General features: G+C 40.1%; 1 protein-coding gene across 1 annotated transcript; it reads left to right on the top strand.

Annotated features, from left to right (window-relative positions):
- Positions 1-14,407: 14,407 nt before the first annotated feature.
- Positions 14,408-54,871, top strand: LOC125456332 (uncharacterized). Its single transcript, XM_048539365.2, has 12 exons — positions 14,408-14,468; positions 16,542-16,656; positions 22,602-22,681; positions 26,300-26,379; positions 33,560-33,642; positions 40,661-40,752; positions 41,883-42,115; positions 46,442-46,518; positions 47,627-47,710; positions 49,045-49,123; positions 49,447-49,526; positions 54,748-54,871. The coding sequence occupies exons 1-12, from the start codon at positions 14,408-14,410 to the stop codon at positions 54,869-54,871; spliced, it is 1,188 nt and encodes a 395-aa protein (XP_048395322.1).
- Positions 54,872-72,089: the final 17,218 nt, after the last annotated feature.

The following is a 72,089-nucleotide window of genomic DNA, read 5'->3' as shown; positions in this document are numbered from 1 at the left end:
ACATTCGCTTTCTTAATCACGGACTCTACCTGCAAGTTAACCTTTAGAGAATCCTGGACCAACACTCCTAGATCCCTTTGTACTTCTGCTTTACGAATTTTCTCATCGTTTAGAAAATAGCCCATGCCTGTGTTCTTTTTTCCAAAGTACAAAACCTCGCATTTGCTCACGTTGAATTTCATCAGCCATTTCCTGGACCACTCTCCTAAACTGTCTAAATCTTTCTGCAGCCTCCCCACCTTCTCAGTACTACCTGCCTGTCCACCTGTCTTCGTATCATCGGCAAACTTCACCAGAATGCTCCCAGTCCCTTCATCCAGATCTTTAATATATAAAGTGAACAGCTGCAGCTCCAAAACTGAACCCTGCGGGACACCACTCGTCACCGGTTGCCATTCCGATAAAGAGCCTTTTATCCCAAATCTCTGCCATCTGTCAGACAGCCAATCCTCAATCAAGCCAGTAGCTCACCTTGAACACATTGGCCCTCACCTTACTCAGCAGCCTCCCGTGAGGCACCTTATTGAAGGCCTTTTGGAAGTCTAGATAGGTAATATCCACTGGGTTTCCCTGGTCTAACCTACTTGTTACCTCTTCAAAGAATTCTAACAGGTTTGTCAGTCATGACCTCCCCTTACTAAATCCATGCTGACTTGTTCTAATCTGACCCTGCACTTCCAGGAATTTAGAAATCTCATCCTTAACAATGGATTCTGGAATTTTACCAACAACCAAGTTTAGGCTAATCAGCCTATAATTTTCCATCTTTTGCCTTGATCCTTTATTAAACAAGGGGGTTACAACAGCCATTTTAGAATCATCTGGGACTTATCCTGACTCCAGTGAGTTTTGAAAGATCACAACCAAAGCCTCTGCTATTTCCTCAGCCACCTCCCTCAGAACTCTAGGATGTAGCCCATCGGGGCCAGGAGATTTATCAATTTTTAGACCTTTTAGCTTTTCTAGCACTTTCTCTTTTGTAATGCCTACCATACTCAACTCTGCCCCCTGACTCTCCCTAATTGTTGGCATAATACTCATGTCTTCCACTGTGAAGACTGATGCAAAGTACTTCTTAAGTTCGTCAGCTATTTCCTTATCTCCCATCACTAGCCTTCCAGCATCAATTTGGAGCAGCCCAGTATCTACTTTTGCCTCTCGTTTGTTTCTTATGTATTGAAAGAAACTTTTACTTCGGGTCCAGTGCCCCATCCTCAGAACCCTTCCTCGGGTCACCGGACCCAAAACATTAACTCTGTTTTCTCCTCCATAGATGCTGCTAGACCTGCTGAGCTTTTCCAGCAACTTTGTTTTTGTTCCTGATTTGCAGCATCCGCAGTTCTTTTGGCTTTTGTTTTTTTTTAAATAAATCTACAATAGCTAAGTACAGTTGGTGCCTTTTTGGTTACATGTTTAATTAAGCTCTGTCTCATGATTAAACATTAAAAATATAAAACAAAGGTACTAAGTTAGCCCTTGGCAGTGTTTTTAGAGCAGTAAAACTGCGCTGTTTTCTGGGTCTGTAGATTGTTAAGGTGCAAGGATGGCCTTTAGTAGAATAATGAGTCAGACATGGGAGATTGGGGACAGTTTCCATGTTACTGATGATTATGGCTGCACAAAGTATGTTTTGTTGCAAATCCTATAGGATCACATGGATCAGTTGGAGCAGCAGTTAGAGGCAATGAGGAATTTACAGGAGCTGGAGGTGTGATGGATGGCAGTTGTAGGAAGGGAGTCAAACCGAAGATACAGTCAGGTAGGCAGGTAACCTGCAAAAAATGGTAGGAGAAGGAGGCAGGTCGTGCAGGGATCTCCTGTGGCTATCACCATCTCAAACATGCATGCTGTTTTGGAGAATGTAGGGGCTGATGGACTGAGGATAATGTAGCACTGGCAGCCAGGCTTCTCTACTGAGGCTAGCTCTAATGTAACGAGGAGTACATCAGGTTCCAAGTGATCGATTGTGATGCAGAGTCTCTAGTCAGAGGCACAGACAAATGTTCCTGCAACCAACAGTGAGACACCAGAATAGTGTCAGGATCAAGGATATCTTGGAGAAGGTGCGGAATATACTCAAAGGGTTCAGGGACCAGCGGTAGGTTATTGTATCCATTGGAACTAATGACACAGGAAGAGAAAAGGATGAGATTCTAAGGAGAGAAGATGGGAAGTTAGGTAGGAATTTAAAAAGGAGGTCCTTGAGGACAATAATGTCTGGATTACTCCTGGTGCCAAGAGCTAGTGAGGGTAGGAACAGGAGATAGAGCAAATGAATGCATTGCAAGGGAGAAGGATTCACATTTTTGGGTCATTGAAATCTCTTCTCAGGTAGAAGAGATGTGTGTAAGAAGGTTGGATAGAATCTGAATTGGAAGGGGATTAATACACTGGTGAGGAGATTTGCTTGAGCTGCTCAGGAGGATTTAAGCCAGTAAGAGCAAGGTGGGACCCAGGGAAAGAGATCTGTCTGAGACCGACGCAGTTGGGGAAAGGAACAAGGCAAACAATCAGCGCAGGCAGGAACAAAGCAGAAAACGAGCTAGGACTGATAAATTAAACTGCATTTATTTCAATGCAAGAGGCCTAACAGTAAGGCAGATGAACTTAGGGCATAGTTGGGAATAATGGGCTGGGATAACACAGCAATTATAGAAACACGACTCAAGGATGAACAGGACTGGCAGCTTAATGTTCCAGGGTATAGATGCTATATGAAGGATAGAAAGAGGGGTAAGAGAGAAGGGAGAGTGGTGTTTCTGATTAGGGACAACATTTCACTGTACTTAGGGAGGAATTTGCTAGGAATATGCCCAGGGAAGTTATTTGCGTGGAACTGAGAAATAAGAAAGGGATTGGTGATAATGGGAACTGCAGATGCTGGAGAATCCAAGATAATAAAGTGTGAAGCTAGATGAACACAGCAGGCCCAGCAGCATCTCAGGAGCACAATGAAGGGTCTAGGCCTGAAACGTCAGCTTTTGTGCTCCTGAGATGCTGCTTGGCTGTGTTCATCCAGCTTCACACTTTATTATCTATAATAAGAAAGGGATGATCACCTTATTGCTATTGTACTACAGGCTGCCCAGTAGACAGTTGGAAACTGAGAAACAAATATCTAAGGAGAACTGAGTTAACTCTAAGGATAATAGCATGGTTATGGTAGGGGATTTTAACTTTTCAAACAGACTCGGATTGCCATAGTGTTAAGGGCTTGGACGGAAAGGAATTTGCTAAGTATGTACAAGGAAAGTTTCTGATTCACTATGTGGATGTACCTACCGGAGAAGGTGCAAAACCTGACTGATCTTGGGAAATAAGGTGGGCCAGGTGACTGAGGTCTCACTGGAGAGCACTTTGAGGCCAGTGGCCAAAATTCCATTAATTTTAAAATAGTAATGGAAAAGGGTAGACCAGATCTGAAAGTTAAAGGGGAGGTGATGGTCTAGTGGTATTATTGCTGGATTGTTAATCCTGATAATACTCTGGGGACCTGAGTTTGCATCCTGCCACATCAGATGGTGGAATTTGAATTGGAATTTAAAAAAACTGGAATTAAGAGTCTAATGATGACTATGAATCAATTGTCAGGAAAAACCCATCTGGTTCACTAATGTCCTTTAGGGAATGAAACTGCCATCCTTACCTAGTCTGGCCTACATGTCACTCTGGACCCACAGCAATGTGGTTGACTCTTAACTGCCCTCTAGGCTATTGGGGATGGGCAATAAATGCTGTCTAGCCAACGACCTCATCCCACGAATGAATAAAAAATAAATTTAGCAAGGTTAATTTTGACATTATTAGGCAAAAACCTTTGGAACTGGGGGCAGATGTTTGCAGGTAAAGGGATGGCTGGAAAATGGGAAGCCTTCAAAAATGAGATAACGAAATCCAGTCTCAGTATGTTCCTGTTTGGGTGAAGGGTAAGGCTGGTAGGTGTAAGGGATGCTGGATAACTAGAGCAATTTAGGTTTTGGTCAAAAAAAAGAAGGAAGCATATGTCAGGTATATACAGCAGAGATTGAGTGATTCCCTAGAAGAGTATAAAGATAGTAGGAGTATACTTAAAAGGTAAATCAGTAGGGCAAAAAGGGACACAAAATACCTTTGGCATTTGGGTTAAGGAGAATACAAAGGGTTTCTACAAATACATTAAAGACAAAAGGGTAACTGGGGAGAGAACAGGGCCCCTTAAAGATCAGCAACGTCACCTTTGTGTGGAAACGCAGAATATGGAGGAGACTGTAAATAAGTTTTACATCAGTGTTTTCTGTGGAGAAGGTTATGGAAGATTATAGGACATGTGAAAATAGATAGCAACATCTTTAAAAATGTCCATATTACAGAGAAGGTAGTGCTGGATGGCTTAAAATGCATAAAGGTGGATAAATCCCCAGGACCTGATCAAGTGTACCCTAGAACTCTGGGGGAAGCTAGAGAAGTGATTGCTGGGCCCCTTGCTGAGATATTTGTATCATCGATAGGCACAGGTCAGGTGCCAGAAGACTGGAGGTTGGCTAACGTGGTGCCACTATTTAATAAAGGTGGTAAGGAAAAGCTGGGGAACAATAGACCGATGACAGCCTGACAACAGTGGTGGGCAAGTTGTTGGAGGGAATCCTGAGGAACAGGATTTACAAGTATTTGGAAAGGCAAAGACTGATTAAGGATAGTAACATGGCTTTGTATGTGGGAAATCATGTCTCACTAACTTAATTGAGTTTTTTGAAGGAGTGGCAAAGAGGATGATGAGGGCAGAGCAGCGGACATGATCCATATGGATTTCGGTAAGACATTCGGCAAGGTTCCTCATAGTAGACAGGTTAGCAAGGTTAGATCACGTGGGGTATTAGCCATTTGAATACAGAACTGGCTTGAAGGTAGGAGACAGAGGGTGGTGGTAAAGGGTTGCATTTCAGACTAGAGGCCTGTGACCAGCAGTTTGCCACAAGGATTAGTGCTGGGCCCACTGCTTTTTGTCATTTATGTAAATGATTTGCAAGTGAACATAGGGGATATGGTTAATAAGTTCGCAAAAGATACCAAAATTAGAGGTGTGTGGACAGTGAAGAGGGCTACTTCAGGAATTATACACTTAATGCTGAGTTCCTGGGGCAACAAAGGTACCTTTGTTGCTGAACAAAGAGACTTTTGGGGTGCAGGTTCATAGTTACTTAAAAGTGGAGTTTCAGTTTGATAGGATGGTGAAGTTTGTTTTAGATATGCTTGGTTTTATTGGTAAATGCACTGAGTATTGCAGTTGGGAGTTCACATTGAGGCTGTACAGGACATTGGTTCGGCCACTTTTGGAGTACTGTGCGTAATTCTGGTCTCCATGCTACAGGAAGGATGCTGTGAAACTTGAAAGAGTTCAGAAAAGATTTACAAGGATGTTGCCAGGGTTGGAGGCTTTGAGATATGCGGGAAGGCTAAATAGGCTGGGGCTATTTTCCCCGGAGAATCAGAGGCTGAGAGGTAATCATAGAAAGGTTAAATTAATCATGAGGGGCATGGATAGGGTAAATCGACAAGGTCTTTTCCCCGGGGTGGAGGAGTCCAAAACTACAAGGCATACATTTAAGGTGAGACAGGAAAGATTTAAAAGGGACCTAACAGGCAGCTTTTTCACACAGAGAGTAGTGTGTGTATGGAATGAGCTGCCAGGGGAAGTGGTGGAGGCTGGTACAATTCCAACATTTAAAATGCATCTGGATGGTTATCTGAATAGGAAGGGTTTAGAGGGATATGAGCCAAATGCTGGAAAATGGGACTAGATTAATTTAGGATATCTGGTCAGCATGGACGAGTTTATTTCCATGCTGTACGTTTTTATGACTCTATGACTCTATTCCTACCTCTTCTGACAACTGGCTGAAACCCAATTCCCCACCCTGTTTATTCTTCCCAAATGGTTTCTGTTTTCCGAACAATAAAAGGCTTTATTTCAATTTTTATAAATCTGAAGTCACAGCCAAGAAAATCAATTTCACAACCGCTTCCTCAGAAACCTCGATTGTACTTCCTGTCTAGCCAGAGGCAGTCCAAAAGGTATATACTTTGAAACCAGGTTAACATACTGCATAAATATTTTTACTTAGGCAAATCCATCCATCTAGAAAGGGAAAGCATCATATTGCTTCATCCTGCAGACAATAATATTGTCAAATTGACCTCTACAACACTTTTGCCTTACATTTTGAATGAGAATTCATGTTATTGAACAGAACTGTCAACAGTCTTCGTTAATCAGTTTCAAAGGTGAGATCTTTTCTTTAAGTCCTAACAGATCTAATAAGGATCAGTGTTATATTTATACAACGATGCGTACAGATTGGGCCATTCATCCTCCTGTTCCAGAAGGTAGTGATGATAAAGAGGGGAACTGGAAAAATAAAATTAACTTTCTCAATAATTTCTCTGTAGATGACATTATGATAAATTTGGATTACAAATGTAGTGGTTTCAAAATAATTCACTTTTCAAAGGAGATTTTTCACAAGAATATGCTTCTTTCCTCTACCGCAGGCCAACAAAATTGTGCCCAATAAATCAGTTGCACAATTCTTTCAAACAAGTGAAAATCTGCACCAAGGGTGAGTATAGGATAATTAATATCTTTTGCTGAGGATATGAGTTTTTGAGGCTTTGATATGAGGTTTTGAGTTTAACCACTGACTGTATTTGCCCATGCAATGGTCTTGTAGTTGATGGCTGTGAATCTTTGGATTGTTTTGCAGTGGGTGGCTGTGGATATTCATTCCTTGAGTACATTCAGGGCTGGGTGATAGACTTTTGTACAGTAAAGGAACAAAGGATTGATGGAATTAAGTGGAAAAATGGAGTTGAGGTCAAATACCAGCCTGAAGAGTGTGGCAGGCTTGAGACCCCCGTATGGCCTATTCCTGATTCAATCTCTAATGTTCATAGTGCATTGAGAGAATTTAGGAAAATGTGGAGAATTGAGTGATGTGCCGCTGAAACCCAAATTTGAATCTATCCCACACTGATAAGAAAAAAAATTTCAATGTTTAATATAAAAGCACTGGAAGTATGCTGCATCATCTGTGGAGAAAGAAACAAAGACAACATTTCATGTCTGTAACCCTTCGCCAAAATAGGTTCCAGTGACAGTTCACTTATTTGAAATGTCCACTCTGTTTATTTCTCCCAGATTTCCCTTGTCCTCCTGAATATTTCCAGCAGTGTCTGTCTTTTTTTTTACAGTTTCTAGTATCTGCCTTATTTTGCTTTGGTTTGGCTTTCAACATTAATCATAACTAGCTGAGCTAAGCTCATCTCCATATTGTTGATGAACTGAAGCTCATAAGGGTGGAGTGTTTATGTGATAATATCACTGTAATGTCGCTGGAGCAGTAATCCAGAGGCCCAAGCTAATGTTCTGGGAACATGGACATAAATCCCACTGAAGTAGCTGAATTTCAAATTAAGCTACTAAATCTGAACTTTGAAAGCTAGCCTCAGTAATTGGGAATACCGCTGATTGCCTTAATAATCCATCTGATTCATTAATGCCCTTTAAGAAAATCTGACATCCTTACCTTGTTTGGCCTGAGGCAATGTGGTTGATTCCTACCTACCCTCTGAATTAGCATGGTAACGTGACCCATTCGAAGGATGTTAGGGATGTGCAACAAATTCTCATCTTGCCAGCAACACCAACATTGCATGGAATAATAAAGATATATTTTATCACAAAAATGGAATATTTGCTTGATATGAAATGTGAGGGAGATTGCAGTGAACTAAGTAGAGGGACGAGGGACGTATTGTTTTGCCAAACTTCACATAGGAGTTCAATGTTAACAATGTGATAAGAACTTGGAATCTAACTGGGAGAATTTAATGCTGTCAGTGGGAAATTAAGACAAACAGTAAAAAATTCCATTCCAAAATGGATAAAACTTATGAAATTTGGCAAAATTTTAGACCAATGGGAGAAGTCAATGGGCTACAGTGTTGTAAAAGACTATAGCTTTAGGCAGGACTGTACAGACCACATTACAGACCATCAATAAACAATACAGTCTAAAGACCATTGTATTTGCTGTTTTGAACTGTCTGGTAGCCAATTGGTTATAATGGTGTCTCAACCAGCTAGATGGCAGTAGCTCAGAATCCCTTGCAATGGTATTTTCAAGAATGCATTATTACTTAATTGTGGATTTCAGTAAATGGTCAAGTGAGGCACTAATTACAAGTAAATTATTTCTTCATACCAAAGGATAGGAGGGAGTCAACAGAACATGCATTCTAACACGCTCATTCCTTAGCATGCGATTAAAAACCAGGAGTGTTGGAAATAGAAGGAGTAGAAATCATCGATGTCATTAGGATAACTTGCTAAGTTAGACTTTTAAGCATTATGTAATAATTGCAACATTGTTGTTAGCTATATTGTTTTTGATGCCACGCACACTTTGTCTTCTCTGCAGTATTCGGAATTTACCAGACAAAACCAACAAAAGAATATTAATAAAATCTCCTGATGAACCTCAGGTGACTTGTAAGATCCCAGGTATGGAAAAGAGTACTTGGACTCAGTTTGACATAAGCTTGTAATACATAGAATCTCACTAGACTAAATGATCTTTTTGCATGGATTAAGTATGTTTAAAAAGAAACATCAAATTCCATTAAAGTGAAGAGATAGTAAGAACTGCCGATGTGGAAGTCAGAGGTAACACGGTGTGGAGCTGGAGGAACGCAGCAGGCCAGGCAGCATCAGAGGAACAGGAAAGCTGACATTTCAGGTTGAACCCTTCTTCAGAAAAAGGGTCAGAAAAAAAGATTTCTGAAGAAGGGTCCCAATCCAAAACGTCAGCTTTCCTGCTCCTTTGATTGCCTGGCCTGCTGCATTCCTCCAGATCCACACTGTGTTATCTCCATTAAAGTGAATATCTGTTTATGCAAAAATTAAGTATCTTTTACCCTGAAAGAAATATTTGGAAGACACATTCATATTCTATGCATACTCATCAGTACAAAATTCCAAGGCATTATCTTACCTGTTTTCAGCTTTTAATATGTATGTACAAGTTCTTTATGATTGTATCATGTATTCAAAATGGTGAAGCCTGGATTTTCTTTCTTAAAACCATTAATAAGAGGAAAATAGCACAGTATGCTATTGATACAATTTTACTCCATCAAATGGCCATCAGAATTTCACACACAGCATATTGTAATAATGAATGAAATCTGATCTGAACCCACATGGTATATGTAAACAGGAACAAGTCAGAATTATCTCAATTTCCCCATTAGAGGCTTGGTTGCGCAACGCTACTGTAGTTGCATTGGTGGAAGCAACAGTGTGTCATCCCTAGCACAGATATTTGACAAAGGAGACTATTGGCGAAGAGCTTTATTATACATGCTTCAAGAGATTTTCTCCGACACTGGTTGTTTGTGGCCAGGAGCTTTGCAATTCCTCCAGATTATCTCACAAGGTGTAATTTGTGGAGTGAATGAATAATTTTCTGTATGGGCCCTTCACTTCCTTTGTTACAAAAATAAGGTGAACAAGGAAATGGAAGAGGGTAGACTGATGAAATGTAGAATCACAGAACACAATTGATTCAACAACGTTAATGACAGCCCATATAGTTCTCCATGTGCTCCTATCTGTGTTATATGCACTAGGTTTTTAGAATTCTGCTTCCCAATGCATCCACGTTCCCCTCCCCCTCATATACACTCCTGAAGACTTATGTCTGTGCCAACAGAATTACAGCCCATCTCAAAAAGGACCACAGGCTTAATAATAGTTGTTAAGTGACTAGAGCGTTGAAATGTTATTCCAGCACTGTGGAAAGCACAGTCACAGAAATCAATCAATAAATCAAAGTGGTGGATGTTCTATTTGGGTGGGCCTTACACTCTGTCTTCCTCAAAGGACCCTGCCAAGTGTCAAAAAAGGGAGCAAGCTTTCCTCAAGTAGCAGGATTACCAAGAGACTGGATGAAAGTTCTGAAACTTGTGTGAAAGCCTGAGTGAGGTCCCATTAAATCTTATCATAGTCATTGGGTCATACAACATAGAAACTAGCCCTTTGGCCCATCATATCAATACCAACCAATAAACACCAACCTACTCTAATCCTATTTACCTACACTTGGTCCATAGCCTGCTGTACCCTGGCATTTTTAGGGTTCATCCAGATAGTTCTTAAATGTTATGAGTGTATCTGCCTTCACCACTCTCTCAAGCAGAAAATTCCATATTTCTACTATTCTCTGGGTGAAAACATTCTTTCTTAGATCTCCTCTGAACCACTTAACCCTCTCAAACTTATGCCCTCTGATCTAGACACATCTGCCACACAGAAGACATTCTTACGATCTAATCTGTCTATACCTCTCATATTTTAGGGAAAATGACATTATTCTGTTATTCACAGTCAGTCTGTCCTACCAACCATGTGATTTTGCATGTGGATACTTGTTAACTAGGTAAGTGCTGTGTTATTCAGTAACAAACTCCATATACCTTGAAGAAGCAGATCATTGATTTGCATGAATTAGTTGAATAGTGGAATGCCCACTATTCTTGTTGGATGTCACCCATTTTAGGGGTTCTCAACTTCTTCAGTCAGACGTCCCTTCCCCCATCCAATATCACAAAACAAAAACCCATAAACCCTTTGTAACATGACACAATTAGTTTTACTTTTCAAAGTTTAGTTATACAATTCGTAATGCATACAAGTTTAAATTTTATTTTATATGAATCTTGCTTCTGGTGCTGAGCAACAACTCTGTCGATGTATTTAACTTTTACAACAGTATCTTTAAAAAGTACTGTTCATCCAGGCTCAGTTACATTTACACTAATAAATTGTTACTTGGGATCATAGAGTTTTGTGTAGGTCATGGGCTAATGTGAAAGATTGTGATGTGATGACAATATCAACAGGTTCATTATCCAAAGGTCTAGGCTAATGAGTACAAATTCCATCCTGGCAACTGGTGCACTTGAACATATGTTAGTTTTTAAAAATATAGAATTGAGACCTTGTCTGAATAATGATGACGTGAAACTACCATCAATTTTCGGGAAAACCCATCTGGTTCACTAATGTCCTTCAGGGAAGAGAATCTGCAATCCTCACCTGGTCTGGCCGACATGTGATTCCAGACCCACAGCAATGTGGGTCACTCTTGACTGCCTCTGATGTAGTCTGACAAGCAATTTAGTTCATGGGCAACAAATGCCGACCTAGCCAGCAACACCCACATCCCATGCAAGTCTAAAAGTAAAGGGGAGTAGGTTATAATTTTGTGATTGATAAACTGTCTCTGCGAATTCGTAGACTGTTACTGTGAGTTTAGTATTCTGTCCTAACATATTGTTGATCGACTGTCAGTTAGAGTTGTAGACTGTCACTATGTAGGAATCTGTCACACTGAGGATGTTGGAAGATAATGTGTAATGTCCATAACATCTCTCACTTCTCCTTTAGTCTACTATTGAATCAGACTGGTCACATCATCTGAGGTTCTACAATGTCTCCTTAACAGGAATGGATAGATGACCATGGATTACTGCAGTCAAGCAGTAGTTCCAGCTTAGACTAAATTGATATTGTACTGATGGTGGGAAGTACCTTGTGATGAGAAAGGTAAAACTCTATGCCCTGGCTCCTGTAACATTTGGAAATTGGAATTAAATTTACAGTAAATTGTCTATGCAACAGAGGCAGTGGAGATATTTAAACTTTTTGCAGGAAATCGCCCTTAAAGAAGACTTACCTGACATCCATCAGCATAGTACACAAGACCATAAAAGTATTAAAGATAGGGTCAGAACTAGGCCATTCAGCCCATTGAGTCTGCTCTACCATTCAAGTATGGTGGATATGTTTCTGAACCCGATTCTCCTGCCTTCTCCCTATAACACTTGATTGTCTTATTAATCAAAAACCTGTCTACTTCTGTCTTAAATATATTCAATGACTTGGCCTCCACAGCCTTCTGCAGTCATGAGTTCCATAGACTCACCACCCTCTGGCCGAAGACATTTCTCTTCATGCCAGTTCTAAAAGGTTACCCCTTCACTCTGAGGCTTTGCCCACAGTTCCTAGTCTCTCCTGTGAGTGAAAATATCTTTTCCACATCTACTCTGTCCAAGCATCTCACTATTCTCTAAAATTCAATGAAAGCCTCCATCCATCTTTCTAAACTCCATCAGGCACAGACCCAGAGTCCTTAACTGCTCAGCTCATGACAAGCCCTTCAACCCCAGGAAGATTCTTGTAAACCCCCTCTGGATGTCCCCTCCTCCAATGCCAGCACATTCTTCCTTAAATAACGGGCTCAAAACTGCTCCTAATATTCCAAATGCAGGCTGATCAATACATGCCTGCTCTTGTATTTTAGCCCTCTCATTTGCTGTCATAACTGCCAAACGAAACTGTGTGTTAATGTTAAGAGAATCCTGAAAAAGATCTCCCAAATCCCTTTGTGTTTCAAATTTCCAAAGTTTTTCCCCATTTAAAAAACAGTCTATGCCTCTATTCTTTCTACAAAAGTGCATAATCTCACATATTTCCCACATTGTATTCCAACTGTTACTTCTTTGTCCACTCTCCTAACCTGCCTTTCTGCAGACTTCCTGCTTCCTCAACACCACTTGTCCCTCCACCTACCTTTCTGTTATCTGCAAACTTAGCAACAATGTCCTCAATTCCTTTGTCCAGATTGTTACTGAATAATGTGAATAGTTGTGGACCCAACATTGACCTCTGCGGAACTCCACTAGTTCACCAGCTGCCACCCTGGAAAATACTCCTTTATCCCCATTCCCTGCCTTCTGCCAGTCAGCCAATCCTCTATCCATTGCTATTACCTTGCCTCTAACACCATGGGTGCCTATCTTAATTCACTTCCTCTGGTGCAGAACACTGTTAGAGTCCTTCTGGAAATCCAAATAGATCATATCCACTGGCTCTCCATTGTCTAACTTGCTCACTACCTCCACAAAAAACTAACAGATTTGACAGGCATGACTGCCCCTTGATGAAGCCATGCTGACTCAGCTCTTTTTTATCATTTCTTTCCAAGTATTCCACAGTCTCATCCTTCATAATGTACTCTAAAATCTTACCAATGCCTGAAGTCAGGCTAACCGCCCTGTAGTTTCCTTCTGCCTCACTTCCTTCTTAAACAGTGGTGTTACATTGGCTTCTTTCTAGTCCTCTGGGACCATCCCTGACTCCAGTGATTCCTGAAAGATTGCCACTAAGACCTGTGCAATCTCCTTACCTATCTCCTTCAGAACTCTGGGGTGTAGCCCATCTGGTCTGGGTAATTATCCATCTTCGAATCTTTTAGCTTCCCTCACACCTTCTTCTTAGTGATAGCCTATGCGGTCATGTTTGCCCTCTGACTCTTGAAGTTCTGGTATGCAGAATTCCCTAGAACCCAGAAAAGTCATTACAGAGAAAGCAATTAATATGCTGAAACCCCATTTTGGATGCGTTGATAGGTCTGGAGGATCCTTATAGCACAGCGCAGAAAGGATTTCACAAACGATCATTAACTGCTGCATTCTGCATAATTGTACATCTTCCAGATTAGGAGGAGAATGAGGACGTAGGTGAAGAAGAACCCTCTTCATCAACAAATCATTTGAAGGATGACCAGGAATGTGAAACAGAGTTTCTCAAAAACCTTTTGCAAGTGCTGGAGTCAAAAATGTCAGGAAATAGTCCGCAGTAATTCTCAATAAGGAACAATCATGGCTTTCATATTAGTCCATATGATACTAAAGTAGCTCCATGCAATAAACCTTTGACCCTTTCAGCAATAAGTGTGCTCTTCACTGTATTACCATAGAGAACAAGGGGCCACTTTATTCATTCTCATAATGCACAAATACATACTTGAGCTGACTATTTCCAGCTTCACAGAGAATGCCATGCAGTTTGTAAAGAACATCTGTTCCTAACCATTGAATTCAACATGAGCTCCTTCAATGTCAGGAGAATGACTTGGATGCTTCCGCTAATGCCTCCAGTGACTGAGGTGGCACTTGTCTCAGTGATATCGCTGACCCTGATTATTATCACCCAGCTGTGAATATCTTGTGCTTGCAAGGAGCACCGGGCCCATCTCTAAAGCTTCTTTGTATTGAAATCATCAAACTCAGTGCTATGTTGCTGCTCCAACATCAACCCAATCCAACTGGTAACTAGAACTATCATCATGAAATCTTTAAAGTTTGCAAAGCATTTCTTCAACTTAGACAAATAAATGAAAGAATATTTGTATCAATTGAAATGTATCACATTTGTCTGTGGTGAAGCAGCAATAACTTATTAACTTATTCTCTTTTCAACAAATTCAAAGCTGTAGGAGATTATATTCTTACTGCGCCACACACGATGGGCTGTATTATAAGTCTCCCAGATCCACTTGTTGCAGAGGTCAGAATGGAATTTGTCGGTAAGCAACTGATTAGACTTTTACCTAGATCTGTATAAAACTAGAATTATATTGAATACAGCGATCTCATCATTACTGGAGACTCAGCATTTTGAATAGAGGTTTATTATTTACACATTAGCCTCTGGGATGCAGATTTGAATCAACTGAGCGTGATGGAATAAAGGATTCTGTCAATGTTGCCACAAGGAACTGACTTTGGATGGTCTTGACCTAATGAGCATTAGGTCACATCATTAAGCTGCCCTATTTAGATCCATGCTAGGAAATTTTAAATCATCACCATTGATGAAAAAAAACAATCAATTCTGCTTCCATAAATTAAGATAATCTACTTAGATATCTACTTGAGATAATCAGCAAAAGAACCTGAGGAAAGAGGACTTTTTTTTAAACCTAGCAAATTGCTGTGATTTAGAAATCAGTAATGTAAGTGCATTGGCATTAGATTCAGCAATACCTTTTGTTGTGCACAGAAAGAAATAGGATTTGCAGGACTCTGGGGGGAAAATGGTATTAATTGGATCCTTCAGAAAGCTCAAACAAGCATAATGAGTTGCATAGCCTTCTGAACTGTGAAATAGGTTTTCACAGAAACAACTGAACCCATGTGGAAATTTCACTTCCACTGAATTTGGGACAACTAACTGTGTATATTATTTTTGTTGGAACTTTCAGATCACTGATTGAATACTAAGCTCAGCAATGCAAAGGTCTGTCTCTCCTCTCCAAATGGAGTTCTCAGGAACTCTTCCTGTGTTTCCCACAGTTGCAGATGTCAAGGTGTCCCAAGTGCCAGCTACAGCCTTTCGTACTAAAATAGCCTGTGATTTGGTTTGGTAGTCTAGTCCACATTCCCCACAACTTGCACTTATTCAATGGTACTGGTTTTCTAAAAGCTGCGACCCCATTTTTCACCCTAAAATGGGGCTCAGTTAATGTCCTGGGACAATGATGACTTCCTCCTTTTTCTTTCCATTCTTATGTTTGTCTGCTCTAACAGTAAATGCAGCCTGTAAGTCATATCAATGGCTGAATTCTCCCCTAAACAAGTTCGTTTAGAACTCTTTAATAACATGAATTTGATTTCTGAATAGATTAGGTAGAATCCTACAGGGTAGCCTTCACCCTTGCTGCGGCCACCTTCCTTCTCTCCAAAGCACCCGGTCATAGTTGAAACACAGAGTCAGGAAACTGACAAGCTGGCTGGAGCTGATATTTTCATTCCATGCCTGCATCATGTCTGTCCTGGTGGGACTCAAAAATTTTGTTGCTCCAATTCATAAGATACATGTTATTTTTCATAAATTTTCAATATATCAAACATCAAATTTGAAAAATAGATTTTCATCTACTTCTTTGTCTTTCCGTAATCAGAGACAAGTATTTTCACCAGTTAAATTAGTCACAGTTAAAGGCAGCCATGTGAATTTTATAGTTTACCTGCTATGATGTCAATTAAGTATTATCTGGAAGGAAAGACATGAAGTGAGTCATGGCCATAATAAGGAAGAGTAAAATTCTTATGTTTATAAAATTTCAAAACCCACCCGTTTCCTTCCTTGATTTTTGTAGAACCTAACCTAATATTTATGTACTATAGTCCTGATATCCACTAACAATAACTTCACAATTGCAATATTGGAAAATGGATTTTTTTTGTCAGATTAACCAGCCACCTTCTTTTATGATCGTGTTCAATCAATACATTAAGTCTTCATGATTCCTCACTAAGAGCTTATCCTGGCACTTGCATCTTCCATCAGCAACTTCATATTTATAGGCAGGGTGGCCTTGATCTTTCTGTTTGATTAAACTAACCACCTTACTGTTAAATACTTTATTTTATATAAACTAACATTGCTGTAACCAAATAATTGGATCCTTCTTGCACTGATAATTAGAATAATTCTAACAAATCTGACCAAAAAGTTAAGAACTACTATACTTCAAATAGTATTCACCATGAAACATTTTCAAGCTGCTTAGAGATTTGAGGAGTGCTAAGTAAGTAAATATATATTATTTTTCTTTGTATTTTGCAATATTTTAAATATGGACAATTTATTGTAGCTAACAACAGTTCAGAATTTGATGATCACAAACATTATATCTACATGGATCTGCGACAGCTGGAATGGGATGAAGCACAAAGCTACTGGAAACAAAAAATTGCGATGAGAGATCGGTAAATCTAACCGTAGCATTTTATTTATAATGTTTTGCAATATAACAAAAATGCTAATAAGAAAGAGTGCCTCAATCTTTTTCACAATTTCTAGCCAAGCAACTTTTGATCTCGGTGCTTTTGTGTATTGTATATTACAGCATTGCTGCAGTTCTGTGGTACATCAGAGAATATGGCTTCTCTTATTTATCTTTATTGCATTCATGTTGGTACTTCTATAATTAGTTTTGTTTTTCCTTCTGCATTTTTCTCTGTCAGCTTTTGTTTGTTTCTTTAGCTCCACTGTGCTGCTTTATTTTCACCTTCTACTTCTTTCATGTGAGCAGTTTAGGTCAAAGAAGATGTCAAGAGTTGCAGAGTGAAATCCTCGAAGGGCTTCCTTCCAAAAACCTTTTTCCTCATCACTCATGCTCATTCCTTCTCTTTGCTCATATCTTTGTACTTACTCTTCCCTTCCTTCAATACTCTCATTACTATTGCTTACCCTACTTACTCTCATTGCTGTTCCTCTCTGATCCACATACAGTACCAAATAACGGTGTCCTTTCATTGCTGTCATTCATACCACTGTTCACCCTGAAAACACTCCTCTTTTAAGCAGACGCCTCAATTTTACATGGCCGACGCTGACAGAACCCCGCCCACGGCCGACGACCTCATCGTTCCGCCCACAACCTCCACAGCCAGCAACCCCGGAGTAGACAGCCACACTGAGCCCTGCCGAATCTTCACCATCCCCGCAGACCTCCCACTGACTGAGGACGAACGGTCAGTCCTAAGCAAGGGGCTCACCGTTGTCCCCCTACAACCACACATCAACGAATACCAGTCACGTTTGGACATAGAGCAGTTTTTCTGCCGGCTTCGCCTCCACGCTTACTTCTTCAACGGGGAGCTTAACCCTCCCTCCACTGACCCCTTCACCCGCTTCCAACACAAGTCCTCCTCCTGGACAACAACCCCAGGCCTCCTACCTTCCCTCGACCTCTTCATCTCCAACTGCCGTCAAGACATTAACCGCCTCAACCTCTCCACCCCTCTCACCCACACCAACCTCTCCCCCGCAGAATGGGCAGCCCTCCGCTCCCTCTGCTCCAACCCCAACCTCAGCATCGAACCCGCAGACAAGGGTGGCTCAGTGGTAGTATGGCGCACTGACCTCTATATCGCAGAGGCCAAATGCCAGCTCTCCGACACCTCCTCCTACCGCCCCCTTGATCATGACCCCACCCTCGAGCACCAAACCATCATCTCCAACACCATCCATGACCTCATCACCTCAGGGGACCTCCCATCCACCGCCTCCAACCTCATTGTTCCCCAACCCCGCACGGCCCGTTTCGATCTCCTTCCCAAAATCCACAAACCTGCCTGCCCTGATCGACCCATTGTCTCAGCCTGTTCCTGCTCTACCGAAATCATCTCCACCTATCTGGACTCCATTTCCTCCCCTTTGGTCCAGGAACTCCCTACCTACGTCCGTGACACCACTCACGCCCTCCACCTCCTCCAGGACTTCCAATTCCCTGGCCCCCAACACCTCATTTTCGCCATGGACGTCCAGTCCCTATACACCTGTATTCCTCATGCAGATGGCCTCAAGGCCCTCCGCTTCTTCCTGTCCCGCAGGCCCGACCGGTCCCCGATCGAACTCGTCCTCACCCTCAACAAATTCTCTTTCGATTCCTCCCACTTCCTACAGACTAAGGGGGTGGCCATGGGCACCCGCATGGGCCCCAGCTATGCCTGCCTCTTTGTAGGTTACGTGGAACAGTCCCTCTTCCGCACCTACATAGGCCCCAAACCCCACCTCTTCCTCCGTTACATTGATGACTGTATCGGCGCCGCCTCTTGCTCCCCACAGGAACTCAAACAGTTCATCCACTTCACCAACACCTTCCACCCCAACCTCAAGTTCACCTGGGCCATCTCCAACACATCCCTCACATTCCTGGACCTCTCAGTCTCCATCTCAGGCAAGCAGCTAGTAACTGATGTCCATTTCAAGCCCACAGACTCCCACAGCTACCTAGAATACACCTCCTCCCACCTACCCTCCTGCAAAAATTCCATCCCCTAGTCCCAATTCCTCCGCCTCTGCCACATCTGCTCCCAGGATGAGGCATTCCACTCCTGCACATCCCAGATGTCCAAGTTCTTCAAGGACCGCAACTTTTCCCCCACAGTGGTTGAGAACGCCCTTGACTGCGTCTCCTGCATTTCCCGCAACACACCCCTCACACCCCGCCCCCGCCACAACTGCCCTAAGAGGATCCCCGTCGTTCTCACACACCACCCACCAACCTCCGGATACAACGCATCACCCTCCGACACTTCCGCCATCTACAATCCGACCCCACCACCCAAGACATTTTTCCATCCCCCCCTTTGTCTCCCTTCTGGAGAGACCACTCTCTCCGTGACTCCCTTGTTCGCTCCACACTGCCCTCCAACCCCAACACACCCGGCACCTTCCCCTGCAACTGCAGAAAGTGCTACACTTGCCCCCACACCTCCTCCCTCACCCCATCCCAGGCCCCAAGATGACTTTCCACATTAAGCAGAGGTTAACCTGCATATCTGCCAATGTGGTATACTGTATCTATTGTACCCAGTGTGGCTTCCTCTTCATTGGGGAAACCAAGCGGAGGCTTGGGGACCGCTTTGCAGAACACCTCCGCTCGGTTCGCAATAAACAACTGCATGTCCCAGTCGTGAACCATTTTTAACTCCTCCTCCCATTCTTCAGACGACATGTCCATCATGGGCCTCCTGCAGTGCCACAATGATGCCACCCGAATGTTGCAGGAACAGCAACTCATATTCCGCTTGGGAACCCTGCAGCCATATGGTATCAATGTGGACTTCACAAGCTTCAAAATCTCCCCTTCCCCCACTGCATCCCAAAACCAGTCCAGCCTGTCTCTGCCTCCCTAACCTGTTCCTCCTCTCACCCATCCCTTCCTCCCACCTCAAGCCGCACCTCCATTTCCTACCTACTAACCTCATTCCACCTCCTTGACCTGTCCGTCTTCCCTGGACTGACCTATCCCCTCCCTACCTCCCCACCTATACTCTCCTCTCCACCTATCTTCTTTTCTCTCCATCTTCGGTCCGCCTCCCCCTCTCTCCCTATTTATTCCAGAACCCTCTCCCCATCCCCCTCTCTGATGAAGGGTCTAGACCTGAAATGTCTGCTTTTGTGCTCCTGAGATGCTGCTTGGCCTGCTGTGTTCATCCAGTTCCACACTTTGTTATCCCCCTCAATTTTACTGTCAACTTTTGTGTTTCACTTCCAGGAGGAATTGCTTGCTTTCAAAATTTAACTTAAAATGATTTAAAAATGGCCAAATTTAGATTATTGAAAATCTATTTGTCTGGACACCTCTGTCTAGTTCTTTATGTCTCTCTCTGCCATTTTTACTCTCTTCAGTCTGCTCGGAATTTAAGTCATATATAAGCATTGAGCTTTGATCCCAACCTCTTCCTTATGCTGCCTCTAGATGACCTTATCTGCATGCCCAGCTTCTACACATGCACAAATGATTTCTATGAATATCTTTGGACCATCTAGCATGACCCGTGCATTGCCTCTATCAAACTGCTTGTCTGTTATCCAGTATTAGATGAGCTGCATTTTCCTCCAGCTGAATATTGGAACGATTAAAGCTATTAACCAAATTTTGCAATCAGCATTGCAGCAAGAGTGTTTGTAGATGGCCTCGAAGAATGTTGGCTTTAAATCTTGAGTGATAGCTTTGGCATGGATTTTGTCCTTTCCCAATGCTAGTTTATATCAGATGCTAAGATAACACATCTCTTGATGTACAGCGCAGCAGTGATGTCAGCAAGCAGGCATATTGGTAACCTAACAAGTTGAAGTAGCCACATACAGCAAACCAGCCAATCAATTTATAAGTAGTTACTATTATTAAATTCAATTTAAATTTTCAATAATAAGACAAATGACTACAACCATGTTAACAAAGAAGTTAGAATAAAGATAGATGCATTACTTTCCAAAGTGAAAACGTAATTAAAAATGAAAGCAAATTAAATTATGAAATTTTGTATAATTTTGTATAATTTAAGGACCTATGAGACTATTTAGCAGAAATTATGAAGCTCAGATCCCATTAAAAACCTACTTTCACTTCAATCAACAAGGTGATTTTCTTGAGTGTTTGCCACAGAGTATCGGCGACGAGTCAAATTTCAGTTCAATTGATTTCTATTAAATGTGTTCAGCAGCAAGGACCCACCATGCAGAGAAGCATGTAATCACAAACAGCTAATCCCTAGTTTCCAGATTACCATACATACGTGTCGCCCAAAGTTGATGTCAATTTCAGCAAACATCGATAGTTTTCAGGCAATTGTCATCAGCTTAAGCGTAGTCCCCATTCCCTTCCTTGCCAATTGCCTCAGGTTGAATCAGCTTCTCTGAACTTTAGCATCTTCTGTCGAGTCTGTTCCAAATGTTCAACTCCATATTCTGGTGCATGGACAAAGACCATATGGCCTCCTTCTGTGCCATAACACTCTGTGATATTCTTAACAAAGACTGCCCGTTTCCATCTTTAATTTGCTGGGTTTTTATCTCAAGAGGGTTGGAATATAAAAGCAGCGAAGTGCTTCTGAGGCTTTATAAGGCTCTAGTTAGGCCCCATTTAGAATACAATTTTGGGCCCCACACCTCAGGAAGGACATACTAGCCCTGGAGCATGTCCAGCAAAGATTCACACGGATGATCCCTGGAATGGTAGGTTTAACGTATGATGAATGGCTGAGGATCCTGGGATTGTATTCATTGGAGTTTAGAAGGTTGAGGGGAGATCTAATAGAAACTTACAAGATAACGCATGGTTTAGAAGGGGTGGACGCTAGGAAGTTGTTTCCGTTAGGCGGGGAGACTAGGACCCGTGGGCACAGCCTCAGAATTAGAGGGGGTAAATTTAAAACTGAAATGAGACGACATTTCTTCAGCCAGAGAATGGTGGGCTTGTGGAATTCATTGCCGCAGAGTGCAGTGGAGGCCGGGACGTTGGATGCCTTCAAGGCAGAAGACGACAAATTCTTGATCTCAAAAGGAATCAAGAGCTACGGGGAGAGTGCAGGGAAGTGGTGTTGAAATGCCCATTAGCCATGATTTAAATGGCGGAGTAGACTTGATGGGCTGAATGGCCTTACTTCCACTCCTATGTCTTATGGTCTTGTGGTCTTATGGTCTTTTTGCCCCAACCCAATGAAACCCTTAGTTATTTAAAAGATCTCCTAGTTGGCTATCTATCTTTCACCATTCATAAACTTCAGTGAGTTTAAAGCTCTGCTGCTACAATCATATTCACCGTTATTGACCAATATTAGTTTCCAAACTCCAAACCATTAGATTTTAAATTTCCAAGTTTGAGCTTAAAACTCTGAATAACCTAAATTGCTCACCGTCTTCTCCACTTTTACAAGCCATCCACCCTGAAGTACAGTTCCTGGAGTCCTTCTGCCTCTTTTGCCCACTCTTAGTTGCTACACAATCCACCATCTCAGCTCTATGTTCTGGATTTCCCTCTTTCTACCACTCCACCTTTTCATCTCATTCCCCTGTTGCTAGACCGATCTTAAAGCCTATTTATTTGGACAAGCTTTTGGGTACTCATCCTGGGGAGTTGTGCAATTCAGGGATAAAGCAAGCTGGTTGGCCTTTCAGTTAAAATGCTCATTACCTGACCTATATGACTATTACTTGTCGTTTATTATCTGAAGCCTTGTTGTTGTTAAACTCCTGCAGTAGGATACTTCATATCACTCAATTTTGCTAGGGTTCCTTATTGCCATACTTGCTTGAACATTGGATGCAATTTTTTCAATGTGATAATTGTTTCATGGCCACATATTTTATGCATTGTAATTCCATGCACTAATGACAATAATAATGATTATTAATGCAGATTCACTTCATGGGCACCTGCAGAAGAAGGTGTTGACTTGAAATACGCAAACGAAGGTACAACTGATAACAATCTGACCTGTAAGTGCAACTAGTCAGTAATCTAACAAAGTCAGCCCTGCAACAAATGCTTCACTTACCAATGTTCCCAGTTGCAATGTGATGAACCATTCAAGTGCTAACTGGCAATATTTAAAACTTGGCAATGCAGGTCCTCATTCTCACTGAGGAACATGAATGGTAGCAGGCACTAGGCTCAAAACCGAGAAAAAACAGTTCTTGAAGATTGAGAGTTAACTGTCAGGCAAAGCTATGCTTCATTTAAATTTTAAATCAGTATATCTGGTCTGTTTCATCAAGACATTGCCCTGAGAAATTAGCCAAAGAATGGCTGCCACCAGTTTTGTTCAGTTTTGAAACATGTGCATCATGCATACATGTTCATTCATCTGCAGAGGACCCTCTGTGCAGATATACGTAGTTTCCAATGTATATATGCTCCAAAGTCTGGCAGATCATATCAAACAGGCACAGCCCTTTGGCAGTTCGCAACAGTCAAAACACTAAACCTAACTCATTCAAAACTCACAACAATGCACAACATTCAATGTAGTTCTATGTTAAATAATCCTAAAGCTGTGAAGAATTACACAGGTCAACAAATTAAAGACTGTCAGTCAGGCTCAATGTGTGATGCACTTGCATCTATTACAGGATACATATACACAGGGGCCTGTTCTTTACAGGTCGATGGAAAATGTGTACACACTGCATTTATTTCAACACAACAAAATAGTTGAAAGCCATTCTCTAGATCATTTCTCAGATGAGTGCTTTGACTAATTTCAGTCAACCTGTCTGGTGTTAAATTTAAACAAAGTTTGGCAATTAACTGTCATTCATCATTATCTGAAAGGTTGTCTATGGCTATGGCTTTACAAATCAGAGTCCACTTGCCAACCAATCAGGTCTCAACTCTCATATTTAAATGTAGTTTTCTCTTTATTTTGGTATTTCTCGTCAATTGTTCTGGTGAGTACAAGAACGTAAAGCTTTGACAAACTGCGTCATTCTTCAGCAGTCCGCAAGTTCTGTACTACCAAACCACAATAAGTGGTTTTGGGGATGGAAATATACCATTCATATCAGGTCTGATGTATGTATGGTTAGAGACAAAAAAAACTGTAGATGCTGGAATGCAAGGTAGACAAATAGGAGGCTGGAAGTATACAGCAAGCCAAGCTGCATCTGGAGGGACAGGGCAGTCAACATTTCTAGTATAACCAAAGAGTTGAAGAAGGATTATACCTGAAACATTGACTGCTCCTTTCTTCCAACTGCTGCCTGGCTTGCTAGGTTCTTCCAGACCTACATATGTCTGCAGACTACAACAATTAGGTTCATTCTGGTCTGCCCTCTGAAATGGTCTAGCAAGCCACTCATTTCAAGGTCGAGTAGAAATGGGTAGTAAATGCTGACCTTGCCACATACCATCCACGTGCCATGAGAAAATAAAGAAAAAAAGGCAAAGGACAAAAAAAAAGAGATTTGGTGGGTAATTCTAGTTGAAAGAAATAGTGCTTTTACAGGGGTGACAGACTGAATAAACTCTTTCAGTACTGAGTTTCTATTATCAGCCTTCACTTACTGTGTAGTATAAGGAATCCGTTTAGAAATTAGCCACAAATTTGCAGTAATCCTAACACAGCAACAACATATGTGCTTCCAGTGGGATGGACACATATGGATTTGCTTTGCTCTAATTTCTTAAATCCTTAAGGACATGAATAGGCTCAGGCTGACTTGAGTTGTATTATTTCATCTCAGCCAGTGCTCTAATTCTTTTTTTCAGAGAACCATTTTCCCTCTCAACAGGTTCACATCAGTTTCTGTAAAGCAGAACTGCCCCCTCTGATCTGGAAGCTATATTTTTGATGGCAATTTCCTTTCAGCAGGTTTCATGGCCCGAAGGCTAACCTTAGTTCTAGTATTTAGTTTACTGAATCAGATTGAGTCTCTTGTGTTTGAATTGTGCCTTTAATTGGTAGATATTACATTGAGCATAATAACTAACACATTTGTGTATAAATAAATTAGGATACTAAACACAAAGCACTTCACAAGTACAGGAGAATGCACTACAAATTGTAAAATGAATGAGAAGAGTCTTTATGAATTGACTAATTAACCACAATAAACTTATTGAGAGGAACTGAAAATCTTTTCAGTGTTTACAAAGTTATTGTTTTTGTGAAGATAGTTCAACAACGTAACATCTTCAGATAAGTTGTGATCCGAGCCATTGACATTCACTGCAATAGCCCTACCATTTGTATCCTTCATTTAAGAGATTGTTAACACTGTCTTAAATAGTCTTTAAAGCTATTGCAAATTTTATGGGGTTCTTCTACAATTTTTCATTCTGGGACAATACTTGAACTCCATCAATGTAATAGAATTAGCTACCATAAATGTACATTGTTGCAGCTTCTATCAGACCTATTTGCAACCCAAAACTCTATTGCTGACTAGACTCAGTGAAAAGCATGCTCTATTAATTGACAGAACATAGAATTAAGCTAATGTTATTATTTTTCAATTTTTCTGTTTTAGTTTCCTGTTGCCTTACTGCTTCAACATATTATTCAACTGTAAATAAATTTGGACAAATTGATTTGCCTGTACACATTGGTTTGATGTCTGTTATTTTCTACCTGGCAGAGAATGGAACCTGCGGCATGGTGGCTCAGTGGTTAGTACTGCAGCCTCTCAGTGCCAGGAACCCAGGTTCGATTCCAGCCTCGGGCAACTCTCTGTGCAGAGTTTGCACGTTCTCCCCGTGTCTGCGTGGGTTTTCTCTGTGTGCTCTGGTTTTTTCCACAGTCCAAAGATGTGCAGGCTAGGTGAATGAGCCATGCTAAATTGCCCATAGTGTTCAGGGCCGTGTGGGTTATAGGGGGATGGGTCTGGGTGTGGTGCTGCAAGGGGTGGTGTGGACTTGTTGGGCCGAAGGGCCTGTTTCCACACTGTGGGGAATCTAGTCTTAATTCAAAGAATTAGAGTGATTACATAAGCACCATTAGACGAGAATTATTGTGCCCAAAAAAGCACAAATAATGGTGCAAATTTTTGATTTACAGGAGTGTCAGTGTGTTATGAAACCTAACCTTTCAACAATAAACACAAAACAAGAATCTTCACTGTTTAGAATGTTGTGAAACACTCCCCTTTCAATCATCATCGAGAGACATCCTAAGTAATAGATTTACAAATAGTTGAATGTTCTCAGATTAAAAAAAACAAAGGGAGCAAGAGACGTGAGCAACTTATTTTAACAGACCAGTCAAAATCGGTATTGTTTTAAATGTCAATGTTGAGCACAGCATGCAGCCTCTGCCAAAATAAGCATTTGTACTTGATGAACATGATCCCCATTTAAAGTTTTGTTCTAATATCTTTCGGAAAGATGTTTCTCGCTACAAACGAGTGTATTGGATCTCCTCAGCATTATGAATATAGGAAATTCAGGCAGATAGGATCATCCACCTGTAAGGGAGCCTGCTCAATTTTCCAATGAATTTGCTTCCATTTCACTTTCATTACCTCATGTGTTAGCGTTGGTACTCTTCCATAACTTAGCACTGCCTCTGCCAAATGATGAATGCCTGCCAGTTAGCCTTAATAATATTTATTTTTCAGGTGCACAAGAAGCACATGAAAAGTCCAAGGTTAAAAAGACACTCAGAAAGCATTCAGCAGCTGTTAAATCTGGGACAAAGGTTGGTTGAAGCAAGAAGGAATATAAACCAAATCATTGAGTGGTGTTGGGGTGGTGTAATGAAAATAGAGTCCAAATTGCTTCACTTCTGTTTTCAAAATTCAGTTCATCCACTGTGGCTTTCAATTTGATCTACTTAAATCCTTCTTGACTTTAAAGGAATACCTTTCACAGTATAAAAGCTGACAAATTCCTCAACTGTTCAAAATTAAATGACATATCCCTTTATTTTCAACAACTTAATAGCACAAGTAGTTGTCACAGAATAAAATGTGCAATACTATCAGTGATTCAATTTGTTAATCAGTCTCAGACATGTCCAATCTAGATCAATGACATAGTTGAGGAGGCATACTGAATTTTTTCCAAGTTTGCTCATCATGGAAACTTTGATGGGAATGTTAGTTTTGATGACAATGCAAAGAGGCCAATAAAGGATTTAGGCAAGTTAAACAAATCAACAAAAACATGGCTCATGGAATAGAATGTGGAGAAATGTGAAGCCATCCATTTTGGTAGGAAACATAGATAAGTCAAATATTTTAAATGGTGACAGACTGGGAAATACGAGTGAGAGAGATCAGCTAGATCTTGTACACAAATTGCAAAAAACATGCTGGTGCTGTGTGCAGTTGGGAAGACAAATTCTATGTTAGCCTTTGTCACAAAAGAATTTGTGTACAAGAGTAAAGAATGTTATGAGATCACCAAAGGTTTATGGTAGATATCAAGGGCTAAAAACAATAGAAGTCTAAGAGGAGTGTCAAAAGTGTAGAGGGTTACTTAAAAAAGAAATTAGGAGAGTGAAAAGTGGCACAGCAGAAATACTAGCAGGTAAAATAAATGAAAATCTAAAAGTCAATTTTAAGTATATTACAGGAAAGAGTATAACCAGGGAAAGAGTAGGGCTCCATTAGGGACAAAATGGCAATCTTAATGTGGAAACCAAGGATATTAGGTGAGGTTTTAAATGATTACTTTGTATCTGTATTCAACATTGAGAAGAACAAAGTGGGTATAGTAATCCCAGAGGGCAATTTTGATAAACTTAAACAAATTAGTATTGAGAAGGAAGCGATAATAGTGGTTTTAGCAGGCTGGTTGCTTCCAAAGCCCAAATGAGATGCATCCTAGGTTACTGTTGGAGGCAAGGAAGGAGATTGCATGGGCCTTGACATTAATTTGTAAATCCTCTCCAGATCCTAGAAAGATGTCAAACGATTGGAGGACAACTAATGTGGAACCATTATTCAAGATGGGTGGTAGGGATAAAGCAGGGAACAATAGGCCTGAGAATCTAACATCAGTAGTAGGGAAACTTTTGGAAAAATTCTGAGGGACAGACTTCATTTTCACTTAGAGAGACATGATTAAATGAAGAAAATCAGTATGGCTTTTCCAGAGGAAGACCATGTCTGTCAAATTTGATTCAGATTTTTGAGGGGCTGACTAGGTGTGTGGATGAAGGTAGCACAGCTGATGTAGTCCACATGATCTATGTTAAGTGCTTGGACAAAGTGTTGTGTGAGGCACTAGTCAAGAGGTAAGATCTAGGATAAATTGGCAAATTGGAACCAAAATTGGCTTATGATAGGAAGCTGAGGGTATTGGTTGAAGGTTGCTGTTACTAATAGAAGCCTGTGTCTAGTGGGCTCAAGGCTAGATCCTTGATGTTTGTTGTGTTAGGGGTGTCAGTTAGCTCAGTTGGCTGGATGGCCAGTTTGTGATGTAGAATGATGCCAAAAGCATGGGTTCAGTTCCCACGCTAGCTGAGGATACAAATGAAAGACTCTTCCTTCTCAACCTCTCCCTTCACCTAATATGTAGTGACAATCAGGTGAAACTTCCACCAGTCTCCACTCTACTGAGAGAGCAGCACTATGATCTGGTAAGACTATGGCATGTTTACCTTCACCTTGCATTAATAGTTTGGACACAAATATGAGAGGTTTTATCAGTAAATTAGCAGATGACAATGAAATTGATGGTGTGCTAAGTAGTGAGAAGAAAAGCTTTAGATATCAGGAAGACATAGACAGGCCAGTCAGAAGGCGGAACAATGGCAGGTGGAGTGTAATCCTGAAAAGGTTGTGAATCTGTGGAATTTGCTACCCTAAAGTGCAGTGGATGCTGGGACAGTGAGTAAATTTGAGGTGGAGTTAGACAGATTTTTAATTGGTAATGGGTTGAAGGGTTATGGGGAGAAGGCAGGAACTTGGGGGTGAGGAGCATATCAGCCATGATCGAATGATGGAGTCAGCTTTGATGGGCCAAATGGCCTAATTCTGCCCCTATATCTTATGAACTTTTTGCGTTAATTGTATCAGTTATCTGACCTACCTTGATGTCTAGTAAGGACTCAATGGACTGAGGTGCCTCTTTCCATGTTGTAATAGAGTTGATTGTGAACAGTCCTCATTTTTGCTATCTACCAGCTCACCCCAGTAACTCTATCAAAACTGTGAATTTGGCAAGGTAGTGATAGCAATGCATTTAAATGAAATAGCATTCATTAGAATTGCAGTTGAACTGAACTCTGGCGTGCCTGCATCTTCAAAACAGAAGAGAAGGAAAGTGGAAGAACAAACAAACTTCCTAGCTTTATTCCGCAGTTTGAGTATAACAGACAATGAATATCTAGTTTGCAAAATTAACCTATGTAGTACGTTCCACACTAATGCACAATACACCATACTACATATGGTAGCAATACTTACCATTCACTCATGGTGAATAGATTCTAGGGTGTCATTTAATCTACCAGTTTCTATACATTGGTAAGTATGATTTATGGCAGTCTTTACATGGAAAGGTTTATTAAAGGTTAAGTGCCATATCATTCGTTATCTATGAGTTTTCTGTTTTTAACCTTCATATTAGTCACATCCACAACTGTTCACAACATAAAAAACTTTGTTGGTAGAACGGGTGTCTAAGGCAAAAGCAGGGAAAAAGATTGGAGATGGTGGCATGGATCTCCGTAATAACAAATGATTTTGCAGAACCAAAAATGGTGAAGTTTCTTGCCTCGTTGTTTCACGACTGGTGTACTTCTAAAGTTTAACATATTTATTTTGAATGATGATGGCCTAGTGGAGCATAGGGAATGTATGGAATTAATCTAAAAGTGCCTCAACTTAGAGCTTAAAATAGTCTTGTTCCTCCTAAAAGAGAGTCATTTGCCTTGTATAATTAGTGAATCTCCAATCATAGGGTTATGATGTCTGCTGCTGTGACTACTGTATTTTAGAAATCTCTTCAATAAATTATTTTTCTACATATCATATGCTCCAAGACAACTTTCAAAGCTGTCAATGTAGCAAATTTGAACCTTGCTGAGCTTTTTTAGAAACTGTTCTAAAATGAAAACACTGTATCTAAGGATGTTTATTTATGCAGGATACTGGCATCTGTTCTTCGACGTGTGATTCTTTCTATTGTACCCATCTAAGGATGTTTATTTATGCAGGATACTGGCATCTGTTCTTCGACGTGTGATTCTTTCTATTGTACCCATGAAATTTAAGTGTTCTATTTTCCATATTAGCATGTACCAGGGAAAATACACGGTACAGTGGATGAGGTTGGAACTATATGGGTGAGCAAGATTTTAGAACTTTCAATCAGGATGGCAACCTCGTTCCAACAACTTTCTTTCAGTTTTAGCGGAGACATATTTGAATATTAATAAGAAACCTATGTGATGAAGTAAGGGATTTAATTGCTACAGGCAGCCAGTCAGTTATTGGTGCAGTTACCATCCTTAAAATCATCTAGAGTTCTTATCAAATTGCCTTTAATTCCATTCCAATTGTAACATGTGCAGCACTGGTTTCTTGGACTCTGAGAAATTGACAGAAAAATAAAGGCAAATTTGAGCAGCTGTTCAAGCGTGCATTTAAACTCTGCTAATTGTATAAAGCCTTACCTATTGCAGTCCTGAAGAACGGTTATACCCGAAATGTTGACTGCTCCTTTCCTCCAGATGCTGTCTGGCTTGCCATGTTCTTCCATCTTCCCGTTTGTTTACCTTAACTCCCACTGGCAAAGATTCTGCAGATTTTTCTCAACTATAAGGGCTTTGAAGTTAACAAGATCAGGGTGGGTTGCATATTGTGGAAGACCAGCACCATTCATGGCAATCTTTGAAGCAAACAGAACAGAAAGCATTTAGATTTTGCAGAATTTAAAATGGCTTTAAAGTAATAAGAACAGTCACTTGAAGAAGTAATAGCAGGTGAAATATATTGTCATCAAGATTAATGTTAGAGTAGAAAATATTTACATTAAATTAGCACTTCTCACTTGCGAGTCCAATTCATGACTTGACCTCAACATCCTAAAGATAGCAGAAGGAGATACCAGAAGAAACATACACTCACGTCTGTTAATACCTAGCTATGTTGCTGATACACCTCTTATCATTTTCCTCATTAACGATAGTCAGCATCGCATCCAGCAGGGAAGCACTTGGAAAGGCTTCGCACTCCTGCTTTCCCCCAACCTCTGACCTAGAGTCTCCATTGCTGTCCCCCACAAGTGAAAAGTCAATTAACTTTGCAATTGGACCCATAAAACCTTGACAGTGTGCACTGGTGTTTCACCGAAGGTGCTTTGACAGCGAGCCATCGGAATTAATGAGCAATTGTCCTTATAGGTTTCCTGAGATGATTGTTGTGTGTGTGAAAGCCCTGGGGGACAAAGGAAAGAGATATGATTTAGTCATGGGAAAATCACAAACGTGGCAAACACCCTACTCAATTTTCTCATTGGCTATGTATTGATGTAGTGAAGTCAGCATTTTTAATGATGAAAAAGAAGGAAATGAACATGTACTTTGCAATTCTATCAATACCTAACAGGCAATTCCTAATCTCTCCAACTCTGACTGACTGAATGGGGGCAGATGTTTTCCTTTCTCCAGGGTCTCCTCCTCTGTACCAGTTATCATATGTGGTGGTTCATCTCAAGTCCTCTCCCTCTCTTCCCTCTTGTGCTTTGTCTCCAACAGGAGGTAACAGAACAGATCAGCAAGTGATTAAAAGTCGGGTATGCACTCGATGGATGCAGTGCATTATATGATCGTGACTAGGAGACAGCAGCATCAGATTGCCTTAGTGTTATGGGTGAATCACAGTGGTAAATTGGTAAAAGGGGCAATAATGAAATACGTAAATATTCACAAAGTAACTGATAATTCTTCCTGGAACCTTGCCACTTCTTCACAAATGTTGTTCTTGGCATATTCACCAACTGATGGAGACCCACAAGACAGTTGAAAGTAATTGTGCTGCACCTCAGTCGCAATGATGACCTGTCCCACCCATCTACTACTCCCCCTCTATCTTTGTGTCCTGTATGGAGTAACCTTCCTGAGCAAGATTAACAAGAAGACACTCTTCAGATTGAATGATTGGAAACATGTGAAGTCGCTAAAAAATATTTAATGACAAAGCCCATCTGTTAAATGGCAGATATTGAATTAGCACAGTGTGGACCTTGTAAAATCTGTCACAGTTTTTACTGTGCTTTATGGACTAGAATTTCTTTGCAAAAATCCAGCTGTCAGCATACAGCCCATCATAGCTTGACAAAATCATACATTAAAAAAAAATTGTGTTTTTCAGCTTGCTGATTGCATAAACAAAAGCTGAGCTTATGAACAGTCCCAGGGGAGCCTGGAATCTGTAAATGATGCTTAGTAATTCAAGCATGCCAGCAAATCACTGTGATTGTCATACATGTTTAATTTTTTTATTCAATCATGGGATGTGAGTGTTAGTGTCCAGGCCAGCAATTATTACCCAGCCTTAATTGCCTAGAGGTTAGTTGAGCATCAAAAACATTGTTGTGGGTCTGGAGACCAGACCATGTAGGGAGAGCAGAATTCCTTCCCTAAAGCACATTAGTAAATCAGATGGCTTTTTACAACAATTCATAGTGGTCCCATGGTTGCCTTTAGACTAGCATTTATTTCAGATTTTCCCATTAATGTGTATTAGTGGGAGATGTAGTTATATCTTCACAAGTCTTAAAGAGTTCTTGAGCTTTTTCAGATACTGAGTTGCTAAGCATTTCCAATGTTAATTACATTGGATTCTTCCTTTGGCTATTGTTAAGCTAGACTCCTTGGGATGCTGTGCCACTCTGTACCAAAATGATCTTCTGTAGTAACACATCCAGCATCAATCAAGTTGACATTTCACTAAATTGGAGTGATATGTAACTCTTGACCTAATACAAATTTTGGTACAATAAACCTTCATATTCTACTGCCAATAAATAAGTTTCTATTCACTGACAGTCCAACTGGTTGGAGCTCATCCTGATTTATTGAAGTAAACTTGCTACAGCAGCAATTCAAACCTTAGATAAGTGGCCAATTACAGACCATCCTATTAGTACACAGGATTTTTCATGAACAGATAGCTGAATTAAACCTATTTTCTATATAGGGACCATTGATGTTTGGGGAATTTTGATGAAGAACAGTACTGCTGGAGATTCAACAGACAGAATCCAAAATAGTTGGATTGTGTATGGCTTGTAGAAGGGAAGTATTGATAAACTTATTTTACTCCTTGTTTTCATAAGCAGTTTAATACAAACATAAAAACCCAAAAAACTGCAGGCATCGTAAATCAGAAACAAAAACAAAAGTTGCTGGCAAAGCTCAGCAGATCTGGCAGCATCTATGAAGAGAAATCAGAGTTAATGTGTCGGGTCCAGTGACCCTCCCCTGTTGTTGTTAATATATACATAACTTATTCTGAAAGAACTATTTTTGTTGAAATGTGGTGATATTTTCGTAAAGCTGTGAACTAGTTGAATATTTCTGCATCTGACTTGAGCAGGGTATAAGTAGAAATTATATTTTCTGATCGATCTGTTCAGAGATGTTATCTGGAGCAGATGTGACTTGAACGTAGGCCTCCTGGCTCAGATTTAGGGACATCATTCAATCTGAAGAGTGTCTTCTTGTTAATCTTGCTTAGGAAGGTTACTCCATACAGGACACTAAAAAGTGTGTCATTCAATAGAGTACTATTTTCATTATGTGTTAACCATGAAATAACAATTGCCTCATATATGTAGAATCAATTCTCAGATTGCGGGAAGCTATACAGCAATATCGATAAGTTGGAGAATGTATGCGTTTAATCAGCTTATTTTTCTTTTAGATTGTGCCTCCTGCAACTTCTAATTTGACAGAAATTGCTGAGCCATACAAAGAACAGGACGAACAGGCAAAAAACAAAGAAAGGTACAGTGATGGTGAATTCTTACAAAAACCAAAAGAACTGCAGTTCCTGTAACTCAGAAACAAAAAGTAGAGATTGCTGATAAAGCTCAGCAGGTCTGAGTTCTGAGGAAGGTTGCTGAGGCCAAAATGTTAACTCTGATTTCTCCCCACAGATGCTGCCAGACCTGCTGGTCTTTTTCAGCAATCTCTAGTTTTGTTGGTGAAACCTTATGGTAGGTTTGGCTGTGTGAATGAAAACTGGCCTCAGCTCAAAACGGAACTATTTTATAAGTTCTGAATCAACGATAATAGAAAATTTCAAGACCAGTTTGCAATCAGCAGTGTTGTAATTTTTTTATTTAACATATTTTTTCCAAATCAACCTGTTCAGCAATGTTACCGTGCACCATAGGATTAGGTGGACCTGATCCAGGCCCCCTAGTCCAGGGGTAGGGACAGTACCACGGTGCCACATGAGGGTCCTCACAACAGGATTATAATACTTCTCATATATAAATTCATAAATTGCATGACTTATTTTCTGTTTCCTTAATTGGCAACATTCTCTGATTCTTAGTCCTGCCCTCCCTCTGCTCTTTGGTTCTGGCTACACAATTATCAACAGTTCACCAACGTGGTTACTATATACCAATGTGATGTGATGTATAGCTTTAACTCTTAGAGCTAATGTAGAGCAAAAGTAGTGCCCTGATAACTTCTGTCCATTGAGTTCAAGCTAGTCAGTCCGACAAGTGCTTAGTCTTGGGTCAATTCAATTCACTTAACAATCCCACTGGGGAAAATGTTGCCTGAGAATGCTACCTTTCTCCAAAGAACCTGCTTAATTTTAATAGGTCTTAGCTATGTTATTGACTTTGCAGATATTTTCAAGGGTCTGGGATTTCTTTCTCCAGGATATGACCCACTTAATGAGAATATGAGGGTAGGGTTTCATTTCAATTGTTTCTGTGAAAAAAATGAAATGAGACAATTTACTAACATTATAATTTTATTGATTGAAGTATTAACCCTCCATGTATATTCCTCCTACTTTCATGTGATACTGTATCATCTAAAATTATTCCTTTTTTATTCGTGAAGATTCCATAATGCTGTTTTGAGCTTCCAACTAATCTTTTGTTTCTGACATTTTTGATTCCTATCCTGAGATTTATTTCAACTCTGCCTTATCTTTTCAGTCTTAAAGGAATATGATACGTATTAATCAATAAAGAAGGATGTTTCATTTCTCTGTCTATGAGTATTGGTTGACCTTGGTATCTAATTGCCTTTGCCATCTCTTATCAGTTGGATGCTTCAGGTATTCCAGTCTCTCTCCTGTAATTAATGTCTCATGTTTGTGGAAAAAAAACAAAAAATTGTGTGCAGATGCTGGAATTCTGAAAAAAGAGTTCAATGAGCATCCAAAATGTTTCTCTCTCCATGGATGCTGCCAGGCCTGCAGAGTTTCTCCAGCTGCTTTGAATCTTATTTTCATGCATAGGTTTGATGGTGCTATGTTTCTTTCCAGGCCTTGTTTCCAGTGACTAACCTATTGCTTATACTTCTTTGTTGTCTGTACTGAGTGCTATTCTATTACCTTAATTAACAGCACATATGCCATCTCCATTTCCCCGCTTAGGTATATCCTTATTTCCAAGTGATCCTTTGTGGGTATTTCATGCAAGTTGTGACGGAATTTTTAATGATTAATTCCATATTCTAAGTGAATATGTAAATGTTTTAAATATCTGTATTAATTATTCATACTTATTTCTCAATCAATATTATATTTCTAACCAGACTTTGTTACAAATGAACTCTTGATTTGCTACATACACTGGCCCCTTGTTATGGAGTTGTTAATAGGACAGCTGACATGACAACGCTAACTGATATTCCATGGTCAGAACTTTTCTCTACTTTGTCTGACAGCATTGTTGCTATTGGGTGGTGTCCAGGTGGTTGGGCATTTTGTTAACACATGAACATCTTGTTCTAATTTCCTAATAAATGGATATACAAAACATCAAGTTTAAAGAATGTCAACTGTGATGGTGAGTGAATTCAAGTTCCAGATCAGTAATTTGTATTAATAATATTTCAATTATTCATGATTGTTTTCATTTCATTTGTTGTCCTGCTGGCACTTAGCTTTGTTTGAGCCCCTGTAACAATTTTTTGAGTAGATATTTCTCCTTTGCACTTTTACTGGCACCAGTGAATTCCTAGTGGGAATTTATAGTGTTTAAAAAATTAAGAGAAGTTTTAGCTGATCAAGCTGCACAAAAGTTTGTCTGTCTTCCTCAACTAGGATCTGCATGTTCACATCTGCCCATGCTTTGATAGATTACTTTATGTAGATTTTTATACTCCCCAAAGATCAAAGTACCATATGAATGTAGCAGCATGAGAATTAGAAGCAAAAGTAGACTATTCAGCCCCTTAAGTCTCGTTTCACCATTCATTTCAACATTCCCGTCTTATCGCAATAACCTTTGATTCCATTGCCTATTGAAAATTTATCTACCTCCACCTTTATAAATAGACAATGACTTTGGCCTTAGCCACTTTCTGTAGCAGAGGGTTCCAAAGTCTGAAAAACAAAATTGTCCTAATCTCTGTCCTTGAAGGACAAACTAAAGGTGTTTGATAAAGTACCTTTCATTAAGCTGCTTGATAAGATAGGAGATAACAAAGTGTGAAGCTGGATGAGCACAGCAGGCCAAGCGGCATCTCAGGAGATGCCGCTTGGCCTGCTGTGATCATCCAGCTTCACACTTTGTTATCTTGGATTCTCCAGCATCTGCAGTTCCCATTATCTCTAATAAGATAGGAGTGCATGGTGTTGAAGGTGGTATATTGAAGACATAGAAAATTGGCCAGCCAAGAGAAAACAGAGACTTAGAATAAGGAGGTGTTTTCAGGATGGCAACCTGTTACTTGTGGACTGCCACAGGGATCAGTGTTGGGGCCACAATTATTTACTGCATTAATAACTTGAGTAAAGTGAATATACTATAGCCAGATGTGCACATGACACAAAAATAGGTGGATAGACAAATATGACTCAAAGTCTGCAGAAGGATTTAAATTGGTTAAATGATAGTTGGAATATAATGTGGGGAAATATGCACTTGGCAGGATGAAAGCAAAAGATGAATATTAATTAAACAGGCTAAAAACTACAAACAGAGGGGTTAGGAAATCCCCATCCATGAATCGCAATAAGCTAGCATGAAAGTTCAGTAGGTAATAGGGAAAGCAAATAGAATTTGGTTTTTATTTCAAAAGATGGAATATGAAAACAGGGAGGTCTTACTAAAACTATGCAAGGCACTAGTCAGACTGTAGCTAAAATACTATGAATCGTTGTGGGTCTCTAGGAAAGATACACTGGCATTGCAGGCAGTACAGAGAAGGTTCAACATTCTGATACTATTTGTGGAGCAATTTTCTTGTGAGGAGAGGTTGAGCATATTGGGCCTGAACTAATGGCAATTTAGAATAATGAGATAAAGAGTGGATACCCTTTCAAGAAAGGGTAGTTTCCTATTGTGGGAGAGTTTAGGAGCAGACAGCATTATCTCAGATTAAGCATTTGCATGTTTAAGACGGTGTGGTTTATAAAATAATGAGGGAGATCAATAGAGTTAATAGTAGTTGTTTTTTTCACTAGGATGAGGGATTTCTAGACTAGGGAGCACATTTTTTAAGATGAAAGAAGAGATTTCATAAAGACATGGGGGCAAACTTTTTACACGGACAGTGGTTTGCATGTGGAATAAACTTCCTGAGAAAGTGGTGAACGTGGGTGCGATTACAACATTTAAAAGACGTTTGAATAAGTACATGAATAGGAAAGGTTTGGAGTGATATGGGAAAGGAGCAGGCAGGTGGGACTAGTTTAGTTTGGGATTGCGTTTGGCATGGACTGGTTGGACTGAAGGGTCTGTTTCCATGTTGACCCTATAAATTTCTGAGCAGGTAGTGAATCTGTGGAATTCTTTACCACAGAGGGCTTTTGAGGTTGGGCTGTTAAGTACATTCAAGGCTGAGATAGACAGATTTTTAATCAGTGAGAGTATCAAGGGTTCTGAGGAAAAGGCATGAAAGTGGAATTGAGCATTATGACATTAGCAATGATCTACTGAGCCAATGTGATGGGCTGAAAAGTCTATTTCTGCTCCTACATCTTATGGTCTTATCCTTCTGCATCCCAGGATTCTGCAGTCATTCTCCATTTAGATAATATTCTGTTCACTTTTGCAGAAAAAATAAGAAAAACAATTTTACAGTCACCGCACCATATTCGAACTGCCATATTTTCGTCCACTTGCTCAAATGATCTACATAGGTCTGCAACCTCCTTCTGTCTACTTGACAACATACTACCCGTGGTTGTGTCATTTACAAATTTAGCCACCATATTTTCACTTCTATTTTTTTCTAAATTATTATTACAAATTGGCAAAAGTGGAGGGCCCAGCACAGATCCCTGTGGGTATCACTCATCAGATCTCGACAATCAGATAAAAAAATTAGCACAATCTGTTTTCTGTCAATCAGCCGATCTTCTATTGTGCCAGTATCTTAACTTGACACATGAGCTTCTATATTGCAAGATGAAAGTTTATTTGAAACCTTGTCTAATGCCTTTTGGACATCTAAATACTGTAAGTCAACAGGCATATGTAGCTTCTTCAGGGAACACCAATGAATTAGTTAGACATGATTTCCTTTTGGCAAAACCTCCTGACATTCCTGATTTATATAGAAGTTTTCTAAATTTCCAGCTATAACCACCTGAATGGTTGATGTTAACACCTTACCCATGACAAATGTCAAGCTAGTTGATCTGTAGTTTCCTATTTTGTGCCTCCTTCCCTTCCTAAATAGAGAATTGATATTTTCTACTTTCAAGTCTGCTGGGACCTTTCCAGGGTCTCAAGAAATTTGGTAAATTAGCACCAATGTACTTACTACAAAATTAACTACTTTTTTAAGGCCCTAGAATGATGTCCATTAGAATCAGGGACTTGATAGCCTGCAGTGTGCCTGGTTTGCTCAGTACTGCTTCCCCACTGATTTGTAATTTCCCCAAGCTCTTCGCTTCCTTCTAATTCCTGATTTACCCTATTACTGAGAATTTTTGAATCCTTTGTAATGAAGACAGAGGCAAAATGTTTCAACAACCTTTCTTTATTACCTACTGTTAGTTCCTCATACTTATTTTCTAGAGGGCCAACACTCCCTTTAATTGCTCTTTCATTTTTAGATACTTGTGGATACTCTTGCTATCTGTTTTAACATTCCAGATAGCTTCCTCTCTTATTCAATTTTTTCCACCTGATTAAGCTTTCAGTCATTCTTTGTTTTTCTTTATATTCTGATCAAGCATCTTTGTGTAATTACATAAAATTTTCTTTAGTTTGATATTTGCCTTAATTTTATTCACTAAATGTGAATGCTGGGTGCTCCCTTGGAATTTACTTAAAGCAGGACTATATTTATTCTAATTACTCTAAAATATTCATTTACATGTCTGCTATTGCTTCTCTGTTGATCTATCTTCTTGCCTGTTTCTCCAGTTATTACGTTTACCCTCCTGGCTTTCAAACTGGATGTAAAATTCAAGATAACAAGGTGTAGAGCTGGATGAACACAGCAGGCCAAGCAGCATCAGAGGAGCAGGAAAGCTGAAGTTTCGGGCCTGGACCCTTCTTCAGAAATGCAATTTGTGAAATTCAGAAAAATTAAGAAATCCATTTCTGAAGAAGGGTCTAGGCCCGAAACATCAGCCTTCCTGCTCCTGTGATGCTGCTTGGCCTGCTGTGTTCATCCAGCTCTACACCTTGTTATCACAGATTGTCCAGCATCTGCAGTTCCTACTATCTCTGTAAAATTCAATATCACCTTGAGCATAAAATCGGATCCTTCCTTGGAAGAAACTTAATCACAAAGGTCTGGGCAATGCTTGATTTTACAATTCTCATCCTTGTTATCAAATCTCTCCATTCTGGTCCTTCCCTATCCTTGCAATCTGCTCCAGCCCTACAACCCCGAGATAACTCCAAATCTAGTCTCCCAATCAGCCAAAATTTTCATTGCTTCATCACTGATGCCATTCCTTCAGCTGCCTCCCTAACTCTGTCACATTTTTTCTTTAATATACACTTTAAATCTACTGTTTGACCAACCTGTTGCTGTCTTACCCTATTGCTTCATTTTGAGGTTCAGTATCATGTCTTGTTCTATAACTTCCCTATGAAGCGCCTTGGGACAATATAACACAAAATGTTAATGTTGCTTTCAGTGACAATCCAGAAAATAAGCCATACTGCATTGATCAATCTTGAATGGTGAATGACTACACCTTTCATAATGTAACCAAGAGACCCGCAGGCCTGGTGAGCCTATGTGGAACTTTTTCTATTGGATAAATGGATGACCACATGCCATCTACTGAAAAGACGCCCATAGAAATGGAATAGATATTGCTCTAAATTTTCATTAAGAGCGATGGTCAGCTGTGACTTGAACCTTGGCTCCAATACCAAATTATGGCACAGAGGATAATCCTCCTTATAAGACACTCACGCCATACTACCTCTACTTCAACAACATTCAGAAATGGACTTAGGTTAGGTCGCACACAGAACAACTTCAGCCCATAATAATATTTAAGACAAAATTTAAACTCTAACAAAAGTCAAGATTCTAATTGAGATGCTAAACATGGGGCAAGCACTTTAAAAATAATTTTCTTTTCTATAAATGAAGAAGTTTGGTGGGAGAATACATGATTTTTAAGGCTAAAGCATACAATAAAAGACAATTTTATAGCTCTGAGGAAGGGTCACCGGACCCAAAACGTTAACTCTGATATCTCTTCACAAATGCTGCCAGATCTGCTGAGTTTTTCCAGCAATCTCTGTTTTTGTACAAAGTTCTTTTGTGTACATTGTGCAACATTAATAGTCTCATAATAATGAATTCTATACGGAACTGACAATTGCTGTAATTTTTCCCCTAACAGTCAATCAGATAGTGCTTATCAGAAGAATTGTTTTGAAGCATGGAAAAGCTGTGCCCCAAAGTCATTCAGGAACAGAAGAGCAGTGGTAAAAAGTACAAAGAGAGAAGTTTGAAATATTTATAATGTTTTGGTGATGTCTGATGCCTAAAACTTTACATCCTTTCCTTCAATTCCATTCTCCTACCAATTGCTTGCTCGAGTTAAAAATGACAATGCACACCGTTGATCATAAGATAATCTACATTATCTAATCTATCATCAAAATGACTTAACTATTTAAATTAAGGTTGACCCAGACTCACTCATATCAATTCTAAAACCCTCACCTGTATCTTGCTACCTTTAGAGTTTGATTTTTTTTCATGCCTGCCTTATTGGCTTGTTTAGATTCAAAAGCTCAAACTTAACAAACATGACTGCCTGTAGGTTATCATCTTTGAAATTGTTAGTACACTTCTGCATCACACAGCAGACAGATTTAATAATTCTTGTCCTCATTTTCAACTGTAAATCCCACATTATCTCCATAATCTCTTTCAGTCCTCCCTTCATCTCACTTTTGCCTTCTGACAGTGGCCAGTTGTGACCCTTATCAATATTCTCCATTGACGATTGCAGACCTTTCTACCTTGATGTAGCTGGAATTGTGGTACTCAGTGTTTCTACGTCTTACAGTCTTCAAAAATCATATACTTCTCTGATCATGCTTTCAGCCAACTTTCCATATTTTCCAGTTGGTACGTGAACATCCCAACCAACTTCCCAATACCACAAATTTATACTGTGGCATTTCCTCAATATTGTAAACACCTTATTTGTTAAACAGAAAGATTACAGTACTGAAAAGGTATATTAGATATTTGCATACTTGTTTAGTTTGAATCAAGAACATACCCCAATATCGAAAAACATTTTCCAACCCAGGAAACATCATTTTCACAATTTAAGAAATCCACATGAAAGGAGCTTGGGCAGTTTCAACCCAGTTCGTAATGAGTATCAACCTCAACCATTAGGTTCCTGGTCTTACCTTGGTATGAACAGAATGGTCTTCTGACCAAAAGTGTACTCCATAGAATTAGAGTGAAAAAATATTTTGAGGTACAGTGGTATTGTGAAAATCTACTGAGGTTAAAAAAAAGTTAAGGAGGTACAGTAGTAGAAATGCCAAAATGGAAAAAGTTCCAATTTGAAATTCAGGTGTTTGAATTCTTGCTTCCAGGTGTTTGTGACCCTCATGAGAAGCTTCCACTAAAAAAACAATCAAGAAGAGAGACTGGAAGATCAGTTCCCACCAAATCAGGTCAACATTGCATTACAAGCACTTGCAATGTTGATTCACAGAACTCTTCATCTTACAAGTTATACCCCATTAATGCTCCACAGGATCTATTACAGTACAGAGTAGGCAGAAAGAGGTTTTCTACTGCACAGCCCCACAGCAACGAAAATCAGGTGAAATTAACTTATATCTACATATTGGTTTCAAAGGATTTTGATATTTAAAGTGATAGAATCACTTATAATGCAATTGTACTTCAAATAATCGGTTAATGTTTTAAAAATTGTTATATTATTTATTAATCTCAAAGTTCGTCAATGCAGCTTTTTTCAATATGGTCAGAGTTTATTAGACAACAGCTGCACAGTTTCCTCAATTGTTTTACAAAGTACAATACCTTATGCAGGATACAGGATGAATGAAACATTGAGCTTGGTCTGTTATTTCAGTGGTTGTTGGAGGTGGTGGAGTAGTGCTAATTTCACTGCATTAGTATTCCTGAACCCCAGGTTGAAGTTCTGGGATATATGTTTGAATCCCCCATGGCAGATGGTAAAATTTGAATTCAGTAAAAATCTGAAATTAAAGTCTAGCTTAATAACAATCATGTAATCAGTGTGAGGTGTTTGAAAACTCACCTGTCCTTTAGAGAAGAAAAATGTTCCATTCTTTACTTGGTCTAACCTATATGTGATTCTGAATGCCAGCAATATGGTTGGTTCTTAACTGCATGCTGGACCTAGCCATCAATGGCCACATCCCATGAACAAATAAAAAGAAAACATTTCATTTGAAATACCAAACAGAACATCTTGGTTTAACTGCACTTCAAATATACAGGGCATAGCATTAAAAAAATTAGACGGTGACAAAATAAACTATAGCTTTCTTTAAAAGATTTGACTCTGAGTATGTGGGGGTTCTCAGTCTGCCAAATTATCCTCATTGGAGAGGTTAACACTAATGCACCCTTCATGATTCCACATATAGTAAAGCAACATTCACAAGCCCTTCACAGTGAGTGGCCGAGAATGTTGTACTTTTTAACAAGAATACTGTTAACTTTGTTTTATGACAGTCTTGTTATGAATGTTTGATTTTCTGCGAGATGAAGTGTTTTGGTGCCATGAATCTTATTACCTATGAGCCTTTTGTTTTTGCCTGTCCTTTTGGTCACCTGTATGGCCCGTGGCAGCACCGTCTAAATGAAGTCTGTCAGGAAAGTGTGATCATTAATTGAAAGCAGAGAGAAAGGTGGAGATGAAACACAGATGACTACAATGCCAAATAATTATGATAGTAAAGGTGAAATGTGTAGAACAGCAAATGTTTGGTTTTATAAGTCGCCATCAGTTATTCCCCTCCTCTGCTCAAAGGAGGTTAAAAACTCACTAGTGGAATTGGTGTAGAACATCATTCCAAAGATGATTTTAACCGTGTGACTGCTATAATTCTTTTTCATGTGTGTGACTTCTCGCTGGGGCTGAGTTGTACTCAACTTGTACAGGAATTCTGTTTGGTTTCTGTTGAGCAGATTAAAGCTGATTTGTGGCTGTTTGACCTCATCATTTCAGCCGAACCAAGTAACATCACCAGCAGAAAGAATGCTGGATATTTATCCCATTCGACCCCCACGCTGGCTCAGCTGTCTCAACAAGGGTCACAAAACCAATGGAGTTGTTGGTTATTCGAGATCCAGCAGTCATTCACTGCTTTATTCACTCTCCACTGAGGATACTTTGGCAGACTGAGTTGTTTAAATAGAACATGCAAGAATTTTGATATCACTTGGCACAGAAGTCACTATTCACAACCTGGCCATGTCTATTAAGGGCAAGGTGGTGACAAACAGAATTTGTGTACCTTCCCTAACTATATGGTTTCTGCAGCAGCTTGTGTGTTTCCAGCAATACCATGCACCTGAAAGCTGCTATACAGCTTAGCATACATCAGATGAGTCTGGCAGTATTGCTTGATGGCCATATTGGGCTGAATTTTCCCAGCCTTTGTAGAATGTGGGCAATGACTTCACTGCACCCCTTTGGAGCACACTGACATCTTGCATTGTGCAGTTACTGCCAGACAGTATGGTACCCATTTCAATCGCCAGGGGAAGGTACACTTCTTAAGGCAGGTGGCATCTTAGAGGGAGGTTGCATTAAAAAAAGGGACTTGAGGCTGTTTTCATTAGAGAGAAGAAGGTTGAGAGGCGACTTAATTGAAACATATAAAATAATCAGAGGGTGAGATAGGGTGGATAGGGAGAGATAGGGATTCAGTTGGGGAAATTTGGCGAGATTGGAAAAATTCTTGATGCTATTAAAATATATCTGACTTTTGCACCGAAGCTTTGCACAGTGAGATGGGTATCTTGCTACTGAATGGTGAGAGACCCATTTTTCATGCTTTAACATCTCATTATTACGTATCTTCACCTCAGTAATATGAAGTTTGTTGTTCTCCAATGTGTTGGAGAGAAACCCAATGTCCACAGTTCCTGCCTTGAAACCATACTAGGTACCTTGCGTCAGAAATAATAGGAACTGCAGATGTTGGAGAATCTGAGATAACAAGGTGTAGAGCTGGATGAACACAGCAGGCCAAGCAGCATCAGAGGAGTAAGAAAGCTGATGTTTATTTCTGAAGAAGCGTCTGGGCCCAAAACGTCAGCTTTCCTGCTCCTCTGATGCTGCTTGGCCTGCTGTGTTTATCTAGCTCTGCACCTTGTTATCTTAGGTACCTTGCATTTCCAGCTTACCACTTGCTCCTCCAGGACTCCATCTTTTCCAACTGTTTCCAACATTTCACAGCACACTCCTTGGGTAGAGACTGCCTGCCATATCGAACTCCACCCTACTCGCACCCTTATCCAAGCAGGATGGTATTATACATGAACCAGCCTCACCACATCATCATTGCACATCTTCAACTCACTCACAGTACAATTACCAACTTCACTGCACCCCTTTGGAGCACACTGACATCTTGCATTGTGCAGTTACTGCCAGACAGTATGGTACCCATTTCAATCGCCAGGGGAAGGTACACTTCTTAAAGGCAGGTGGCATCTTAGAGGGAGGTTGCATTAAAAAAATTACATTGATGTAAGTTCTTGCAAAATGAGCTCCAGACTGGATGAAGGATCTATTGTGAATGGTGTGGAGATATTAGTGATGAGAGTGAAGCAGGAGGAGAAATATCAGGAGACATTCAAGGATCACCTTCAGAAAGAATGATAAGCTACTTACAGTGTGACTGTAGGCCTCTTTGTTCCCATCCCAGACCTTATCTCTCAACTCAACTTTTAGTTCTGTATTCCTGCTTTCAGACACCTTTAGAACTGTCCTCCACCCAGTCCCAGGAGCCCAAAGCAAGGAAAAGAGAGAGTGGCATTACAATACCAATGCAAAGGCTCTATCACTTGATCTGACACTCACTACAATCAATCAATTCTGACAATGTACATACCTTGGAGACTTTTAAATAGTTGGTATCATCTTACTGTGAGTCACTAGGCATAAGTGAGCTGCGACTGGAAAGGATGAATTTTAGCTAGCATCACTGGAGGGCAGGCTGACAGATGAGTACTGCTGTAATGGACCCAGAAAAGACCTCAATGGTGTGGAATACAGGAGTGGACTAAATAAGCATGTACAGCAAGACAGGCAAACAGGAGGTTGGGAGAACACAGCAAGGCAGGCAGCATCTGGAGGAAAGGAGAAGTCAATGTTTCGGGTATTACCCTCAGGTCCTGTTTGTCTATCTTGGATTCCAGCATCTGCAGTTTTTTTTAGATCTAATTATGTACACCAAGAAGTTGGGTGCATTATCTGACTGGCCAAGCTTTCTTCTGCCAAGGCGCAAGGAAGTTAACTCCAACATGGCAGAGAGGCTGATACAGAACTTGCCACCTGTCCAGCCTTTCTTCTATCTCCCTGTCATGCAGCATACTCATAAAGGCTGCTATTGCTGGCCCCACTCAGCTTCTGTTCAACCTCAATCACATATGTCACCGATATCCATATCATTGGATGCAGCAAAACTCTGACAAATCAAGAAGCATTTCCAGAAATACAGCCAGTTATACAGCTAGTTCTACATGCATTTATATCCTTATGGGCTACCATGCAACTAGAAACATTGGTAGATCTTGTGCCCAGCATCATGCAATGTAAACTAATGATGTGATGATGGCCATCAAGAACATCATTGTCTCATAGATCATATTCACAGTAATCATCTTTATTTTAATCAGAGATCTAAATTGAAAGCACAAAATGTGAAAAAGCTTGTATTGAGTTGTAGCAACTAGTACAACTGGCCTGTTTTTCCAGAATATGAAGCAATAACTAAATCAATCTGAAAGTTCCTCCATTTGAAGCTATCATCTATTTTATACGCAATCTCATTATTGGTTAACACATGCAGTATTCTGTACATGACCAGGATTCCTCTAATTGCCCGCATTCATTTTTTCATACTTTCTGTCTGCTCAACAGGAACAAGGAGAGCTGCAAGAACAGTATGCAAATTGCAATGCTGAACAAACAGATAAGCTAATTAAGGCAGCAATATGGTAAAACATCCTTTCCTAGTTTTTCTTTCCTTGCTCCCATGTTGGCTTCCAGCTCTATTATTCTAAAACAAAATGAAGTAGTATTGTGGTTTTGTAGCAATTCCATTTTACCTCACATTCCTGCCATCATTCTGCTGTTCAATTTCTGGCTAAGCAATAATGATAGTGGAATGTCAATGTGCATTAGCCCTTTGGAATGCACCAGATGACACAGTTTGTCAGAAGAAGACATGGCCTATAGACAAACAAAATGTAATTAACAGAGCAGCTAACTGAACAGCAGTCGTTGCTGAAATTACTGTTTTAATGGTTTCTATAGTGTAGATCAAAACAACAATGTGTTTTTCCATGACCTGTCAGTGTCAATTGAAACAAGAGGTTCAATTCTTCCATTATGAATCACTGCCAGAATCAAATGAGCTTAGTTTTAATTGGTCATATATTGACTGACTTTTACGCCTTCCAGCCACACATTAAAAATTCACAGGAGAGCTTTTTGTGTCACAGAGCTGCCCGTCAAAACCTGCTTTGTCTTTTTAATTTCTGTCAGTCAAAATCCTTATTCTAGGCTGATTCTTTGATTCAGAAAGAAGACTTTAATGGGCACATGCCAATTAGTTACATTCATTGGACCCTTTCTTTGATCACCCAAGGTGTTTATTTCCTTCTTCCCATATCCACCAAACCTCAGGGAGTCTTGTAGCACAGTGGTAGTGTCTCTACCTCAGAGCTAGGAGACTTGGGTTCTTGTCTTACCTTTTCCAGAGGTGTGCAATAATACTTTTGAACAGGTTGATCTGAAACATGTCCAGCAAATCTGGAACACAGTATTAATTCTCCCCTCAACCTACTCTCGGGCATCATGGTAGATGACCTTCTGCTAATTGCAGCATTGTTCTCTTTCACCATATCTCAAAGGCATCATGACTGAAAGTCAGAGACTTTCCAATGGTCAGTTGTTGCACACATCTCAGAACATGTGATAGCACTTCCTGCCATTCTACTTGCGTAATGATCAGGGACAGCAGCAACTCCTTTTAAAGAAGTTGATTCTTTTTAACATGCAGCCAACCAATTTTCAAGCCTGACTCCAAGATCTGTTTTCCAGGGAGTCCATTCAGATTAAAGGAAAATGTCTCATGTCAACACTTGATCAGGACAGTCTCCAACCTGTTGAGATGGGGAAGTTGAGGTTTGTGTGTAAATGTATTATTGTAGTGTACTGTATCAATGTACAATGTGGCACAACATCTCAATAGTGTGTAGAGGGAAATAGTGGGCAGGAAAATACAAGACTGCTCTTGATTGGGGGCAGCATGGTGGTTCAGTAGTACTGCTGCCTCACAGCACCAGAGTTCGATTCCACCTCTTGGGCGACTGTCTGTGTGGAGTTTGCACATTCTCCCAGCGTCTGTGTGTGTTTCCTCTCACAGTCCAAAGACGTGCAGGTTAGGTCGATTGGCATGCTGAATTGCCCATAGTGTGCAGGGATGTGTAGATTAGATGGGTTATGGGGGAAGGGTCTGTGTGGGATTTTCTAAGGGTCAGTGTGGACTTCTTGGGATTCTATGATTCTCTTAATTGTCTGACTTTTAAAAAAAGTATGGGGGTAGCGTTGCTCTCTCTAGAAATGTCAAGGACGGTGGAGGGAAGGGAAACTAATTGGCCAGATTGGCACCAGAAAGACCTGCCCAATCCCCACCTACTGACAATTTTGTTCCAGGCAGGGAAGTGCAATGTTGATCTTTCTGACAAACCACCAGATAAAGCCCTTAAGTGAACAACAAGTTAAGAGCCTCACAAGCCACTGGCTTGATTATCCACGTTCCTGGTGGTTAAAAATAAAAAGTGACTGCTTTCCTGATTGGGAAGATTGGGCAGGCACCTGCCTGTTGGATGGCAGGAATAGAGCCCCATTTACCTCAATCTGGAAACAAATGGGACATGGATAACGGAGCGATTTGGCTGCTGAAAATCATCCTCTTGCCTCCCCACACCCCTGAAACCATTGTCCGATGACCCCTAGCCCACAATAACCTAGCCTCCCCCCATCAACACATCATTTGCCTTTTCACTGACCCTAGTCCTGTTGTTCGTCTAATAGTCTAGGCCTTGGATGCATTGCTACAGCTCACAGTGGCTGCTCATTACCAGTTGACTGCTTCAAGCAGGACAGGACAACTTAACCTAAGGACCTTAGGTTGGTGAAGATGCTCATTAGTCAGTGTCAAAGTACCAGATTGGCACTTGATCTGGCAGGATTCCATGCTAGTATGGGCAAGGGCTTACTCAATGTGAAAGACACCCAGCCACATATGTATCCTCCAAAATGAAAAATCCCAGCCATAGAGGGAGGTGAGGAAACCATTAAAAAGATAAAACACATCTGATCACAGTGATAATCATATTTTAAAATTTCAGTAGTTTGATCTGGTGAAAGTGAGACTACCAAAAGTACTCAAACAGCTAAATTTTACCAGTTTTATCAAACACAACTTCACACTTTCTCCATCTTTCAATATTCAGTTACTTCTCGCTGCAATGTGGAGAGAAAGAAAAAATTCCACCCGATATTGGCACAAAGCTAATGGATGAAAATCAAAAGGTCTGTTCAGAATCACAAGCTTTTTGCAAATCCAAGGTGAGAGTTAACTACAACAAGCCCTGGGTCTATATAAAATGCCTCCTGAATGGATCCATGAGGCACGATGTTATCTCAGCACTGTTTTAATCAGGCCAACCGGGGGAATGGGCAGCTTGACACCAACCATCACTGTCCGTCCTGAATAAATGTCCCCTGCAGCAAGCTCATCACAGGACAAGCCATTGAACCCCTATAGTGTCCATTTTTGAATCAAGAGAAGCCTTGTAGCAATATTTGCAAATAGAAGAATGAGCCCAATTAATCAGGTTATATTTCTTGTCTAGGTTACGTCTGCTGCATTTGCTGACTGCATAGAAAATTCTAGAACCTCTGAAAAACAGAATGAAGAAGTGAACAAAGAAAGGTGATATGACAGTTGCTTGAGCTTACTGTCAATTGTTCCACAGGTTTCATGAAATTATTGCATTTGTGCTGTTGAAACACATTCATTGCTCCACAGAGTGGTGCACAACAATGAAATTTTTTTTCATGACTTAATGTATGTTCCTGCAAGATCATTCAATCTCTTTGGCACAAAAATGGAAATTGAAATTGTAGAGTGTCATTCTTGCAGGTAGTCAGCTATTCTTAAAAGCTTCTAAAAAATAAAAGGATGTGTTTTTTTGGAAATAATTTAGCTTTCATTTCTTTCACATTTTCTTTTTCTTAATCCAGTCTTTTGTTTGCTCTTTTCCTTCCTTTCTTAGTACCTAAATGACTCTGGTTCTAAATGACTCTGTCTCTTTCCTACCTGTTCTTCTCTTTAATATTCTTTCCATAAATTTCACGGATTAAGAAATGGACCAAGAGCCTGTCCATTCATCAAGATCCAAGATATATGATGTCCCTGTTGCCAGCTCACATTTCAAGAAATTTGTGCGCAAATTTTTGACTAAAGTGAGAGATAGGAAGATCTAATGATCCAGTTTGATGGGATGCCATTTATCCAGTAAATTTCATGGCCAGTAATTTATCAATATCACAGGCTACTTTTCAGTATTATTCATTATCTTGCAAGTTTTCTTTTAATATTTCCTTGGTCAATGTTCTTTCTGCCCACCTTTTCCCTGTGCATCCATGGGTTAAAGGAGGATACTGAGAATGAGAGTGGTGACCAGTGAGCGGGAGCCAGCTGGAGTATTCCTCTTCAAATCTGACACAGAAGTTAGTTTGGTTATTGATTGCAGGAAACTCCTCATGCCCATTTTGGGTGCTGCCACAATGGTGTGGGCTGCCAAAGAGCAAACTAATTTTGGAGAGGAGACCTCAGGCAGTTGTAGTAGAAAATGCAAGTACTTAATGCTTGTTTCAGAATGTGGGTAAAGAACACGGTTACCATAACTAAATATGGCGGGTGTTGCGTTATCACAATCCGATTAATGTCACTTTAACAGCTCAACATGTGTAAGAACCAAAAACCCAAATGTTATCATTGGCCACAGACTCTCTGCACTATAGCACTTGAGGCACAGGCTGGGTCTGGAGATTACTCTATTATGTCTACATTAGTTTAGTTGTAAATAAACCCAGGCATCTTCAAGAAAATGGAATTTACATATCTCATTTGTGTTGTGTTTAAACAACACAAGAATATTATTACAATAGATAGTACATTTCTAGTCAGAGGTGTATATGTGCTTTCTACACACCATTTTAGGTCCTTAGATGTCCACATAAGTCTTGTTTTTAAATCACATAGAGTCAGGCGCTACAGAACCCACAGAATATTTAAGATCAAAATCAAAATATTACAGGAAAAGCCATGGGCAGAATTTACCAAGTCAGCTAAGTCTCAGTTTCAGGGAATTTCATGATTTCACTCCACAAGCTGTAGCGAGCCAACTATGCAAAATGTTATATAGCTCACCTCCTTATGATCTCAGCCTGTCTCAATGGCACGACGCTTGTGCTATCTTGCTGCCATGTGTGACTGAAGCACTTGCCATTACTGGGTCTTTGGGGATTTCTGCTGTTGGTGCCGTATTTAAACCCTGAGTGTGCACCATGTGAATCCCTGCTCACCCTGAACTGCCGTTAACAGTTACAGTAAGGGAGGAATTGCTTCAGAAATGGTCAGCAAAGTTAAGTTTTACTAACAGGGACCTTGAAGTCCTCATGAATATATCCAGCCAGCCAGTCACAAAGCTGCCCCCAGGGTAAGTGTGGTGTCCACAGTTTGGATGAATGTCCAGCAGTGCTGGAAGATGACCTTCTTTCTGCTACCTCACACTATCTCTATTACTGCATCCACATGCAGCCAAGGCCCATAGCCTGATATGTTCACTATTGCATAAAGCATCTAGCCTCAATCACTCTGAATGATCCCAATCTCCCAGGCCACTCACCCGGTATACCCTATGTTCTTTATACTCACAAACTCTGCACACCTCACCACTTTCCTCCACTCAGCACCAACACTAAGAGCTGTGCTAATCACTCTCCTCTCACTCACTCAATACCTTTCTTTCTCTCATTTCACAAGAAAATATCCCACAATAAGGCAGAGAGAGCCAGGATGAGTGACAAAGTATCTGATATTGATCTCTTCCATGAGGAGACAATCCTTACCCTACCAGGAGAGGACAATGATCATTCATGTGGCAATGCCACAGTCTCAATGAACTGGCAACCAGATGAGATCCATTGTTAATTGTTATTCTGTTCTCACATTCATTGCCATTGTCAGCAATCTTCATTGTCTGTAAAGTTATTGGTGGAATTTCCTGTCTCCAAATATGATTGCTAAATCTTCCTTCTCTATCTTGCGATATTTACAGTCTACACTAGCCAAAGTCCTGGATGCATAGGTTTCTGGGCATTCCCCTCCATTGGGCCACCTATGAGCTAATACCACCCCAAAGCCGTATAGGAGGCATTGCATGTCAATACCAGATATGGCTTGGAATCTTAGCTTGTCAACATATGAGAGGATAATAGTTGTTTCTTTACTCCACTGAAAACTAGGACTTGTCTGTGCAACCATCTCCAATGTGCCAGATTATGTGTTAACCATCCGTAATAATTCACCAGCTCAAGAAATCAGTTCCTGCAGCATACAGCCCATGTCAGGTTCCTGGGCCATAGACAAATGGCCCCAAGGAATTTTAAAACAAAGGTTATTGGGGAATTTCCCATACTATCAACGAAGAGAGAAGTACTGATTCTTGGGACTGAGTGGTTTTCATTGGAAGTTGATATGGAATTTTTGCAGTACATTTGCTCCATTGACCGAATTGTTGAAGAAGTGCAAAACATTTCAGTGGGCCATGAGCTGTCAGAAGGCATTTGACAGCCTGAAAACTGTGCTAACTACTGCCCCAGTGTTAGCCACACCTAATTAAACAGCCATTTGAGGTGGTTATCAATGTAAGTGATGTGGGTGTTGGTACTGTACTCTTGCAAGGAGACAACAAGAAGATAGAAAGTCCTGTTGGGTATTTTTCAAAAAATTGAACAAACACCAACAGCAACATTCTATAATTGAGAAGGAGACCTTGAGTTTGGTGTTGCATTTTCCAACATTTCAACATTTATATTGTCAATAATGAATCAGAGACAATTGTACGGACTGATTGTAAGCTCTTAACGTTCTCAGAAAAATTTAAAGATAAAAATACCAGCCTGTTTAGATGGAGTGTGTTATTGAAGCCATTCAATTTCAGAATTATACATGTACCAGGATAAGAGAACGTAACTGATGAAAGGACTTGGAAGCATTCAGTGGCAGGGAATACAGACTGAAGTAGTAAATGTTTGCATGCATAAAATCAATATAATGTATATGTATTATAGTGTATTATTGTATATTGATGGCTCATTTTTTTAAAAGGAGGGAGGGGCGACCATACTATGGCTTTAAGAAGTGAATTTTGTCTTTTTCTTAAATGAAGAATGGTAGAGACAGGGGTGAAGAGCAGTCTGCCCCAAAGCTAATAACGTAAACAGCTTGTGAGGCCTTGTGTTTTTTTTAAAGTTGGAACAATAGTAACAGCTTGAAGGGCTGGGGTCTAGCTCCCACAGAACCAGGATTTATTCTGGTTTTGGCTTTCAGTAGCAGTTACTAGCGTCTTGAAGCAGGATTTGAAAGCTCTTGTTCCTCTGTCTGTTACAGTTAAAAGCTAGGGTTCTCTTCCTGTCATTAGAATTGCAGGTGAGGCAATTTATCTATTTTACCCAGTTTGCCTTTGCCAAGGGTGTGTTTATGGGATGCCACTATATTGGAAGATTTAATTAGTAGTAGATATCTTATAATATATTGTTAAGCATTTTGATAGAGTTCCAAATAAGCCCATTTGTTTCTTTTTCTTTTTAATTTTGTTTTTATTTTAACATAGTATATAAATAAATTGTTTTGTTTCCAGCTTCATAGTATGACCAATCGAATTACATCCTCAACATAATACCTTGCACCTATCTTTAAAATAAGGAGAAGTCAAGGTCTAGACTATCTTCTTAATATATTTTGAGGATGTTTGGTCTGATCTATAACACGTGACAGGGCATTCTGATCACCATCTCTAAACAGAGGTTAACATCACTGTCCCTTGCTCAGTTGCATAGCATTCTATGGAAGACAAGTGACTATAGTTCTCTCTCTTCACCGTATTTGTGAGAGCATTTATGGCCGAAAACTCCACATTAAGAGGCTGCTCCACATTTGCTGGAGGTTTCTGTTGGTCCGGGGCTTCCAAATGTGTGTGTTTCTCATCTATTTGTGAGGATGCAAGGCAGAGATGTTATGAACATCCAAGAAGGCTGAGAGTAAGTGAGTGTTATGAGGCAAATGAAGAGTCTGGAAATGCAGTCTAGCCCTGCCCATGAGCTGATGCATGTCTTGAGCACATAGCGTCTTTGCAGCGACATTCAGTGATAGTTGCTGGTGCACTGTGAAGTGCAGCATTGAAGTACAATAGAGTCCAGTAAGTAGATTTAAGATACACCATGAAGTCTCTTACAGACTGGCACATGTTGGAAGCCAATGATTGTGGACATATGGTGAGTACCCATGGAATGTGCTCAGAAAAGGTTCGTGCCCGGTGTTCAATATAGAAATCTTTTGGAGCAAGCTGTGAGCTGAAGGTTCCAGTAACTCATTCTGGTTTCCATGTTGAGTTTTCCCAATGATCAGTTACCATGGTGATTTAGATAAGAGCACACTAGAAAATTAATGTGGCGAGTTGGTTTGTTAACAGGGTATTTAGCAAGCAATAATAAGCGTCTGTTGACAATTTAACACTGCCTCGTGAGAATCTCATCAATCCACTTGAGGAAAGCAAACAACATGTGACATGCTGATCTTGACATTAAGATGGGCATCAGTGAACATTTCACCCAATCCTACCACGCAGTTTACCATAGTCCACACCATGGAGACCCTGGTGAGATTCCAACTATTGAAACTGGAGCAACATATGGCGGGTACAATGGGGAGGATACCAGGATTCATAATCCCAGACTAAAGTTTTTTCGATAAAGACGCATTGGTATTTCTTTGATATGTTGGTGTCCGTTGTGAACAGGAACATTTCAAAAGTACACTACAGAAAATTGACGGAATGACAATTATGCTTTGCCTCCCACAATAGCTTCAACCGGCCAGACAGTGCATCGTCCTATCAGGAGAAGTGTATCGAAGCATGGAAATACATCTTCCCAGAGACATCAGAACGCAGAGTAAAAAGTACAAAATCAGAAGTTTTAAATGAATAATTAATGTATTTCTTGATGATGCTTCTGCCAAAAGTTGTACAGCCATGCTGTCAATTTCATTCCCTTTTCTTGCAGCTTCTTTGGATAAACATGTCAAAACATTTCCCTGATCCTATTATGAGTCTGAACATGAATTATACATTAAAGAATGTGACTGCTATCTTACTGCCTTGTCCGTCCTTCTTCCCATCAATCCCTATATCCTATTGTGCCACTTATCCACCATTGTGTTTATTAACTAGCTTCTGGTAACCACAGCACTTTGATTCAAAAACATTTATTAGCTTTTTTTTTTACAAACCACACCATAAACTTATGCAAGCAAACTTCCGCAGCTTTTTCCATGGTCTCCTGCCAAAACCATCTGTATGTTTTGATCTTTCTTCATAAAATCTCTACAGTGTGGAAGTAGGTCATTCAGCCCATTGAGTCCACTCCAACTCCCCAAGGAGCATCCCACCCTATCCATGCATTTCCTGTGGCTGCCCCACCTAGCCTGCACATCCCTGGATAATCCACCTAACCCACACATCTTTGGACTGTGGGAGGAAAGCCACACAGACACGGGGAGAATGTGAAAACACCACATAGACAGCTCACTAAGGCTGCAATTGAACCTGGGCCCCTGACACAGTGACGTAGCAGTGCTAACTACTGAGCCACCATGCACCCACTCCTAGCTTGCTTGTGATTCTCACCATGATGCATAACCTAGATTAACAGAGCCTTCTACCAATATGCAGTCCGGAATTCTGTTTCAAAATTTACTCCTCTTGCCATGAATTTTTTGCCATTTTGGCAACCACTTCAAAGTCTACTCCTCCAACCAAGCTTTAACCAATAGCTCAATACATGTTTCAACTTTGTATATGATATTCCACCTCTACCCCACAACCACATTTCCATCCCACTCCTACAACAACAGAGATTTACAATGTACTATTTGTGCATTTATAAAACTGAAGGATTTTGGATTTAAATAATCTCACACATGTACCTGAAAAGGAGAATATTCCTTAACTAAGAAATACCCATTTTAATCAATTAAGGGAACTTCATTGGAAAGGAGCCTTGTGAGCAGAATGCCAAGACACAAGAAGCCACTAATGTGACATTTTTTTGTAAAAAAATCATTCATGGAATATGGGTGTCACGGCCGAGACCAGCATCTAATGCTCATCCCTAATTGCTCTTGACAGGCTGTTGAACTTACCTTTAAAATTAGCTCATCACCTCAGAAAAATTCTGTTCTTAATGTGAAAACAGCTCAGTGCCAAAGCAAAGTGTTTATTTAATGTCTGGATGTTGCTATAGAGTTGTGGATTGGCAGCTCACACTCAGTTCCGATTTCTTACTTCCTTAGCATATGTATAGTCATAATGCCTGTCACTAGTCATTTTCGTGGTTAAATGATGTTCTTTACGATCACCTTTAAGTTTTAATTGACAAACATCCCTCAACAATATGAGCTGTAGTTTGAATCATAGCATAACTGAAACCTGGTTGGTCCAGACCGTCCCAATGATGTTAGGCAGCTGTAAAAGTCATGGCCAGACCAAAAATGATTTAGAAGAATTCTATGCTTCTTTGGGAGATCACTGCACATCAACCTGGCAGTGAAATTAATGCTATATCAAAGTGTGGTCTCTGGTGGATGATTCTCATACTAATCTTCCATCAAATCCTTCTGGCAAAGGTCTTCAGCTGTAATTCCACGTACATTAAACTATATAGAGTGGTGTGAGGAAAGATGGACTGGTGGTGGATTGAGGAGGTCATTGAATAAGGGCAAGCTTGAGTTAGAGTAGATCTTCTCCAGTAGCTTGCCTGCTGGGGCAATGTTGCTCAGCACTGGGAGCTGGAGGTGGGGATTTGGGTAAGTTGATCAAAGAGTACCTAAGTTATCTCGGATTCTCCAGCATCTGCAGTTCCCATGATCTCTGATCAGCTTTTGTGCTCCTAAGATGCTGCTTGGCCTCCTGTGTTCATCCAGCTCCACACTTTGTTATCCATGATACACAGTGTTGGGTTGAGTTGGACTGGTATTGTACTGGGATCCAGTATTCTGCAGATGAGAGCATGGTGGCAAGAAAAGAGGTTCTTAAGGATTTGGTTTAGGATTACTTGAGACATCAGTCTGTTTAGTGAGGGTTTTCCCTTTTTTTTGGCAGTCCTGATGAAGTGTTGTTCTGTATGAGGGTTCTGTCAAGAGTGATGCCTAGATAAACAGGTGGAAATCATGCTTCAGTCACTAGCCATCAGGGATGATTTACAAGGCCATCACATTGCTGGCATTGCAAAGGTGGAATGTGCCAAAGTCCTTTTACTGGTGTTTGGTTGTAGGCTCCAAATCTTTCAGTCATCGGTCAGCCAAAACATTACGTAATGCATCTTCCAGCTCTGATAAAGTCTGAACCTGTGGTACACAGCAGATGTTTTCTGCATGGATAAACTGGGACCAGGTGGGGGCAGTTTGTTGATGTAGAAGTTGAATAAGGTATGGGCTAAGGCAGTCTCCTGGGGTAACTCATTCATCTGCTTCCTCTGGGCACTAGCGTTGTCACCCATATGCCCCTTGACCCTGAACTGTCTGTCCTGGATTAGCAGTTCAATGGTTTCACTAACCCAAGGAAGGGGAATGCTTGCTACTTTTATAAATATGTCCATGTCACAGGCTGTAGTGAATGGTAGGAAGGTCAAGGAAAATTGCCCCTGTTTTGAGCTTCCTTTTGAAGGTATTTTCAATGGAAGTAAGAAATGTGAGGACTTGATTACATATATTTCTTCATTGTTAAAAGCCTGCCTGTCTGTACTCGGGATGTTTTCTACTTCTATCTTGATGTGCTATAGGACCAGTCACTTGAAGCATATTGATGACAAAGATATTGACCAGTAATTTTATGGTCATTTTGAATTTTTGGTGTTTGTACCTAATGACCTCTGTCGATGAATGTTAAATACCTAGAAATTGAAGGTAATAGGATGAACAGGTGTCTGTTATTATAGTAGTTAATTAAACTTGATACAAGTGTCTCTTAGAATATCTACCTATGAGCCAGGATGCCTGAGTTCAAAACTCACAGGCTGTTAGACATGTATAATAACATCTCTGAGCAGGTCAATTTTTTTTTAAAAGTGTACTTAGATATGTTATTGGGGCCTCTTGTGACACTGTGATAATGTTGTGAGGCCAGGGTTTAATCCGACCTGTTCCAGAGGTGTATCATAAAATTGCTAAACATGATGAGTAGAAAATTTCAGTTTGCAGAGTCAGGCCAGCTTTCAAATACCTCTGAAAACACTAGGACACAGGATCATTCAAACACATATACCACTTTCAATTGAAGAAGACCCTACTTAGATACATCATTGAGGCTCTTGTGGTGTAGTGATAGTATTCTTACCTCTGAGCTAGGAATCCTGGGCTTAAGCCCCACCTGTTCCATAGGTGTGTCATAACACATTTGAACAGGTTGATTAGAAACATCTACTAAAATGTATTGTGAAGTCAGTTGCAGTGCACTGGTAGTCTCTTTATCTCTGAGCCAAAAGGCTTGAGTATGAGTTCCATCCTGTCTAGAAGTGTGTTTTAATATCTCTGAACAGTTTTTTTAAAAAAAGACTACATTAACATCTGTTTCAGATAGACTACAAGCAGGAGGGTCTTGTGGTAGATATGTGGACCAGAAGGTTCAAGTTCAAAACTGTAGTAAACGATGAATTGTCTCTGCCAAAGAGTTGTAGTTGAGGTATATTCTTCCAAAAAGGATTGTATGTCCTCCAACATTTGCCTGACTTTGAGAGGCTGATGACATGAGACTTGCACAGGATTTTGGCAGTCTTCCCACACATGACTCGTACAAAGAATTAGGCCAACCAGGAGTGAAGCTGTGAGCCAAGGTATTTTAGAAGCTCGGAGAGGATGTTGAAATAACTAGCAGCAGTACCCAGGTTGATGGCTTATTGTACCTTGTCAAACTCCAGGACATTGAAGGGTTCAAATTTGCCATTGTGTAGCCCATAGAAAGATTCTCAGAAAAATAACGTGACTTGCCAAATACTATTTGTAAAGAGCAGAGGTTTAAATGATTGTGGGGAAGGTGAGGAGTTGAGAAAGTGTGGTGGGAGGAAGAGCAATTTGGAAAGCAGACTGACTTGCACATTATCTATTTAAATTCTTGTTTTTAGGTGCTAATGACTCACATGAAAAGTGCATACCAGAAAATCAACTGAGAAAGGAGACACGCAGAACACTTTCCGTCATATCACTTAGTGGCTTCACGGTTGCATCAAAGAGGTCTTTACCGTACACATCAAACAACACAAATGTCCCTCAAAATCTCCAACTGCACAGAAAGGGCAGGAAGAGGAATTCTTCTCTTCATTCATTCGGCAAGCAAAATGAGGTGAAATTAACTCAATCGTTAAAATGATTTTAAGGAACTTTACGTCATTACATCAATGCTTTGAGATTCACTGGCAATGCAATTTTATCTCCAATGGTTCATCAGCTAAACATTTTGAAAATAATTATTGCATCATTAATTAATCTGATAATCTACCAGTGCCTACCAGAGTTGAGCAAAACTGAGTTATGCATCCCCACCTATTCCTCAAGGTACAATATGGCAATAAGGGCAGAATGAAATAAATATTGAACAATAACATAACTAGAGCTACTTTGAATATGATAAGATGCTAGACAATTATTCAGTGTTTGGACAATTTAGATGATTTTGGTTTGCCTCCTGAAACTTACCTCAGAGTAATGTTACTGGAAACCTCTGTGCTGCTTTTGAAGATCAAAACTGAAACTTGTTTTTGCATTGATATTCTACTGAGCAATGATGCAATGATTCTTATTACCCTCTGGCACAATTGAATGGGATGGTGATGGCGAGCACGAGGGGGGGTAGCTTTAAATTGAGGGATGAAAGATACAGGACAGATGTCAGAGGTAGTTTCTTTACTTAGAGAGTAGTAAGGGAATGGAACGCTTTGCCTGCAACAGGAGTAGATTCACCAACTTTAGGTACACTTAAGTCGTCGTTGGATAAGCATATGGTGTACATGGAATAGTGTAGGTTAGATGGGCTTGAGATCAGTATGACAGGTCGGCACAACATCGAGGGCCGAAGGGCCTGTACTGTGCTGTAATGTTCTATGTTCTCTGTTCATTTAACCACCAATTATAATTACTGGGTGCCAGGAATCAACAGATCAATTTCAGTGCAGCCACTAGCTGGTCATTTGAAATACCTGAGAAGGAATGTTTTTGTTTCACCAAAAGATAGTGGAAGAATAGTCTAAATAGGAGGTGTGGGATAAAATGAGTAAGTGCAAGGTGTTGCAATTTGGTTTTAAAAAGAACAATAATTAGAATGTCAGTAGCTGTGGTGTTGTTTTAGGAGTAGAAGGATCTAAGAGATACAAGTGGAAAATCATTTTTTTTAGAAGAATTGAGGTTTTTTTTAACCCAAGAGGTATCGCATATGAACACCAAAAAATATTGCTGAATCTGTACAAAGCCTTAATGATAGAATTCAGTGTACTGTGCCTATTATAGCACCCCACTTTAAAACAATTATTGATGCTTTAGGAGAGGTTCATTGAAAATTGGTTCGAGATAATAAATGTACAAAAATGCTGGAAACTTTGGTTATGATGCAATAATACACTTAGGAATCATAAACATACATAGGGGGTAACTAGAATTCTTGTGGATCCACTGCCAGGTGCTTAGGTCTAGACTGTAGGAAGTGACTTACCTGGTGACTTGTTCTCATTCCTTTCTGAGGGTGGTCCTTGAACCTCATGCTGTCACAAAATGACAATGACTCTACTCCACCAATAATGCATTCATAAGAACATAGGACTCTGGAACAAGGATAGGCCTTTACATTCTCAAAATTATTTAACTGTTCAACAAAATCATGATCAATTTGTTGCGGTATCAGCACCATTTTCCTATCCTCACCCAATATCCTTTGATCCTTTAATCCCTGGTCCAAAAATCTACTTAACCCAGCCTTGAATAAATTTAAAGACACAACCTCCACTACCTTCTAGCAAAGACAATCCCACATTCTAATGACCCTCTGAGAGTTTAAAAAAACTGTCATTAATGGGAGACATCTTGTTCTTTAACCATGTCCCTATCCATCACTCTGTAAACCTCTCCCTGCCCTGACACTCAAAGCTCCATCATTCAAATGGTGCCATGACTATTTATTATACCTTTCTTTTAGGAGGGAGCACCTGATTTTTAGAAAAACAGGCTAGCTGCACCAATGGTCTCTGCACAATGCTGAGCACAATGGCAGTCAACAACACAAAGAAAAAGAAAGCAGTGAGGGACCTGTTTGGTCACAAGCTATGATCATGTAGATGAGCTGGGTGCATAAAACATACGTCAGCCAATCTAATTCAGAATGGGTTTGGAACAGTTATAGTCATATCGCCTGCACCCAAAAACCAGAGCATATGAATTTCTAGTCCCTTTTGTTCTTAACTTTAAAGTAGGCCTAAATAAATATACAACCAATTCTAATAAAATTCATGATTCTGCTACTCATGGCATTGACAAAACCATAAGCGGATTGGGCTTTCATTCTTACTTACATCTTTCAGATGACATGTTATAACTAGGCCCTATCTGTTCATGAAGATGGATGTCAATGATTCTATGACTATAATAAAGATCATCAGCAGCCTAGCCAACGTTTACCCTCAGCTAGCTTCAGTGAAACAGATAATTTGGATAATTATTTAATTGCTGCTTGAATGATCTTGTTGCATAAAAATTTCTGCATTTCCTTCATTATAACAGTTACTGCATTTCAAAAATTGCTTAATTGGTTGCTTTGAGCAGTCCCGAAGCTGTGATAGCTGATTTAAGAATACAAGTCTTTTCTTCATTTTTTTGACCTATGCTTTCTTGTATATTTCCCAGATGTTGTTTAGAAGGCAGGAAAAGCCTTGTCATTGTCAGAAGAGAATTTCTTTGATTTCTCTTAAAATGGATCCACTGCAGCTAAATGAAAGAAGTTTGGAATCCTCCAAATGATGCATTGTAGTATTGGTTGGACAACCTACAATGAACACTATTAAGTTTAATCTAGTCTAATTATCTGTTATATTTAATTATTTGCCTTTCAATTTACAGTGCCTGCTGTTCAATGAATAACTTTTCAATTTGATATTCTTCACTTAGAATTTTACACTACATAGAACCTTATTGTTTTAGAATGCTACCTAAAAATGAAAAGTACATTTATCCTTTGATTATTAGTCAGAGTCATGATGAGGATTTCATCAAAATGTTTTTGTGTTCCTGTGCGGCTTACGTTTCGCTAGTATTTCTTTATATAATGTCAAGGCAGAATGATAGCACCAAGAAACAGAAACATTAAATGGTGTTCAATATAAATAGGATTTGCGAAATATGTTCATTTACATTACCAAATATCATTACATCACAGAAATGGTAAATATAGTTATTCCTATCAATTCATTCAGATGTGACACATGGGCTTAAGCCTAGGTTTTCTGAATAAGAGGCAAGATAATGGTCATATTTATGTATGTTTTCATATCTGCTTTTGCTCTGATCTGGATGAAATTGGGTTAAGCAAAAGGCTACAATAGGGCAGAAAATTAATTGTCCAATAATTTAGACAACTTTGCAGATTCATTCTCCATCCCCCCTAAGGTTTGATGTTTACATTTTTATCTGCAAACTGTTGAAGACAAAGGCAAAATACTGTATTCACATGAAATAAGAAACAGAAACAGAAATTGCTGAAAATATTCAAACTCCACTTTTGGGAAGTATTTGTGGAAAGAGAAATAAAAGATGGAATCTTCTAAACACAGCCCTTCATTACTCCCTTGCTCCGACAGCAGAACTGTGTGCAGTTCAATTTTTAAGGTGGGTCGGCAATGCTAAATTGCCCATCATGCCCAGGGATGCGCAGGCTAGCTGGATCAGGGAAATGCAGGGTTACAGGGATAGGGTGGGGGTGGGCCTGGTTGGGATGCTTTTCGGAGGGTCAGTGTGGACTTGATGGACTGAATGGCCTGCTTCCACACTGTATTGATTTGGTGATTCTATGAAAGCATTAGAAACAGTAAGGACTACAGATGCTGGAAACTAGAGTCAACGGTTGTGAAGCTGGAAAAGCACAGCAGGTCTGACAAGACCTGACAAAGGGTTTTGGCTGAAAATGTTGACTTTTCTGCTTCTCAGATGCTGTCTGATCTGCTGTGCTTTTCCAGCTTCACATCTATTGACTCACTAATAGTGAGTCAAGGCATCAGTATTTCACCACAAGATTCCCCCAGCCAGTTTGGAAGGGTGGATGGGATGATGCATTGAAGCTGTCAAAACAATGATTTCTCATTAAAAAGATCATGACATGAATTGGAAAGGCTTAACATTATCAAGACTTTTGAGTTTGCAGCAAACACAACAATGGAGAAAACAGGGTGAAAGGCTGTGCCCTGTGTCTCTCGGTGTCATTGAGAGAGACTGTATTGAAGCGAGTATTCCTAAAAATGGGAACAAAATTACCATGTTTCAAACGAAGGAAACCTGAATGGAATGGAGAAGGAAATGTGGTCCCACCGGCCTCGAGAAAATGCTTTAAGTGACCCACTAGAAGTGACATTCACAGGTGACAAGCTTTTCCATTAGTTTTCCCAGCATTCTCCAGCACTGAAATCCTTAGGTAACACACCTTGCAGCTATACTCATCCCCTCTCTGTCAGAACTTCACATCTCCTGATAGGCAACAAATGCTGATACTCACTCTCAGCCTCCATATTCACTAGGCTATCCTCCTCCTTTTGCAGCATGAGGCTTTCCCCTCAGCTTTCAGCACTCTGAAGGGTCCACACACCCCAAGAGACCCTAGACTATTCCTCATCAATCCTTCCCATTCCCTTGACATATTGCCATGCAAGTTTGAGAGATACAGCACCTGGTCTTTCGTCTCCTGCTATCTGACTATCCAGGTCTGCAAACACATCGGTATATTCATACTGTAATTTTTAAAATTTAGCATACTGTATTCACTGATGATGGTAAGAATCTGAAATTTGGGCCCAGGCACAAGATGGCTGCTGGTGGAAGTTAGCAAGAAAATGTCTTCCGGCCTGGGAACTGTAAATTCTGCTAGAGCTGCTATTTTAGCCTGGGAACTCAGAGTTCTGCTAGAGCTGCATAAATAAAGCAGTAATGAGAAGATAATGCGGTACTAACCATTCTAGTTGACCTCCAGTAGCAAATGTTATGGTGCTATATGGCGAGACAAAAAGTAAGCTAAGCATTGTGACATAAGTTGTTTACCAGTTAATACTCCAAATTTCAGATTCTCAATGGCATCACCTCCTTCACACTGAGGAGGCCAAACACAGACCTGGCGATATTATACAATAGCCATGACATTTCAGTCTGCAAGTGTAACCACAAGTTTCTGGACAATTGTCATTTTAGTTTTCCACATTACTCTCCCAAGATTTTTTTTGTTCTTGGTCTCCAACACAGTTCCAGTGAAACTCATTGTAAGGTCAAGAAGTAATGTCTCACATTTGCAACAAACTTCCAGAATCAGCAGTGAGTTCAACAATTTGCCTAATAACCACTGCCCATGCTATTAAGGCAGCCCCAATTTTTGGTGTTGTATATGCTATACAAATTTACACCTCCTCTGAGCATGTCAGATGCTCAGTTCTGTGCCCTCTGCTCCTTTTGGTCATGTTAACGACATGCACGTAAATGTAAGACCATGATGAAGAAGTTTGCAGACGACACAAAAATTGGTTGCATGATGAAGTGGATAGCTATAGTACCACTGGGTGACCATTTTTCAGCTAACAGATATGATGGACCAAGTGGACACATTTTGTGTGGTAAACATAGCATGAATCTTCCACTTGATTTCTTACTTGTACTAATGCCAATGAGTCCAGTCCAGCACTGTCATTTATTGGTTATTCAACCCTGTCTGCCTTTCACCTTATGGTAGATTTTCCTTTCTATACTTTATTATTCCAGCAGCATTCTGTTTAGCTCACCTGGTTGGACAGTTGGTTTGTAATACAGAGCTGATGCTAATCAATGTGTGTTCACTTCCAGTATTGGCTGGGGTTACAATGAGAATTGTCTTTTCTCAATTCTTTCCTCTCAGCTGAGGCATGGCAACTGCTACCAGCCACCTCTCTGTATTGAGAGAAGCAGTCCACAGTCTGGTATGAATACAGCTACTTTACTCCACAAATTTCCTAGTTGTGAACTCACTGGAAGAGTTTGCAATTCACCTTCCTGCTACACCTACTCTGTTCCTTATTCCACAGATAACTGCTGACCTGAGTATTTCCAACTTATTGTTTCTTTTAATTGCTAAAGAGTCAGCCTAGAAACATCAGAAAGGGAAACAAATACTGTCTAGATATTGAAGATATATCTTTGTTACATTTCAATTACTTCTAGAGTTCAATTAATCCTTGGAACCTTTAGAATCAGTGAGTTAAAATTCTTAATATTTCTAATTTAAAGAGACTCTGAATTGCTGCTCCTTGTGTCCTGCTGTAATTAGTGTCTCTTGTTGCAACAAGAGCCCTTGCATTGGGTTAGCATTCAGTTCCTGCAGGTATTTATGCTTTTCATATATGTTTTTCTGTGAATGGTTTTCCTGTATTTTCTGGGCTACAAGTGCTAAACTAAATCTTGAAAATCTATTGTTGAAAATAAGAAAGCTGCAATTAGCAACGTGAAATTAAAAAAATCTAATCTGTTAACAATTGAAAAACAAGAGGAAATCTAACAAGAGGGTCACTGATTAAACCCATGTGATCATATTCCCATCATTTGTTCATACATTGCCTTACATTAATTGCAAAGAGTTTCACCTTTAAAAATCCAAATTATCTACAATTATAGAATAATGTGCATAAACAAACATTATGCAGGAAGCTGACGCTTACCAAATCCTCAGAGCCTGTTTCTATTCTGTTTCAGATTAGGGGCTGTTTTTTGTCTGAGAACAGAAATCAGTTTTTCTTGAAGGTGCAATGATGGTAGCTCATTCAGTGACACTAGAGGATTATCACAGAAGTAGGAGTGTGAATGCTGTAGTGTGAGACTGTATATATTAGTAAGCATTGACAGTACCCAAAACGACAAGCATATTTTATATTACGGGGAGAGAGACTGCAACCTGATGTATAGTGAGGCCATAGGTAACTTGGTCAACAAGGGTTTTCCAGAAACATCAAGTAGTTCCTCTTGCCATACCCAGTCTTGTGGTACAATTGTGCTTTTTGCTACATTGCATAGCAGTATGTGGCACTAACATTCAAAGCCACCTCTGCCATCTGGATAATGTCGCTGTTTAGACTTACTTTATTCATGTTGAAGCAAAACACTATTGCTTTCTCCACCTAATCTATAGCAGGAGAAATTATAATCGTGCAGTTGTACAATTTGGCATCATTCCCACAACATAACATGAAAAGTTGCTGAACTTAAACAAGGGCACCTGAAGGAGGAAATGAAAAAAATACCAGTCAATTACCAAGCACTTCTTCAACTTCAGCTTTGAGGTATTCTGGAAAGAGAAACAAATATCACCTTGCTACCAGAAATGTATTATTGTTCTTCAGCCATTTGAGATTTCCAATCACTGGCCAATATGAAATCCTGTTCACAGGTTCCAAATATTTTATATTGCCTTGTACGAAAGAGCTTTAAGACTATGCCTGAGAATCTACTCGAATCACAACTGGTTTGGTTTAGCATTTTATTTCATGAACATGTTAACACAAGCTGTCCAAAACCTCCTGTGAGACAGAGGAATAAGACCTTCAAAATTGAATATCTTGTGGACTCTCTCATGCCCAAACAGATCCTCCTGATATGCAATTATGCTCCACCATATGACATAATGCCAAATGCAAATAACAAGTTGAATTAAGATTTTGAAAATGCAAGAGAAAAAGAAAGAAAGGGCTGTATTTTTAACATCCTAGAGCACCGAGCCAATATTTAGAAGAGTTAGCTTGGAATGTAATGATGTTGAAATTAAAGGTTATTGATACACAATTGTTAACTTTGCTCAAATTAAATCAGTAATATACATTGTGTGGCCTTGTTTAAATAAAAGTATTTGTGAACTCTTAAGACAATTTGTCTTTCCAGACAGGCCTCCTCCTGAGAGTTTTCTGTAGAGAGCAAATGTTGAGCGTATGGTTTAACCGCTGAAAAAGGAAGTAATGTATCAACATGTCAGCTATTGGCCACTGTAGCCTCTATTAATAACAATATCCATTTTATTCAATTGACACCAGGTAGACAATCAAAGCAGGAAACCAAAGAAATAAAACGCCAACATGGCAAATAATTTCCCATTTAATCCTATTACATTAAAATCTTGATAAATGAATAACTGGTTTGTCAAGGCATGTTACATTCGAATTTCCCTTGGATCAAGATTTCTTGTAAAACATGAATAAGCTGAGACAATTGCCACCTCTTTGGGGTATAACACAGTGAGACATTCATTCAGAAATTCAATCCAAAATAACTGAAATGCTAAACAATAGTATACAAACCTGACTAGGCTTTTAAAACATGCCACTGCATCCTGCTGCTATGTGGTAGAAATGCAGGGACATACTAGATATGCTGCAATAAATTGTGTTTATATAATATACATAATGTAATAAAACAACCCACAACATTTTACTGAGGCAAATATACATACTGTACTGAGTGCAAGTGAGAAGTGTTTGGGAGATGAGCAAAAAAAGCATATTTGAAGACAGATGTTTGTAAGTTAGAAGTAGCATAGAACATAGAACATAGAAGATAGAACAGTACAGCACAGAACAGGCCCTTCAGCCCACAATGTTGTGCCGACCATTGATCCTCATGTATGCACCCTCAAATTTCTGTGACCATATGCATGTCCAGCAGTCTCTTAAATGACCCCAATGACCTTGCTTCCACAACTGCTGCTGGCAACGCATTCCATGCTCTCACAACTCTCTGCGTAAAGAACCTGCCTCTGACATCCCCTCTATACTTTCCACCAACCAGCTTAAAACTATGACCCCTCGTGCTAGCCATTTCTGCCCTGGGAAATAGTCTCTGGCTATCGACTCTATCTATGCCTCTCATTATCTTGTATACCTCAATTAGGTCCCCTCTCCTCCTCCTTTTCTCCAATGAAAAGAGACCGAGCTCAGTCAACCTCTCTTCATAAGATAAGCCCTCCAGTCCAGGCAGCATCCTGGTAAACCTCCTCTGAACCCTCTCCAAAGCATCCACATCTTTCCTATAATAGGGCGACCAGAACTGGACGCAGTATTCCAAGTGCGGTCTAACCAAAGTTTTATAGAGCTGCAACAAGATCTCACGACTCTTAAACTCAATCCCCCTGTTAATGAAAGCCAAAACACCATATGCTTTCTTAACAACCCTGTCCACTTGGGTGGCCATTTTAAGGGATCTATGTATCTGCACACCAAGATCCCTCTGTTCCTCCACGCTGCCAAGAATCCTATCCTTAATCCTGTACTCAGCTTTCAAATTCGACCTTCCAAAATGCATCACCTCGCATTTATCCAGGTTGAACTCCATCTGCCACCTCTCAGCCCATCTCTGCATCCTGTCAATGTCCCGCTGCAGCCTACAACAGCCCTCTACACTGTCAACGACACCTCCGACCTTTGTGTCGTCTGCAAACTTGCTGACCCATCCTTCAATTCCCTCGTCCAAGTCATTAATAAAAATTACAAACAGTAGAGGCCCAAGGACAGAGCCCTGTGGAACCCCACTCACCACTGACTTCCAGGCAGAATATTTTCCTTCTACTACCACTCGCTGTCTTCTGTTGGCCAGCCAATTCTGTATCCAAGCAGCTAAGTTCCCCTGTATCCCATTCCTCCTGACCTTCTGAATGAGCCTTCCATGGGGAACCTTATCAAATGCCTTACTGAAGTCCATATACACCACATCCACAGCTTGACCCTCATCAACCTTACTAGTCACATCCTCAAAAAACTCGATAAGGTTTGTAAGGCATGACCTACCCCTCACAAAGCTGCAACAAGATCTCACGACTCTTAAACTCAATCCCCCTGTTAATGAAAGCCAAAACACCATATGCTTTCTTAACAACCCTGTCCACTTGGGTGGCCATTTTAAGGGATCTATGTATCTGCACACCAAGATCCCTCTGTTCCTCCACGCTGCCAAGAATCCTATCCTTAATCCTGTACTCAGCTTTCAAATTCGACCTTCCAAAATGCATCACCTCGCATTTATCCAGGTTGAACTCCATCTGCCACCTCTCAGCCCATCTCTGCATCCTGTCAAAGCATGATGTAATTTTTTTTGTTTTGTTTAAATTCTTTAGTCGTTTACAAACTAAAATAATTTTTCTTTTTTTTTCAATTACATGACTAAAGAATGAATAGAGTCACCCACCTCTTCTCAGGTCACTTGTAGCAGCAGGTATACCTGTGAATACCATTGTGTTTTGAACTGCCTGAGAAAAATATATGTTAAAACTACTTTCTGTACCTAACAAATCTGACCTGCATGGCTGAAGTCTTGTGCATGTGCTTTCTGATTTTTTTTTACATATAGCTTCACACTCAGTCTTTTTGATTGGGTGGTTCATCCTTATTTCCATTTGGTATCAAAAATTGGACTTCAGATTGGTTTATCAAAACTGGCCAATCATATTGCATATATTGAAAAAATAACGGACTAGTTGGCTGCCATGATAACTTGCCAGTCTTGATCTCTATTCAATTACATTTTTTAAATTCTAAAATGAATAAACTATACATGCAACCAATACATTTTATTTCACATTTGACATTGCCACTTTAATTTGTGTCTGCTCTTACAGCCCATTTCTACTTGCCTTGTCTCTTTTGGATTTCCACTTTTCCATGCTAATGATAATTCAATTGCCACACCATATTATCTGGTGTTCCTTTTAACAACTTTTCATTACATGTAAAGGACTTAGGAGTGTCTATAAGGCATGAAAGGTACCACAGCCATTTTATTTATACTACAAGAATAACTTTCATTTATCTAGCACTATTACTGCAATACAAACTCCAAGGAGTTTGTCAGAAGCATTGTGAAACACTGAGCCACATAAGAATATAATAAAACCTAAAGCAATAAGAAGGAGAAAAATAAAAACCAAAAGATCTGCGGACACTGTAAATCAGAAACAAAATCAGAAATTGTTGGAAAAGCTCAGCAGATCTGACAGCAACTGTGAAGGGAAATCAGAATTAATGTTTTGGGTCCAGTGACCCTTCCTCAGAATCTGTTCTCACGGCGAAGTTCAAAAAAATTCATACATGGGATCTTGGTTGTTTTTGGCTGAGTTAGCATTTATTGCCCATCCCCAGTTGCTCATGAGCTGCTTTCTTGAACTGTTAAATTCCATTTACTGCAGGTACATCCACATTGCTATTAGAGTGGGAATTCTTGGATTTTGACCCAGTGACACTGAAGAAACAGTGATTTATTTCCAAATATGGATGGTGAGTGGTTTGGAGGAGAGTACACTAGTGATGGTGTACCCGTGTGTTTGCTGCCTTTGTCCTTCTAGATGGTAGTGGTCGTAGCTTTGGAAGGTGCTGTCTAAAGAGTGATGAATTTCTGCAGTGCCTGTTGTAGATGGTATGTAATCCTGCTACTGAGTGTCAGTGGTGGACCTGGTGCCAATGTAGAGGGATACTTTGTTCTCGATTGTGTCAAGTTTTCTTGAGTGGTTTTGGAGGTGTGCTAATCCAAGCAAGTGGGAGTATTCCATCACAGTCCTGGTTTGCACCTTGTACATAGAGGACTGGCTTTGGGGAGACAGAAGGTCAGTTACTTGCTGCAAGATTCCTAGCTTCTGACCCCACCTTGTGTCCATAGTATTTATATGGCGGGTCCACTTGAGTTTCTGATCCATATAACCTCCAGGAGGTTGATAGTGGGGTATTTGGTGACAATAATGCCATTGAATGTCAAGGAGTAATGATCTGATTTTTCTCTTGTTGGATTTGGCTATTGCTTGGAATTTGTGTGGCGTGAAAGTAATTTGCCACCTGTCAGCTAAAGCCTGGATCTTGTCCAGGTTTTGCTGCATTTGGACATGGACTGTTTCACTATCTGAATTGTCTCAATTGGTGCTGAATATTATGCAATCACTGGTGAATATACTCACTTCTGACTTTATGATGGAGGGAAGGACACTGGTGAAGCAGTTAAAAATGGTTAGGCCAAGGACTATACTCCGAGGAACTCCTGCAGAGGTATCCTGAAGCTTTGATGATCTACATGAACTACAGCCAGCTTCCACTCTGCTAGATATGCAGAGTGTTTTCTCTCGATTTCCATTGACTCTAGTTTTGTTAGGGCTTCTTGATGTCACGCTGGGTCAAATGTGGCTGTGATATCAAAGGCAGCCATGTATATGTCACTTTGGTTTACAGCTCTTTAGCCCATGCTTGGGCCAAGGCTGAAATAAGATTAGGAGCTGAGTGGCCCTCGCAGACCTCTAACTGGGAATCAGTGAGCAGGTTGTTGTTAAGAAAGTATTGCTTGAAAGCACTGTTGAAGACGTGTTCCATCATTTTATTAATTATCAAAAGTAGATTGATGGGGGAGTAATTGGCTGGGTTAGATTTATCCTGCATTTTGCGTAAAGGGCATATCTGGGCAATTTTTCACGTTCCTGGAAAGATGCTAGTGTTATGCCTGCCCTGGAACAAGGGAGTGGAATGTTCTGGAGCAAAGCCTTCAGTGCCATTGCCGAATTATTGTCAGGACTCACAGCCTTTTCAGTCTCCAGTGCCTCCAGTCATTTGCTGATATCACATGGTATGAAGTGAATTGGCTTAAGATGAGCATCAGTGAGGAGGTTGCTTTGGATCAGCCATTCAACACTTCTGGCAGAAAAGTTTTGCAAATATTTCAGCCTTATCTATTGCTGGATGCTACCATTATTGAGGATAGGGCTATTTATGACGCCTTCTCATCCTGTGAGTAGTTTAATTCACTATTATCACTAGAGTGGTAGGATTGCAGAACTTAGATTTCATTCAATGATTGTGGAATTGTTTAGCACCGTGTATTACTTGCTGCATATTCTGTTTGGTATGTCTGTTTTGTTGCTTCACCAGGCTGACACTTCAG

The sequence above is a fragment of the Stegostoma tigrinum genome, chromosome 8 (genome assembly GCF_030684315.1).
Source record: "Stegostoma tigrinum isolate sSteTig4 chromosome 8, sSteTig4.hap1, whole genome shotgun sequence".
NCBI classification, from domain to species: Eukaryota; Metazoa; Chordata; class Chondrichthyes; order Orectolobiformes; family Stegostomatidae; genus Stegostoma; species Stegostoma tigrinum.
Note: the sequence above shows the minus strand (reverse complement) of the source record. Positions and strands in the feature narration are given on the sequence as shown.

Excerpts from the sequence above, each read along its gene's own strand:
- LOC125456332 (XM_048539365.2), top strand. The coding sequence starts at position 14,408 with ATGGGCTGTATTATAAGTCTCCCAGATCCACTTGTTGCAGAGGTCAGA. Across the intron at positions 14,469-16,541 it reads GGTCAGAATGGAATTTGTCG|CTAACAACAGTTCAGAATTT; the intron begins GTAAGCAACTGA and ends AATTTATTGTAG. Across the intron at positions 22,682-26,299 it reads AACTGATAACAATCTGACCT|GTGCACAAGAAGCACATGAA; the intron begins GTAAGTGCAACT and ends TTTATTTTTCAG.